Consider the following 68,276-nt stretch of genomic DNA (forward strand, 5'->3'; position numbering starts at 1 on the left):
AAAGTATCACCAGGACTATGTGGTCCAATGGTATCCGGGTTGGACTTCCATTTGGAAGATTATAAGTTCGAGCCTCAGTGGAGGCATTATTGGTTCTTTGTGTTTCAGTAGGTTGAGAAAGTATATGAACAGATACTACAATGTAAATGAGCCAGTAACTTTCAAAAAAAAAAAAAACTCTAAATCAATAGTCAATAATAAATTCAAAAGATCAAGATGAAACTCGTTGCGCCGAACATCCTGTGTCTGCTCTGACTGAGAAGGTGACTTTAATTTGGGAGATAACCACAAAATGTCAAAAGAAGAAGCAGAAAACGTAACGCGTGCATAATCAATACGTTGTCTAATGTCAAATCTTTATTTAGGGTGTGTTTGGTTCGCACATAGGAATCAGAATTGGAATGAGTATCAAATACTTGGTACTGGTAATGGATTTTGGTGAAAATATTTAACATGTTTGGTAGTAGGGTGGAATGAGAATGGTTACTAATAATAGTATTTGAGAATGAAACCCTTATTGTATTTGGGTATGAGTTTTTCAATTGATGGGGTATTCGAAACCCATAGTAGTGTTCTAAAACCTATCAACCAAACAACAACAATCACTTTCATACTCATTCCTATGGGTAAAACCCACCAACCAAACACACCCTTAGTGTGCTTCTCATTCCTAATTTTTGGCACAAGGTAACATTAAGGGTGTGTTTGGTTGGTGGGTTTTGCCCATAGGAATGGGTATGAAAGTGATTCTTGTTGTTTGGTTGATAGTTTTTTAGAACACTACTATGGGTTTCGAATACCCCATCTCTTATCTCTTATTATAATAAAGCAACAACTTTCTACCCAAAAAAATTCCCGCTCAAAGCAAACGACGTCACTTTGTATATAAGAGATTAAGGTCGAAACTAAATGCTGTTAACTAATGCTTAACGCGTGATCATTAATTATGCCGCCTACTTTTTTGTTAATATCAACCACAATAAAGCAATTTTAATAGAATTTAAATAGAATTCTATTAATTACAGACTTCTAAAGAGACTGTTTAGATTAAACACTACTTCGAAAATATACATCTCAAATCTAGATAAAATCAATATAAATACAATTATAATAAAGAAACTCAATGATCTAATGTCTGATCCCCATGCGTTTGGAAACTGTAAGGTCGCCCGCTTACATTCATAGTTCCAAGACACATCATAGATTTTGAATTGCAGTTCTCCATTCTATATAAACCGATCACTATGGAGACCTCCACTACCTATTCCACATTTGCTTCAGTTCGTATCACCTGTGAACCAGAGAAAAAGAAACAAATTATTTGCAAGATAACCATGCCAATGTATGTAGCTGTGAAGGATATTGGTCCTCTTGATAGGGAGAAAGCAATCAGAGTAAAATGTGTGCGGTGTTACGAAATCTATGAAAAAGGCTCTATAGAGATTAAGAGTCGAGAAGTTTTGTTTTGTGATGCAGAGGTATGATCTTCCCTTTTTGATATTGTATTCTTCTGTTCACTGTAGATAGATATACCGCCACGTATTTACATGTCTCTAGCAATAATGGATTTCCTTATGGTAGGTTTTTGTTCTATTATTCAAAGCTTGTGTTGATTTTTAATGCCTTTGCTCTACTCAGTTATATGCTCTAGATTAATACATGCACTATAAATAGATTTATAGTCTCTTTTACAGAGATTTATTTTTCACCAAAATCTAGAGTATATACTGTTTTTTATCTAGACTGCTTAAGGTTATTCTTACTCTAAATCTAGAGTCTATACAGTTTTTTTGTCTACACTGTTTAAGGTTAATCTTATGCTAATGTTGCAGGGCTCTTTCATCCATTTGAACCTCCAAAGTAATGATGTCAAAAAATACAACAATGTTTTCCAAGAAGGGAAGCTGTATTCAGTCAAAAATTTTGTTGTTTTCACCCATTATTATATGTACAAAACTTGTGATCACAAATATATGATCAGGCTAAACTCTAAGACTCAGGTAAAGGCCATAAAATCCAAAGGTTTCCCTACTAAGATGTTCCAGCTTAAAAGTTTTGACTCTTTGAAAGACCCTACTCAGGTGAATGACAAGGTGCTGTTTGGTAAGTAAGCTGTTTTTAATTTTGCTCATTTTGTCTACTGTGTAAGATGTTTCTACTTCAAGACTTTTTGAATTCTGCTCATGTTGTATACTGTCTAAGCTGTTTTTATTTCAAGAAGTTTTATTCTTCTATTTTGTGATGAAATAGATTTAATAGGCAGAGTTGTAGAGATCCATGCTCCTGTAGACAAAATAATAGGGGGTAGACCAGCCAAACTCCTAGACTTCAAAATGGCTGATAATGAGTAAGTTTCAATTTAAAAAATTGGTACCTATATTTCCAGAGATTATATTTTGTCTAACACACTTTGCTATAGGGGTAATTTCTTGCAGTGCACTGTGTGGGACAGTCATGTTGGTGCCATGCTACCATACTATGATTCAGGTCTTAAAGAACCATTAATTCTGGTTCTTCAGCTATGTCGGGCAAAGGTGGTCAATGGTAAGTTAATATACAGTATTATTCTTTCATTTATTTATATATTTCCATAGTTCATTGCCATCTAACATGCAAAATTAGGTGAAGTCAGAATAACTAGCTGCTATGATGCTACCCAACTCCATTTCAATGCATCTTTCCAAGAATTTGCTGATTTTAGGTTTCAGTAAGTGCCTGGATTTTTTTCCTAAATTATACATTTTATCAACTATTCTACTACACATGAATAAAAATTTGTGTTCACCTGTAGGTTAAATGCTTCAACCAGTCCTTTACGAAGTATAAGTACTGCAACAGTGCTGTCCCAATCCACATGCATTGATGATTTTACAAGTGGTGCCTTGACTGTAACTACAGTCAAGGAGCTATTGAAAAAGACAAAGGTTAGTCCCTATTTGTAATCAATGTAGTCTGTATAGATTTAATAACATAGATTACATTACATAAGAAATAGTAACAAAGGAATCTATATACAATTGCAGAATGGTGAATTTTATGTACCTGCTGAAATTGTTGCAATTGACGGTTCTTTTGGATGGATGTACATATCTTGCATGTCCCCGGGATGTAACAGGAAACTTTTTAATGATGGGACTGATCTTGAATGTACAAGTTGTGATAAGAAATACAAACAGGGTATGGCCAGGTACCGTGTAAGAGTGATTGTCCTAGATAAAGGTCTTGGAGACGCTCCGTTCCTATTATGGGATAGGGAGTGTTCTGAATTGGTTGGTATCCCGGCACACATTCTGTACACAAAGTATAATAAGGTAAAAAACTGTCGCTTAATTGACACATCCATATAGACCTTTTTTTAGTTTCTTTTTTAATATTACATTTTCTTAATGTTAGGTTTGTGACATCCCAAAAGAGTTGGAATCATTAGTCGGAATGAGAATGGTATTCAAGATATCATTAAAATTGGAGTACATGAAGGGATCTAATGCAGCATACACTGTTATGAAAGTTCTAAGGGATGAAGCCTTGGTGTCAGCATACTGTTCTAAACTCATTGAAGAACAAGACAAGGACTTGATATCAAGAATGATAGATGAGGACGAGGAGGAAGAAGATGAGTCTGATCAGGTTTTGTTTTCTATTCTACTAAAGTCAAATAACTAATCTCATTTCTTAACTTACTTTGACATATTTTACATTTAAGCTTATTTTAATATACAGGAAGCTTCAAATGGAGGGAATGAGGTCAACAGCCCATTACCTATGCAACAGTCTCAAAGCCTAGACCATGAAACTTTAGAGGCTGATGGTGTTAAGCGATCTCTTATGGACCAATTCTCCTCCTCTTGCAAGAAGGGCAAAACAGTTGCTGTTAAGCAAGAGAAGATTTAAGAGATCCTTTAAATGACAAACTGTTACCACATTTTTGTGGTTGTTCCTATTTTGAAGACAAACATTTGGCCAGTTTAATTGCACCAGTGTGCCCTGAACAATTTACTTTTAATTTGAATCTATGTTTGGACTGTTTGGAACTGTTATATTTACCTATACCTAGGACTTATCCTAAACACTTCTAATTATCTGCTTATTACCCTATACTGTTCTATATATTAAACTGTATGCAGGACAAGTAACCAAGGAAGAAAACACAAGTCACCAAGGAAGAAAGCACAAGTCACCAAGGAAGAAAACACAAGTCACCAAGGAAGAAAACTGTAGACAACAAGGCAGAAAACACAAGTCACCCAAACACTCATGTAATTTAATTAGGGTTCTATGTAGTGTAATTAGGACTCTATGTAATGTAATTAGGACTGTATGTAATTACAATGCTAAATATGCAGATTTAGCTTTCAATATTGACAATCAGTTATAAAAAAGAGCCCTGCAAGCACTGTTAGTATATCAAGCAATCATTTAGGCATCAAAAAAGTATAAGCAAACAGTCTTAATTTATGGGAGTATTCTGCATCTTTAAATAAAGATTGTTGTTAAAACACCCATGTCTATTTTAAAACACTTAAAAAATGTGGTAAAACACTTAGGACATTTTGTTAACACAGTAACACCTCACATAGATAATAAAACACTTCCTGACTTAAAGACCACAATTAAGCTGCTATGATAATAACAGATTTTCATAAAAAACATCATTTGACATACTCTAATTCAAAATGGACTAATTTGAACTGTGTGCACAATTTTGGTGATAAAAGTTCCACATATATAGGTTAAGTTCAAATTGTGCACTGGAAATTTGTATTCAGTGGAGTTTTGAAAATACAGTAACCAAAAATAAATGATTTTTTAAGAATAATGTGGTAAGTATAATTTAGTTTACATTATTGTAACTACATTTAAAATAGAACTATGTTTAATCTACAAATTAGAGGTGAATTAAAGAAAAAAAATATTCATGTGTATTGAAAAATCATAAACAGGGATATTTAAAATTTGGTTGAGACTGAGGAATTGCTTACATTAAAAAATGAAACTGCTGCTGTAAAAGTACATAATTACATATAATGCCTATTTATAATGAACCCTAAATACGCCATGTAGGAATAAAATTGTTTGCAATACACTACATATGTAATTGAATATTGAATAAATTACTCTATTTTAAACTTAGAACACAAAAGCTAAGTTTAAGGACAAAGAACTACTCATGTTTCGATCAGTAATCACCAATCATGTTCAGGTAATTCTCCTCAACCAATTCAAAAAATCTATAAACAATTCGATGAAAAATGTAACTTCATCAATTGTGAACACATAAAAACAAAAATTCTGTCACAAAATAGAATAAACAAATAACAAATAAAACAAACTTAGTCCTAAAAAAATGATGCTTGGATGAAACATTGGCAGAGAATATGGATGAAACAAATAGCCCTTTATTTACTATACTCTTTAATCCTGTAAGTTGTTACCACATTGGCAGAGAATAAACGAAATGGCTATTTGTTAAACTAAGAGCCATGTAAAGTTTATAGACTGAAAAGCCACTAAGTTGTAGTTGAAATGGATTGGCATCAGAAGTGTTAATTCATCATTTGCCACACACTTAAAAAAACTGTTAGTCACAATTTATATAGAAAAATAAACACAAACTTAAAGCCAGGGGAACATGTATATTAAATTCTATAGAAAAATAAACACAAACTTAAAGCCAGGGGAACATGTATATTAAATTCTATAAAAACTACTTTCATTTGTTGGTTTCCAATAAAAAATGAAGAGTCATATCATTGCTTTTAATCATTCCTATTAAAGTGCAATCTTAAAGGCAATAAACCATATAACACCATAACCTATTTGAATCCAAGTATTTGTATTGGAAACCAAATACCAACAACAGAGTGGAACATACAAAATATCAACTCAAACATGAGGAAAATAGTGAAGTCTACAATAATTGGAAGCAAAAGGAAGCACATGATCGACAATAAAGGTACCATAAACACATATTCAAACTGTAGTTTATACTTTACCTGACTGTCTCAGTTAATTGCATAAATATCCCTGTTTTTTACCAAATCTTAGAGATTCAAGAATGCTTAGCTTCCAACCTTTGTAGTTTAGATATACAAAGAAAACCTGCAAATCTGTCATTTCAGCAGCGCAATGTTGTTAGTATATAATCTGAAACACATACTTGGTAGCAAATAATCCACTAAATCACTTATCTTTCATTGGATTGCGAAAAAATATACTGTAATTTCCATCTATGTCCATGAACTGTGTACGGTGTCTACAGTGTTCTATATCTACAATTACCAAACAAAATTAGCTTTAATCTATAATCAAATACGAAATAAATTAGGGTGTTAAAGCTTACAGACCTTAGATCGGATATAGTGGAATAGGTATGCCGTGAAGATCTAGATCATCGATCACCGTTGTAACCTTCAAAAAACTGCCATCCGACTATAAAAACGCAGATCGGAGAATACTACCATAGATCCTCTCACAACCACACCGCGGATCTGTAATTTGTGTTTCATTACTGTGGGTAATCTACTCTTAGCTTGGATGAACAGTTCCAGTCATTTTGAGATCTTCTACGAATTAACGAAGATCTACAAACTGGAATGGCAGACTCTTGGCTTGGAGTATCGGAATTGCGGTGGGTTTGTCTGAACATTGTGAGAGATAAGGGTGGGTAGTGTTCTCTAGATGCTAGCTCTAAGAAGGTTGCGGAGATGAGGGTTCAAGAAATGCCACCTAAGTGTAGAATACCCGATTTGGAAGTGAAGTTATGCAAACACATAGTGGGCCGGGTTTGGGCTTTTAATTTCTAATTGTTAAAATAAGCCTGGTATGATCTGTTGTGGTAGAATGGGCTTTTATTTTTTGGATAGCAATGGGCTTGGTCTGAAATAGTTAGAAGTTAAGGTATGCAAAAATTATTTTCCATGTTTAGTTTGTGGGTAGTGGTCCACAATATTGTGTGAACCATTGGTCCATGATGGTCTATTTTAAATTTGTGCACAATATGTTCAATTTTTTGTTATTTCTGTACTTAAGTTATATTATTTTTGGACATTATAATAAGAGATACTTTATTATGTCCCTTGAATCTTTTTAATGCAGAATATGATGAGAATTCGCCTGTTATAAGCACTCACAACCGTATTTTGAAAAAAACTGCCACAAATTTAGCCACAAACTTAACACCACAACAAACAGGTACTTCAAATGCGACACCAAGAAGTTGTCTAACAACAGGTAAACGCTTTACACTTCTTGGATTTATATATCTGTATATCCTTCGGTATAATACACTATATAGAAATGTTTGTTGAACCTCCGAATTATTTTGTTGCAGTTAATCAAGATAATTTTAATATATGTATGAGTAGTTGTTACATGGAGTATACAAAAGCTAATAGCAACTCCAGACATTTTGTATTAGGCGGCAAATCTCCATATTTATCAAGTACAACAACACCTACATTGACCGGTTAGTTAATCTTGTGCATATAAATTGTATGTTATTTGTTTGGTATCAAAACTCTAATATCATTATTGACAAAATGATATACATTTAATTTGTCATAAAAGGTATAGTAACTAGGTCGGAGGTCAGACGGTCACCTCTACAGGATGTATCAAACGGTATGTATTTTCCCGTTTGTTTTAACTTTGTAATGTTAATTTTTAGGTGGCAGGACTCTTACTTATACTTTAAATAAATTAGGTACAAGACAATGCAACAAGAGGCCATTCATGAATGATGGAAAAGACCATAGTCAAGATAATGAGGTCAATCGCGATTTGTTTCAAGATTTTGAAGAAGTATGCACTACTAATCGCATAACTCCGGTGCAAGAGGAATATAGTTGTGGTAAGTTCAATATCCACTAACATGTGTAAAAATATGTGCTTTACAATCTTAAGAGGCCATTGTATGTAGTTAGTTGTTTAACTACAGTTAGTTTTTTATTCTTATTTTAGAAGGATTGGTTGGAATTGAGCAGCAAACTATACAACAGATTCCTAATGGTAATTGATTTATTATTACCTAGCTTCTGTCAATTAAAAATTTATTCAGTTGTACATTATTATTTAACTAACTAATGTATCCATGTAGTTGAATACAAAGATCTTGGGGATGCAAATAACACCTGTCAACATTGTGGAGCTCTATTTTGGTACGACGAGCGGATCAACAAAACAGTTGTTTACGGCATGCCAAAATATTCAATGTGTTGCAACAGTGGTAAGATCAAATTGCCACCAACCATGAGGCCACCGAATGCAATTTACAATTTGTTTTTTGGAGAAGGAGAAAAAAACAAGCAATTCCTACAAAATATTAGAACATACAATAGCATGTTTTGCTTCACGTCCATGGGTGGTAAGATAGATCGGGGCGTGAACAAGAACGGTGGTCCACCTGTTTTCCGGATCAATGGCCAGAACTTCCATTACATTGGTAGTCTCCTGCCGGTAGACGGGAAAAGACCACATTTTGCACAGTTGTATATATATGATACTAATAATGAACTGAGTAATCGTATCAATTCTGTGAGGTACGTCCCTGTTATTTACTTCTAAATATAAGTTCTACAATATTTGTATCCAAATGAGTTTTTAGCAACTTCTAATATTTTTTGTCGTATGCTAGGCAAGATGGTGACCAAAATGGCATCCATGTTGAGATTGTGAATGATATCCAACAAGTTTTGGATACCAGTAATGTATTAGTCAAGTCATTCCGCATGGCACGATCTGAGCTGCAAAAGAATCCGCTTGCTGAGGTAAAAATTAAATTGCTAGGGAAGAGATCAAAGGATGCAAGAACATACAATTTGCCGCAGGTTTCGGAAGTTGCAGCCTTAATTGTGGGTGACATTGATACAAATATTGGAGAACGTGACATTATGGTCGAAACCAAGAGCGGCCTATTGCAACGAATTAGTGAGTTGAATCCAGCATACCTCCCAATGCAATACCCTTTACTCTTTCCGTATGGTGAGGACGGATACAGGGAAGACATTCCCTTCTCTACATTAAAAGGAAACACAAGTGCTGGCCGTCAAAGGATAAGTCCTCGAGAATATTTTGCATACCGTATACAGTCAAGGTTATCTGAGGTATCTACTTTATTGCATTCAAAAAGGTTATTCCAACAATTTTTGGTAGATGCCTATACAATGGTTGAGTCAGGAAGGTTAATCTATATAAGGACACACCAAAAAAGTTTGAGGTGTGAATCGTATAATTGCTTGAATGATGCATTAACATGCGGTGCGGTTGACCCCACTACTCAAGGAAAGAGGATAATATTGCCTTCAAGTTTTACAGGGGGTGCTAGATACATGATTCAAAATTATCAGGACGCTATGGCTATATGTAGATTGGTTGGATATCCAGATCTGTTTATCACATTCACCTGCAACCCCAAGTGGCCCGAGGTACAACGCTTCTTGAAGGATCGAAAGTTAAAAGCTGAAGATCGTCCTGACATAATATGTAGATTATTCAAAATGAAATTGGATGCTCTAATCTCAGATTGTCGGAAGAACAAGTTATTTGGACCAGTGATGGGAGGTACGTAAATTACATGCCACTATTTAATTAAAACAGTTCATATAGATAAATGTTAGAATTTTTTTGCCATTCGTAATGTTTCTTTTTTTTTTTTTTTTTTTACCAGTTATATATACCATAGAGTTTCAAAAAAGAGGTTTGCCGCATGCTCATATCCTGTTGTTTCTTGATAAAGTCAATGGACATCATAATGTTGACAATTTGGACAACATTATTTCCGCTGAGCTGCCTGATCAAGAAGCTGACGCAGAATACTTCAAAGCAGTTGAGGAGTTTATGATGCTTGGACCTTGTGGGAAAGCCAGATTCAGTTCTCCCTGTATGGCAAATGGTAAATGTACTAAACATTTTCCCAAAAAGTTTGTTAATTGCTCAACTTTTGATGAGGATGGCTATCCTATATATCGGAGAAGAGACAATGGTCGTTCTGTGACGCGCAATGGGATTGACTTGGATAATAGGTACGTGGTACCACACAATAGGCATTTGTTGTTAAAGTATAGGGCTCATATTAATGTTGAATGGTGTAATCAGTCCCGTTCAATCAAATACCTATTCAAGTACGTGAGCAAGGGTCATGACAGGGTAACAGCAGAGTTTTACAGAACCAGCAATGATCAAGATGGTGCACAAGTTCTGGATGAAATTAGTATGTACTATGATTGTAGGTACATATCTCCGTGTGAAGCATCGTGGCGGTTGTTCGGTTTTGATATACAGTTTAGGACACCATCAGTGGAACGATTAAGCTTTCACTTGCCGAACCAACAAAGTGTTGTTTTCGCAGATGATGACCCCGTTGATAACATACTCAGTCGGCCAACAATCTTGCAAAGCATGTTCCTAGAATGGTTCGAGGCAAATAAAAACTTCCCAGAAGCAAGAAAGTTGACATATGCTGAAATGCCAACAAAGTTTGTGTGGAAGAAAGATATTCGAAAATGGCAGCCCAGAAAAAGAGGATTCTCTATCGGTAGAGTTTTCTATGTGCCTCCTGGATCAGGGGAAATCTTTTATTTAAGGTGTCTGTTGAATAAGGTCAAAGGTCCGACAAGTTATTTAGATATAAAAACAGTGGATGGTGTCCAATATGATTCGTTTAGGGATGCGTGTTGTGCAAGAGGATTAGTAGATGATGACAGGGAGTATGTTTATGCTATAGAAGAAGCAAGTCATTGGGCCACAGCTGTGAATCTTAGAAGATTATTTGTCACTCTCTTGATGACTAACTCAATAGCAAAACCAGAGGTGGTTTGGGAGGCTGCGTGGATTCATTTGTCAGATGATGCACAATTCAAGATTAGAGAACAATTGGGAAAGCCAGGTATTAAATTATTCCATTCTTACTCTTATAGTTCTATTTTACAACAAAAGTTTTACACGTAGTGTAAATAATATTGTCACAGATTGGATTATATCTGAAGATGAGAAGAAGAATTTTGCACTTACGGAGATTGAAATAATGCTTTCAGCTATGGGAAAAAGTTTGAAAGACTTTCCGGGGATGCCGATAGCCGATGTAGTTAATCACTGCAGAACAATCAATCGGTTGATACAGGAGGAATTGGCATATGATACTACTGCAATGAAGGAAGAGAATGATGCTTTGGTGGATAAACTAACTGAAGAGCAAAGAACAATATATGACAATGTTTTGAAAGATGCTGAGAATAATCTTGGAGGGCTATTTTTTGTTTATGGATATGGAGGAACGGGTAAAACATTCTTGTGGAGAGCATTATCTTCTGCTATAAGGTCAAAGGGTGAGATAGTACTGAATGTTGCATCAAGTGGCATAGCTTCCCTTCTATTACCAGGTGGTAGGACTGCACATTCAAGGTTTGCCATTCCAATCGCTGTTAATGAAGATTCAACCTGCAATATCAGCCAAAACAGTCCTTTGGCACACTTGATCGTGCAAAGCAGGTTGATCATTTGGGATGAGGCTCCAATGATGCATAAATTCTGTTTTGAAGCGTTGGACCGATCTATGAGAGATATAATGCGTGTCAAAAATCATAACAGCTTCGATATGCCTTTTGGTGGAAAAACAGTGGTGTTAGGTGGAGATTTCAGACAAATTCTACCAGTCATTCCAAAGGGCACCAGACAAGATATTGTGCGAGCAACTATAAATTCATCCTATCTTTGGAGAAGCTGTAAAGTTTTTAGGTTAACAAAAAATCTAAGGCTTAGATCTTTGAGATCAGATAGTGAAGTTCAAGAGATTGCTGATTTTGCAAAGTGGATTGCTAATATAGGTGATGGAACCATTGGTGATTCAATGGATGGAGAATCTGAGATACAGATTCCCGATCAATTTTTGCTCAGTTGTGGAGAGGATCCTATTGCTACAATTGTTGATAGCACTTTCCCTATGTTTCGCAGTGGCCACAGAGATAATGAGTACCTAAAAGATCGTGCCATACTTGCACCTACTTTGGATGTTGTAAATACAGTCAACGAATACATGAATGACTATAACAATGCTGAAGGAAGGACCTATATCAGTTGTGACTCCGTATGCAAATCTGATTCTAATGTTGACATGCTGGCGGACCTGCACACACCGAAGTTTTTAAATGGATTACGATGTTCGGGAGTTCCAATCACTCATTGACTCTCAAAGTTGGCTCGCCAGTGATGCTGTTAAGAAATATTGATCACTCACTGGGGTTGTGCAATGGGACAAGGATGATTATTTCAAAGTTAGCGGATCATGTTTTAGAAGCTAAAATACTCTCCGGATCAAGTGCTGGTACGAAGGTCTTAATTCCAAGGATGTCCTTAACACCTTCGGATCCAAGATTGCCTTTTAAATTCCAAAGAAAGCAATTTCCGCTAATGTTGTCATATGCTATGACAATAAATAAAAGCCAGGGCCAAACACTATCTAATGTGGGTTTGTTTTTGAAGAGGCCGGTTTTTAATCATGGTCAAATGTACGTAGCATTGTCAAGAGTTAGTAATCCTAACGGATTAAAAATACTTATCTCAGACGAAAATGTACAATCAAAAAATACGACTACAAATGTCGTATATAAAGAAGTATTCAATAATGTTTAATACATACTATATGTTTTGCAGAAGTATATATATATTTTTTAAGGAATTAATTTATATTAGATGTTTTACATATATTGCCGTGCAACGCACGGGTGGAACTACTAGTAGATTGAAAAACCCATACACAAATACAATAAGGGTTTCATTCCCTTATTCATTCTCAAGCACTACTATTAGTAACCATTCCCATTCCACCCTACTACCAAACATGTTCAATATTTTCACCAAAACCCATTACCATTACCAAGTATTTGATACCCATTCCGATTCTGATTCCTATGTGCGAACCAAACACACCCTAAGGGTGTGTTTGGTTCGCACATAGGAATTGGAATCGGAATCGGAATGGGTATCAAATACTTGGTAATGGTAATGAGTTTTGGTGAAAGTATTTAACATGTTTGGTAGTAGAGTGAAATGTGAATGGTTACTAATAGTAGTGCTTGGGAATGAATAAGAGAATGAAACCCTTATTGTATTTGGGTATGAGTTTTTCAATTGATGGGGTATTCGAAACCCATAGTAGTGTTCTAAAAACCTATCCAACCAAACAACAACAATCACTTTCATACACATTCCTATGGGCAAAACCCACCAACCAAACACACCCTAATTATTATTCGCATATTGAATTCTAAAAGTTTAAATTGATATTGTCATCCATCAAATGATTCATGTTGTTGTAGCTTATATATGTAAACATGTACTTATGGGGGTTTGGTTCCAACATTACAATAGAAATGATAATGAGAATCAAATAAATAGAGTGTGTTTAGTTGGAAATTTATGTATCATATATACTATGAGTTTTGATATCCATTATATGATTATTTGCCTACTTTGGTTATCCTATTATTTAATTCAAATCCTTTAGTAATTACAAAACTCATTATCTTTTACTCCTATATACTGTTAAACATTAGAATAAAAAATAAAAGAGGAAAAAAATTTAAAAAGTCATTGTCCATGCATTAAATATGAAATTTTAATATATATACACACACTATTGGAAATTTTTTATTTTCCGACCACTTTTCCAACCACCTAAAAAATGGTCAAAATATTATGATTGGGAAACAGGTCGGAATTTCCGACCACCGTTGAAAAAAAAATTTGAAAGTTTAAAATTTTTAAACTGAGATGGAAATTTCCGTTAATCTTTCTAGTAGCCGATTTTTCTGATCACTTTACAAAATTGGATGCTATTTCCGATCACCTTGTCTGGTGGTCGGAAATAGCGACAAAGATTTTTCTGGATACCAAAAGTGGTCGGAACAAGGGCTTCCGACTGGATTTAAGATCATTTTTAGATGGTCAGAAATTCCTTGATTTCCAGCAGTGACATGTGTGTGTGTATAAAATTTGGCTCAAATGCGGCGCTGCTCTCCCATGCGGTCGTGCGGACTCATCTAGACCATTGTATGCACTCAAATCTACGGTTAAAAGTCAATGAAGATTGGAAAAGATGCGGTGACATTTTAGTAACTTTCTGCACCATGTATAGTTTGGTGGTGCACTAAGAGTTGGAATGTACATTAACTATTTTTTAAGGCACACTTCCTTCATACTAACTTAATTATGAATTTATAGTGATATTATACATAAATAAAATCTACTTGTTGCATATTATTAAGCAGTGGATGTAAATTTCCTTTATCACAAAAAGTATGAATTTGTGTAATTATTTTTTGAGGTACACCGTACCCTTTCTCGGATCCTTTGTATTAAAGAACACATACTTAGCAAATTCTAAGCATTGGTTGATTAGCTTAGTCATCATAATTATAGTCTACTCTTTTGTTTTGTTTTGTTTTTTTTTTTCTTTGAATACAAGGGAAAAAAAAAAGAGCACAAATAAAAATATAACTACATAAATTCAATCGAGCTCTACCCAAGTCAGCTAGATGTAACACTTGTAGATTGTAGTTAGAGCAAATTACCAAAATGGTCCCTCGACTATGTCGATTTCAACAATTTAGTCCTACTCATTTTGATTTCTCTAATCAAATCCTCCAACTATCAAAATTTTAACCATTTTAGTCCTCCGGTGAGTTGGATGGCATATTTTGAGGGATATTATTGGAAGTTCACTATCCTCCGTTCACCGGCTATTTGTTCGTTGTTCACTGCCAGAAACCTAATTGATGAAACAACTCCAACAATGAATCCACAACACGTAGTGCCCCGTCTCCGTCTGCGATTCTCTCCACGTCCCCGACCAACAACACTGCTTCTTCGTCTCCAACATGGGCGATAGGTCGTCTTCTTCCTACCAATCAGATCAGAGGGTTCATCATTACAGTGAGTTCATATCAGTTCCTAATTGTAATTGTGGGCAATTGTTGAATCTGAAAACTTCGTGGACAAATGATAATCCTGGGAGATGATATTGGGAATGCTCTCGTTCAAATGTAATTTAAGTTTTTTATTTTTTTTTATTTTTTTTTATTTTTTTTTGTAATCCAAGTTGGGAATTTTGATCACCATGTTTTTGTTGAAGTTCGAATGTGAAAATTAGGGAATTTTTTTTGTACAGGGCAATATGTTTGGATGTGAGTTTATTAAATGGTTCGATCCTCCCATGTGCTCAAGGTCGAAGAAAATAATTCCAGGATTATTGCGAAGAATAAATCGACATGAAGAAGAAAATGAGGCATTGAGAAGGAAGATAAGGGTAGCTGGCAATATTAGAATGAATGGCAAATCAAGTGTGAATTGGAAGTTTACTCTTAAACTGTTGTTCGTTTGGACTGTAATCTTAGTGTTGGCAATGTGGTATTTTTTGTCATCTGTATCTAGTGTTGAAGTTAGGGAAAAGAGGCTTAAAATGTTGGCTTGATATTATGTTGTAAAATGTTAACTTGAATTGAATCAATGAAATGGTTGCTATGTTTATGAACCTTAAAATGGTCTAGTATGTTTTGTATGGTTTGGTGTGCTCGGTTTGGTGTGGTTTATAATGTTAACTTGGTATGCTGTTTATTGGTGTGGTTTATTGAATGGTACTGAGCAGAGAGCTGTCTATTTGAAGATGCTATTGAGTCAAAATGGTTCACTGCAGAGAGCTATCTATTTAATAGCAAAATGGTTCACTGCAGAGAGCTGTCTATTTAATAGCAAAGTGGTTCACTGCCAAAATAGAACTTTGGTTTAATTGACAACTAACAAGAAGAGTCAAAACATAGATTTACTAGCAAAGTGTTGTTCACTGCCAAAACACTTAACAACCAACAAAAAGGCCACAGTTTGGAGTAGTTATGATCACCAAAAAAAGAAGAAGCTACATAATGTTATACTCCTAATCAATTTCAATTGGCTCCTTAGAGTTCCCATGGAACTTGGTCTTGAACATAGATCTAGTCTTTTATTTCCTAGTTAATCCCAATGATTTCTTATGTTTTCTTCCCTTCTTAGACATAGCCTTAGGGGGTCTTCTAGCATAGCCTTCTGATGTTGCTTCCTCTGATTCTGTGTCATCACATGGTGGTTCTTGTGTGTTATAAAAAACCTCCCATGGGATTTGAATTACATCCCATTGGTCCAACAATGGATCATCTACATTCACTTCACCTCCATTTAAATCAGTTCCATCCACTTCATCCAACAATGTATCATCTACTTGTATGAAAAATAAAAGTTAAAAACTAAAATAAAAAATTAAGCTGCCTGACAACATTTTATATTAACCACTCCAAAAGAATTGTTTTCCGGATTTCAGCATCGTAAGACCATATTTTTTTGAAGTTATCACATACATACCCATCATCTCATCGATCTGTTTACTAGTAGCTGGGGTTTGTTTCAATGGTGGAAGAGTTAGAGGATCAGTTGCCAGAGGCAACAATAATCAAGAAGGGTCAGATGTAGTTTGATGGAGGTGATGGGAGGCGGCTGAGTATAAAGCTCAAGAATGTTCGCAAGGAGGAGGATCATGAAGGAGAATAAGAGGGGTATATGCCAAATGACCTTTCTAACCCCATTTTGACGGCTTAAACGGCATAAACTAACGGGAGGATGGCAGCCGGTCGAATTTTGCAACTCGGAGGACCATGGATGATAATTACGGAAGTTAGGGACCATAGGTGGTGAAACCACCAAACTCAAGGGACCTTGGCTGGTATTTACTCTATTCATAATATATGTTTAACAATTATGCTAACTATACTTGGGATGGGGTTCGAACCTAAGACCTTATATAAATTAAGAGTATGTTAATAATAATAAATAGTTAACGGAATATTCCGTTTACTAAAGTTTAAACTAACGGAATTTAGGGTTATTTAAGGGAAGAAAATAATATAATAGAGGGTAAAAAAGGAAAATCATTAAAAGATACTAAAATCAAAATAATATGAACCATTCATTTTAAGAAACAATTAGTACCGACATTTTTTTTGTTCCAATTAAGGGCCTAACTTTATTCGCTCTTATTAGATTTGTAGATTGTAGATGTAGATATATTATATTCAAAATTTATATTATTTACTCATTATGTCTCATTTTACCTCTCTATTTATTATTATTCATTGGTCAAATTAAATCTAATTCTTTTTTCTTTGTTTATTTTTTTTTATTATTTTAAGATCTATTTTTGTGTGTGTTTAATGTATTTTTAATTTAGTTTCTAAATGTATATATGGATGTTTGGTAAATAGTTGTTAGCTGATTAGGTTAGTGAGTTTGATTAATTGATAACATTAGTTAATTGTAGAAAGATGTTTGGTAAATTAGTTGTTAGCTGATAGGTGATTATATGCAAAATGACTTTCTAAAAAGCTTATCAAAAAAGTTATTTTGCGCAACTTTTTGAATTTTAGTGTTTTGGAGCAATAAGTTGTTACAAAAAGCTAATTAATTAAACACTTATATTGACTGTTTAACCTAGTTAAGCAGTTAATAGTGGTCAAATAAGCCAAAATTAGTTGATAAACTAACTATTTCACTAAACATGACCATAATTTATATACTAATACTAAACTTAATATTTTAAAAACTTAAGGGTGTGTTTGGTTGACAGGTTTAGCTATCAAAAATGGGTATCAAAGTTATTGTTATTGTTTGGCTGACAGGTTTGGAGAGCACAACTATGAGTTTTGATTACTTTTTAATTGAAAAACTCATTCCCTAATAAAATAAGGGTTTCATTCTATTATTCCTCCTCATACATAATCAAACAACAATATTGATAATCATTCTCATTCCACCCTACTACCAAACATGCAAAATACTTTCACCAAAACCCATGTGCGAACCAAGTATTTGATACCCATTCGGATTCCGATTCCGATTTCCATGTGCGAAACAAACACACCCTAAATTATAAATAATTTAAATCAAGTTCTGTTAACCAAATCAGACATGTAAAATAGAATCAAAAAGTATATTATATATTTCATATATTATAAAATAGGTTCCTTATGAAAAAAAAAAAAAAAAAAAAAAATCTTACTCCGGCCATGCATGGACGCGGGCGGAGTAATTGTGACGTTATAATTTGTGGCAGTGCCGGACTGCCGGAAGAGGTGGCAGCATTGAATACGATATTGCATTTCCGGTACGTGTTTCCATTTTTGAAGAATTATGAGTATTGAATATAATATGAATACAGAATACAGATAGATAGTTTGAGAGTTGAGAGTGCATGAATTTGGTTTTTTGCATTAAAATCACCATGGAAGAGTTTTGCCAGATTTGTACAGAAGACGTGTGGCATGCATGCATGAGCAAGGACGACAGCCTTAAATTCGTCTCATAATTTCATGATTATGTCCCCGCCCTATACGTGGCCGGTGGCCGGTGGTGCAACCTAAGATCGGATTTTTTTTTTTTTCTTTTTTTAAGATTATCGGAATTTGATTTGAACATACACCAGTCAACAACCACAATCTTCACACCACTCATTTGTATTGTTTGTTCATTTCTATATATACAGATTACAGAGTACAATTTGAGTATGAATTACGACCCCAAAAAAAAGTTAGACAATTATTATATCTAAAATTTTTATATTTATCAATTTAATGAAGAATATAAATTCGTGTTTTGTAACAATAATTATATCCACATATTTAAAACTTAACATATTAATATTAAATATTTGTATTTTGTAACAATGATGGTTTTAATCCAAAGAAAATATTTAACTAAACCCAATTTTCTTGAGTTGGTACACGAAATATTTTAAAGAATCACAACATAATTTTTTTTTTTTTATTACAAAAATATAATGTATTAAGATGTCTAGCTACTTCATGCAACTAAAAGTTCAAAATTAAGCTTTCGGAACAAATTACAAATATAATTGAGATACTATAATTGTTAGGAAGTTTTACAATGTCATACAACGTGGTACGTATTAGTGTAGGCTAGCTGAGAACGAAAATGTAAAATGGATGAAGGATTTATGTGTGGTGTCTGATCTTAATAAACACTCTCTTAAAAACGATTTCCGACACATGGTACAGTCTACGAATTCTAGGATATATGCTTTAATTTTGACAAGTAACATAATAAATTAATTATAAACCTATCCGAGTTTTGTATAATAGGTACCTCTTTTAGGTGAGACAGTTGACTTGAAAATTTAAGGTTGTTTCATGCCCAAAGTCAAAGATTATATCAAACTCTTAACCTTTGGATAAGGATTAATGAGTTCGTGCCACACTTCCACTCAATCGCGCCCCAGATTATCTTACCACCTTCTTGATACAATGGAATAGCTCTTAAAATGAGATTGCACTGTAATCATTCAATTCAATCAGCTCTATATTCACATAGAAGTAAATTATTACAAAATTAAGAAAATATATTATGGTAGTCCATCTAGTAGTGTTGGGAGTTGGGACTATATGTCTCTATTGTACTTCAAAAAATAAAAAATGTATTTAATGTTTCTCATGCATGTTGATATTCATGGTTTATGCAGTTGAAACTTTCTGATCCCTTTTTTGTAATAACTTATTCTTATATTTAGTGTTTTTTGTATTTAAAAAATTCACAAATAATTTTAAATTCACGAGTCAGTACGTCCACAATTTAACACCATAGACACATATAAAAAATTTATAATGTCGCATCGGGCCTAACTAATGTCTCTCTGTCCATTAATATTAAATAAAAGAATTATTGATCCAATGAATGAGCTGGCGATATTGCTTTTTCTTATACACATACATGAAACACACATTCTATCTGATTCATGATCCTCACTGTATCAAGAAATTAGTTGACCTTTAGATACCCCACCCTACTTCACACGCATGCAGAATATAATATACTATTATATAATAAATAAATAAATAAATATATATATATATATATATATATATATATATATATATATATATATATATATATATATATATATATATATATATATATATATATATATATATATATATATAACAAGAGAATATTTCATATTTTTTGCAAGAGCAACAAATATGCAGATTACTTGATTAGTTTGAATTAATGTGTTGATAGATATTTTGAAAACGAGTCCGGAACAATTAACCTGATAAGGCGGAACAAGACAAACTTGATCTGTCCGGGGCTGAATCTAGACTTTGGCTTAAGCAACTAAGGCCAAGCCCGGTCCACGGCCTCAACTAGTCAAGACACGGCCACGAGGTTGGGTGGAGTGCATACACATGGTCAAGAGGGGCGTAACCGTACCCTTTTCTCGAGGCAATTATGAGACAATTTAGCATAAAATTCTTCTATTTATATATCTTGTCAAAATATCACAATCTAACCCGTACGATCTTACCTAATTGGTTCAATAGGTAATATTTGAGAGAAGAGATCAAAGTTTGAACCTCGGCAGTATGGAGTCCTGAACTAACTATTTGGGAGAAACCGTCTTTTTCAACGTATACTTTTATGGTGGGGCAATGAGTTAGTTATGAAATCAAAATCCAAATTTGATTTGTCTAACTGTAGGCAACAAAAAAGCATATTAAAAATTTATAAATTATTTTAAATTAATTGTCTTGTTTTCCCATGGGTCATATTTATTTTTGGATGATGATAAAAAATCCACAACCATTATTTGTAGGAATAATGGTCAAATAGGCCACTGAAATGAAATGCACACAAAATTGTAATTGGGCCACTAAACTAAAAACAAATGCAATTAAGTTCCTGAATCAACCAACAACATGTAATTTTCCAATTTTCCAGTTTTACAAGTTTGTTACTTGGTAATTTGCCAACTTGGATTCCATGTGGGATTTTAATTTTTTTTCTTATTTAATATATATATATATATATATATATATATATATATATATATATATATATATATATATAACGTTTATCCGTTACTATTATTATAACATTAGGATAAGTTATGATAATATTCAGTATTTGATATGTGGTGTAACACTAATAACCTAATAGCTAGACTACCATTACGATTAGGAGTCTAGTTAGGGTTTAGGAGACCTAAAGACAATCAACCACAATGATGGCCAGTGGTTATATAAGGTCACTAGTCCTCTCATTGCTCACATTACATACCTCATACACCATCTAGAGAGAGCTGAGTAAAGTGAGAGACAAAATACTCGTTATCTCTGCAGTAGTCCGGATCGCTCAACCGTATCAAAAACTATGGCTGGAGGTTAGTCGATCCTATTATCACATATTATAATGATGCATGTGATATTTTAGTCTAACAATATATATATATATATATATATATATATATATATATATATATATATATATATATATATATATATATATAACTAAACCTAATAAAATAGTTTATAAAACACTGAAATACTTACAAAAAGAGAGATAATTTGTGATCTTTCTCCATCTTCATCCAACTTCATCGCAACTCTGAAACCTAGGGAAGGACCGATGTTCATCGCAAAAATTTCAGATCGTCAAACCACCGTACTATACGACACTAGGGAATGAAGGACGTGGGTGATTCTTCAACAATGTCTTCATCAAATTCTAGATTTTCTTCATCTTCATCCAACTTCACGGGGCGTAATGTTAACTTGCATTATGAGCCTACTTTGTATTGCAAATGTGGGTTGAAATCTTCGTTATGCATAGCTCGTGATAGTGGCCGAAAATTCTTTGGTTGTCAACAATGGAAGGTTAGATTACAATTATTGATATAAAAGTCATTTTGGTATGGGGTTAATTCATATATATGAAGCATTTTTAATACTTACGAAAAGAGAGATAATTTGTGATCTTTCTCCATCTCCATCCAACTTCATCGCAACTCTGAAACCTAGGGAAGGACCGATGTTCATCGCAAAAATTTCAGATCGTCAAACCACCGTACTATACGACACTAGGGAATGAAAAACGTGGGTGATTCTTCAACAATGTCTTCATCAAATTTCAGATTTTCTTCATCTTCATCCAACTTCACGAGGCGTAATGTCAACTTGCATTATGAGCCTACTTTGTATTGCCAGTGAGGGTTGAAATCTCCGTTATGCATAGCTCGTGATAGTGGCAGAAAATTTTTTGGTTGTCAACAATGAAAGGTTAGATTACAATTATTGATATAAAAATCATTTTGGTATGGGGTTAATTCATATATATGAAGCATTTTAAAAAATTAATTCGTGTTATATGTCATTAATGTAACATGAACATGGTTGTGGATTTTTTGTATTTATTGATGATATTATGATGAATGCTCAAGTTCAAGAAATCCCGGTCATTGACTATGAGTCAACAGTAAATGCATTAAGAGATTTGAGTTGTATTATTCAACAACTAAGAGATGATATGTCATCTGTCCAAAGAGAATGGGAGAGAGTCAAGATGTCAATAGGTGGTGGTGGTACTGAAGGTGTTAAGGAAAATTGGTCCAAGATGCTTACTACTATAGTTTTGATAAGTGTGGTTTTATTAGCAATATTGCTATGCTTTGGGCAAAAATGAGTAATAATCTAAATTTGTCTATTTTGTAAGATCTTTGGTTTATGTTAGTGTGGAAAAATTAGTATAGGTTGATGGTAAATGTTGTTGGAAGTAAGTGTTGTAGTGTTGTATGAAAAAAATTCAATGTGGTAATGGGAACAATTTATTTTGTATTAAAGTGAAAAAATATTCTCTTTTACCTGCTCAATCAAATTTCGTTGTTTTATGTTTCAGATCATATATTGATGAAGCATGTAATTTTTCTTGATAATTTCTAGGATTATATAGAGGCTAAAACCACCATTCTTAGTACAAGTTATTCACTAATCTCTAAAATTCACAACATGGTATTGACCAATATTCTTAGTACAAGTCATTCACTAATCTCCAAAGTTGTCATAACAACACTATATTCTTAGTACAAGTCATTCACTAATCTCCAAAGTTGTCATAACAACACTAGCAATATTCAACATTGACAAAATAGGCAAAAAAAAACATTGGCAAAATGAGGCTTTCACAGTACAAGTCGGCTCCACAAATGACTAAAGTTTAGAATTCATTCACAATGTCACAAGTGTTCAACAAAAAAAAGGAGAACATCCAAAAAGCTCCAACAGATCTTCAACTTGGATTATTTCTTCATTGCCTTCCCCCAGTTGCACCACTTGACTTCTTTCTTCCTTGATAAATTACAAGGTGTCCTGATTGTCCGGGTTACATAATGCAAACCATAATTCAAATTCCAATCAATATTATATTATAATGTTCATAGTATAATATAAAGTATGACATATATTAACTTGAAAATAACTTACATTAATTAGTATTGCTCCAGTATGTGGGTTTGTGTAAATACCAAATCCACCACCTCTTCGTTTTTGTTGATTAGAAGGTCTAGAAGCTGATATTGTAGCTGCATTAGCTGATGGTGGACCCTTTGTAGTTGGAAAATATTTCTTTGAATGGCCATGCTCTTTACATAATGAACATGTGATAATCCTACCTTCAGTGACAGCTTTCCAACAGGGGGTTCGTTAGGCTCACAAATCCTCTTCTTCTTTGGCCTACCAGTCATGGTTTTAGGTACATGGGCCAATATTTCTTCACATGTTGTTCTAGGCCAACTAAGTTCTCCATTCAAAGGTTGAATAGTGTGGCTATAGATCCTTTTGTAGACTTCTTTGGAGTAGCACTCATCAATAAAGTTTTCAGGGTTCCTACCTTTATAAAAAATGGCACAACAAGCATGAGGACATAGTATACCAGTTAGATCCCATCTTCTACATGAAGACCTTCTTGCTTCCAATTTGAATTTGAATTGTTGCTTTCTTTTCTTTATCTCGTAGTCGTCATCTCCATTGAAGTCAACATGTCACCGCTTGTTATCCATTATATTTGCATTCAATTTTTGCATCACTCTAGGTCCATAGTTCCCTGGCCATTTCTCTACATTTTGTCTTTTGGTTGCAACCCTTGTCATCATGGCCACTCTAATATCTTCTAACATTGGGATTATTGGCGTAGGCCTTGATTTGACAATGGTTCCATTGAAAGCTTCACACATATTATTGTCAATTGAATCACATTTTGAATCTTGCCTCATGAATGCTTTGCACCAATATTTTGCAGGGTAATTTGCCAAATCCAATTTTGCTTGGGCATCTTTCTTTCCCAATTGTTCAAGCATGAACTTGTGCTGATCCTCATTTGTTGAATTAGCACACATCCAAAATAGCTTCTTTAAAACTTTGCCTCTATGTTTCTTGCTCCAATTAGCATGGATGTGTCTAGCACAATTTCTATGTCCGACATTAGGTAGCAATTGGTGAATGACATTAACCAAACCCTACAAATATAAGTAAGCAGATTGATAAAGAAGCAAATTATAGAGTGATATATAAGCAGGTTAGACTGATTACAAGCATATTACAGACTACAAAAAAAGATTAAAAAAAAAAAGATAACAGTAAGAAGAAAAAAAAAGAAGAGAAAAGAATACAAAAAAAAAAAAAAAAGGCAAATTATAAGCCGATTATGTACTTGCCTTTTGTTGGTCTAAAATTATTATCCATGCGTAACTGCTGGTGATTCCCAAGTCTTGAATCAACTGCTTTAAAAACCACATCAAAAGAGTTAGTGTTCTCTATCTCAACAATTGCCCATGCAATTGGATACATTTGGTTATCAGCATCTCTCCCTATAGCAGCTATAATCTCACCCCCTAAGTGTTCCTTTAAGAAAACAACCATCTAGCCCAATAACCTGCCTACATCCTGCTAGAAAACCCTTTTTCATTGCATCAAAACATTCATACATCCTCTGAAATGTACATGGGGCATTCTCAACTACCCTATTAGTTGCAATAACCACTTTGTTCCCAGGATTTGAATTCAAACATTCATCTGCATAGTCCCATATTCTTTTGAATTGGTCTGAAAAACCTTGATTCATTTTCTTCAAGACACCTTTATGAGCTCTTCTCACCATAGCCACATTAACATTTATCTTTAGCTCTGCCTCTATGTCATCCTTCAACTTAGTATGCTTTATGGTTGGATCTCTTACAATCGTGTCTTCATATTTTTCTTCAATTCATTTCTGAGTTACAACCCTTAAACTATACCTTAAATTGCACATATGTTCTAGATGCAATGTTTTCGATCGGAAATATTTATATCTCTCTTCCCAACTACAGTGCACCAAAAAAGGACAACCGGTCACACATTTGACTCTAACTCTCATTTTCTCATTCTTATAGAAGTGGAATTCCCTCTTGTGATGCACTGCATATTTCACCATTGCACTCTCAAATTCTGTTGCATCTCCAAATAACAATCCGCTCTCTAAATCTGGACATTCACACTCTGGGTTATATGAGGGGAATCAGAATTTCTTATAACAATCTTCTTCAGACTCACAAGTTGGTGGATCATCAGAGTCATAGTAATAACCATCACTACCATAATCAACAATTGTTGGATCAGCAACATTTGACTTGTCTTTGGCCTTTGCCTTTGCCTTACCTTGTCCACATGTCTGCAATAATTTAGTATACTATTAAAACCTATTTTAGACAAAGTAAGGGTACATTACAGTCATAAGAAAAAACTATAAAGTTAAACACACTGCAACTGGACCCCCATTTGCACAAACACACTGCAACTGGACCCCATTTGTACAAAAAAAAAAAAACAGTTAATCTAGAAGCATTTAACCACATGTGTAATAAAATACTCAACTACTTCCACTATGTACGAAAAAGAAGGACCACATTTTTGAGTAAATCAAAAATTTGCTGGCATTTTTGAACACATATTCAATGAATACAACTAATCAAGTACAGACAAGAAGGTAACGCAATCCCCATAACCATAAATCCTACAACACCCAATCTTGAACGAAAAACAATAACCCACGACTATAAACCCTAGAACCATCTTATTTGATACGATATAGATGACTTACTTGGATTTGCAGTAGCTTGGGGTCGCCAATGGTAGAATTTTGGAGAAGGTCACTGGATTTCGCGCTTGGAGGGGTCGTCAATGGCAGCTGCTCTTAGAGTCTTAGAAATTTTAGGGATGGATAGAGAAATAAGAGAGTTGATTTGTTTTAACATAAAATGGGATATTAAAATAATGCCACATGTGTTTGTATTTATTTTTGTTAAAAAAAATTCCACATGGAATCCAAGTTGGCAAATTACGGGTAACAAACTTGTAAAACTTGGAAATTGGCAAAATTGCATGTCGTTGGTTGATTCAGGGACTTTATTGCAGTCTTTTTGAGTTCAGTGATCCAATTGTAGTTTTGTTTGCACTTCAGTGACCTATTTGACCCTTATTCTTTTTTTTTTCTTTAAATAGAGATTCAATTGAGTTGATTAAAAAGACATTGAAAAGTTAACTCAAATAACATCTTTATAGGATAAAGTATTCTCATATTCGAATGGTAAGAGACTCAAAAATTAATTTGAAGTCAAGATAAAAAATACGTCAAGTTTCGTTCTATATATGTTTCTATTTATACTTGAGAAATTTTAATATACATTCGGCCATACAAAGAAATAGAAAGTTGGAGTTTCATATCACAACTATACATCTTCATGGGGGCGGGTTTAGAGAGAAGTGAGGGACTAAGGGTGTGTTTGGTTCACACATGAGAATCAGAGTTGAATGAGAATCAAATACTTAGTAATGATAATGAGTTTTGGTGAAAGTATTTTGCATGTTCTTTAGTAAGGTGCAATTGGAATGATTACCAATATTAACATTTGGTTGTGTATGACCCTATAATGGGAATAGATGTTTTAAAAATACAAAAACAAAAAATCAACACAATTGATCTTTATATAATGACATCCAAAGCATGAACAAAAAAAATCAAAACAAAAATCTAAAAGTACTAATTTAAATTTAAAAATTAGATTATCAATAAGATGGAATGATATCCTTTTTAATTAGGAAATGAGATTTTTAATTGAAGAGGTAATCAAGTCTCATAGTTGTGTTTTAAAAAGTTGTCAACCAAACACTAACTATGATTTTGATTTCCATTCATACTGTGTAAATCCATGAACCAAACACATCTTAAATTCTATGATTCTTATAAGGGATTAAACACTAGTTCATTCAAGAATAGAACTTTTATGCGTACTATAGTAGAGACATAGTTTAACATTGAGAAAATTGCATTGGTTACTAATCTTTGTGAATGGGAGTTAGGGGGTGTATTCAATCATGACTTTTGTAAACTTTTAAATACTTTTAAAATGATAGATTTTAATAAACTTTGATTGACTTTCATAGAGTCGTTCAAATACTTTTTAAAACTTTGTAAGACTATATGCGTCTATATAATTTTCTTACAAAGCATCTTATAATATATCATAAAATTCATTTTATTATATAGTTCTTCACCTACATCAACATTTTTTGAATTGAATACCTCTAAACTTTTAAAGTTCATGAAAGTCTTTAAAATTCTATGAAAGTCATAATTAAATACAACCCACTTAATCTTTGCAATGAGAGTTGCATCTAAGAGCAAGAGGAATCTTGCACTACGAGAAAATCGTATTCAATTCTCAATTTACAGCTCTTTACATAAAGAACATCAACAAGTGTTCATTGTTCCAGGTTCAGGTTTCATATTTGTTTGTATGAATATATGTCGTATGTAATAAATTAAAAATGTACAGTAAATTGAGCTTCTTTCAGATTATATTCGGACTGAAAAAGAACGATATCAAACTGCACCAGTTAGTTATTTCGCTCCGCATTCTTGGCTTCTCCTTCTCGCGTTCAGATGGCGGCGTCGCCGGGGGACGCTGCGCCCCCACCCCCACGTACCTTTGTGGATATTCTTTCGAACTCCACTGATGTGCATCCTTTTCGTCCTCCAGGCCGATTCAAGGGGATGTCGGCGGTCGCTTTCTCCGATCAAGACATTCAACAATTTTCTCAGAAATTCAGTGGTGCTTTCTCACTGGGCCTCCTAGACCAACACCGTGCTCATCAACTTCGACCATGAAAACGATTTCCAGCGTTGTTGGCTTTGGAAATCCTGGTCGATCCGTGGCTCTATAATGCAGATCTTCAAGTGGTCAACAGACTTCCGACCAGACATGGTGTCCCCTATCGTTCCTGTTTGGATTGCCTTTAAAGGTCTACCGGCTCACCTGCAAGGCAATCTATTTGATCGCCAATTTGATTGGTGCCCCTTTGAAGGTGGATTCATCCACCTTGTTACACAACCGGCCGTCAATGGCGCGTATTTGTGTAGAATTGAACGTCATCAACCAACTCCCGAGTCAGGTTTGGATCACAAATGGCTCTTATGGGGGCTTCTCCCAAAAAGTCACCTATGAGCACATTCCACCCTACTGCATGGAATGTCGAAAGTTTGGCCACCTTATCTCAGATTGTCGAAGCACGCAGCTGCAACACTAGGACTTTTGGCGGGAGCCCTCGAAGGAACGCCCACAGAAGGATCCTCTACTCCATAAGCAACCACTAATTGTGCCACCAAGAAAGCGGTGGCGGCCAATTGTGGATTAGGCAGACAAGGAGTACAGTGATGCACCGTTAAACCCCCCGAATGAACCACTGCTGGATTCGGGGAGCTCGGTAGAGCCTCTAATAATACCAGCCACCTCCAACCCTTTGGGGAGAGCCATCATTGATGACCAATGTATTCGGTCATCAACACACTCAGATTCCTAGCCAGGACATTTATCGGATGGAGATGAGGTGCAGAACGCTCAAGGTTTTTCTTAGTCATTGCTTGATTCTTGGATAGAGGCAAGCAAACAGTTTGCTGCAAAGATAAGGAGATCAATGCATAACGACTACGTTGCAGTCACCAAGAAAAAAAGCCAACCCCAGAAAGATTACTCTACAAACACCCCCTCTATTACAACCCGTCTTGCTGCGGGCAATATCGCTAGAGTTACTTTCTCTCATCGTTTAAAATTATTGTGCTAAGCTGGAATGTCAAAGGTTTGCTCTCCTCACGGGGCAGACTCAATAGGCTTTTCCGACGTGATCACGTGCAATTTGTCTCAATAATCGAGTTGTTCCTCGCTCCTGGACGTTTGAATAATTTCATCCGAGATTTTAATTTTGCTGGGGGGGGGGGGGTGGGGGGGGGGGGTGGGGGGGCGCTGCGCCTCGCCGGTTTTGAAAATTTGGCTGCTTTGGAATGATTCTTTTGAGGTTGACGTTGAATTGGAAACAGACTAGTTTGTGTTGTGCGGTGTCTGTTATACCCCATGGCATCTCTCCTTCAACTATGCTGCAATTTATGCAAGCCACACTAGAACAGAGCAGGCACAACTCTGGTTACAACTCTCTGCGCTTCTTGATCCCACCAAGCCGACCCTCTTGGGTGGGGGGGGGGGGGACTTCAACGTGATTTCAAGCATCGCAGAATATAGAGGCAGAGCTTTCCCAGAACTTGGAAGCATATCATATTTCTCTAAGATTATAGAGGATAATGCGCTGATCGATTTGGCTACAATTGGAGGGCAATACACTTGGCATGGAATTTGAAGTTCTGGAGCAGTTTGGAAGATGCTGGATCGTTTTTTAATAAAACCGACTCTGAGAGATTTTTTCACAGAGGTTCGAATCAATGTGCTGGCTCGGGCAACCTCAGGCCACTCCTCTATCCTGCTCGCGGGATCAAAAGCTGACATGTCCGTCCCAAAGCAGTTTCGCTTCCAAAACATGTCCGTCCCAAAGCAGTGTCCCAAATTTTATGGATGTTGTACGGCAAAGCTGGTCGCTGCCGGCAAATGGAGGCAGAATGCGGGCTCTCGCCTTCAAGTTAAAACGCCTTAAGCTGTCCCTCCAGGTTTGGAACAAAAATGTTTTTAGAAACATTTTTGATCGCATCCGTAGCTTGGAGGCTAAGGTGGCTGCTGTGGAAAGTTCTTATGATGGTTGCCCCTTGAGGGATGCTCGAGCCTTGCTACACAAACTTGAAGCGGACTTGCTTTTTGCGCTCAAACAGGAGGAGATTTTTTGGAAGCAAAAGGCTCGAGTGAAGTGGCTAAGGGAGGGAGATGTTAACACCCGTTACTTTCATAATGTGGTAAAAGATCGCCATCGCCACCAGGGGATATGTGCTATAAAAGCGATTCTGGTGCTCTGCTAACCGCCCACACAGCCATACAGGAGGAAACTATCTCTTTTTTCTCCAGGTTGTTCACGGCCGAAGACTGCTCGGAGATGGACTCCCTTCTTACTTGCCTTCATCCGAGTTTGAGTGAGTCAGATGCGATTGCAGTGTTAAATCCTATTAATCGAGAGGAAGTAAAGGAGGCGGTGTGGAAGTTTGATCCTGATAGCGAAGCCGACCCGGATGGTTTTACGGGATCCTTTTTTCAGGCACTTCTGGGACGTAGTTCATGATGACGTCTACCAGGCAACCTTGGACTTCTTTGCTGGTGTCCTGATCCCCTGTGCTTTGGCCAGCGCTCAAATAGTGGTGATTCCTAAGAAAAGAAATCCGGATATGTTTGCGGATTATAGGCATATTTGTCTTTGCACTTTCATCAGTAAAGTCTTCACGAGGATTCTTGCCTCCCGCGTAGGCTCTTTTCTGCCTAAGCTAATCTCTAGGGAGCAGACAGGTTTTGTGGAGGGCCGAAGCATCCAAGATAATGTACTGTTAGCCTTTGAGCTATTGCAACATATTGATAAACGGTTTTGGTGTTCAAATGTGATCGTCAAACTAGACATGATGAAGGCATTCGACAGGGTCTCTTAGTCGTTCCTGCGTGCATTTCTGGCTAGATTTGGCTTCCCTGATATGTTCGCCAACCTGGTTTTGAACAACTTAGAGGCAACAAGGCTATCAGTACTTATTGATGCGGTTAGTGCCGACTTTTTTCAACCGACCAGGGGGGTTAAGCAAGGCGACCCGCTTTCCCCTCTCCTTTTCATTCTCGCATCCGAAGCGCTGTCTCACTTGCTTATTTTGAAAATGGGCACAGGTATTCTATCCCCCTATTCATCGGGCTTGCATTGCCCTGTGGTCACTCATTTGGCATTTGCTGACGATATTGTCATTTTTGTTAATGGCTCCTCGACTTCATGAAAAGCTTTGGCGGCGGTATTGAAGCTTTATCAAGAAGGATCCGGACAGAAAATAAACTACAGTAAGAGTTTCTTCGTCACTTCCAAGCACTACACTAGCCAGAGAGAGGCATCTATGACCTGCCTCCTTGGAATGCAGAGATCTTCTATACCTTTCCGTTATCTGGGAGTTAATTTGTTCAAAGGGCGGAACAGGCCTGACTTTTATCAACACCTCTTGGAAAAGGTTGATGGGAAATTAGCTGGCTGGCAACGCAAGTTGCTATCTCTTGGGGGGCGTTTAACCCTCATTAAACATGTCTTAACTATGATACCTTTATACACAATGCCTTCGGTGATTTTGCCTCTACAGGTTGAAAAAGCGTTGGAATCTAAATTTGCAAAATTCTTCTGGGGTTCCGTTGATGGAAAGCCGAAAAGGCATTGGACCTCGTGGGACAAGCTCTGCTTTCCAGTGGAGGAAGGGGGATTAGGAATCCACGGGCTTGCAACAATGTAGCAAGCATTCTCTGCTAAGTTGTACTTTAATTTTTTGCAGGGTGGTTCCTTATGGAGTGATTTTCTAAGGGCCTGATATCTTGATGATGTGCCTAGAACTACATATTCTATCACTTGGCGCCGCATGCATTGCATAAAGGACTTTGTTGATGATAATGTGGCCTCTGTGGTAGGCGACCTTGTTTGGACAACCTCCCCCTTTGGAAATTTTTCTTTCACCTCCGCATACGAGCTCCTCCGTCCAAAAGCTGGGTGTGTTCTATCATCAGCTAGTATCTGGGGGAAGGAGGTACCGCCCAAAATATCGGTGTTCATGTTGAGATTGCTAAAGAGGTTGCTTCCATTCCCTGATGTAATTGAAAATTTTGGTTTCTGTGTGCTTTCAATCTGTCCTCTGTGCTAGGTGTTCTATCTTGATGCTCCGTGGCAGACTTCGTCGATCTGGGTCAAATGGCTAGCTCCGTCCTCGGGGAGATTAAAGCTCAACTCAGACACGATCTTCTCAGCAAATAGCGCAGCAGGCGGGGCCTACTTAAGGGATCATCGGGGGCAGATCGTAGCGGGGCTGTGCTTTCGTCTTGAAGCCGAGTCTCTTTAGCTAAATTTTGCCCTACGCTGGTGCGAAGTGCTGGTCATTCGGCCTGCAGTAGTTGAAGTGGACTCTCTTACGTTAGCTGGTATGGTCTCCGCTTTAGAGGCCAAGGTCCCGTGGAAGTGTAGGGAGGCTATTCATTACATCCGTTCCTGTCTCTCGTCTTGGGGCTTCTCAATAGGGCATGTCTATCGGGAGGCTAACTAGGTTGTCGACGCTCTTGCGGCAGAAGGCCTTAATGCTATCTCTCTAGCAATCTTTTGTTCTCTTAATGCATTGCATGTAAAAGCCAAATTGGCTCTCTTGTATGATTTAGGGGGCTTTGCTACCCCCTGAGCTATTCGCCATCAATAAAATGTGCTCTTTTATCTAAAAAAAAATAAAAAAATAAAAAAATAAAAAATTGAGCTTCTTTCCATACTAGTGCCGCACTAATTCAATTATGTTAATTTATCCCTGTCTTTGTCTGTTTCTTCTGTTTATCGATGTGTGTGGACTTTACGTACGAAGGACTATATAGTTCATAACCAAATGCCCAACCCTATTTAAATATTAGGAAAATAAAACATATATATATATATATAGTATAGGAGGAATAATTATGAGAAATATTAATTGATGTTGTCCTCTGTTATTCCTTAATTTAGTTATTATTTGTAATTATAATATGCATTGACACAAAAGGACTACACTTATTGCTAATAGCCTTATACTATATTTTTGGTGTTGTACGTAGTGATCCTTGTTTGATTAAGTGGTCGCTTGAACCAATGGCGAATGCATGGACGGAGAGTGAGGAGAGGACATCATGCAATCCTCCAATCGCCGAAAGGATAAGCTGATCTTCAAATTCCTCCTGCACTGCTTCTTCTTCGCCGCCGCCCCCTTCCACTGAAGCACAAACTTCAGGATCCTCGTCAGCGCCACCCTCATGGTTTCATCGTCCATATTGGCAAAGCACACTCTAAACCAACCAGCTTCGTGGCAATGGAACGAACATCCAGGGGACACATTCAGCTTCATTTCATTAATAATCATCCTCCACAGCTCCAATTCTGCGGCAAAAGTTGGTTCTTTAAGGAGGTTTCTCAAATTCATCCACACAAACAGCCCGCCGTTGCTCTTCAGAGTTTCTATCCCCACTTGGGCTAGTCCTCGCGTGAAGCTCTCGTGCCTCTTCCTTAGCCTTTCCGAGCTTTGTTTAATGAAATCTTCCATGAATTCATCGTCTGATAGCATTGCAGCAATCAGGTGTTGTGTCTGCGTTGAAACTAACCCGAAACTGGACATTTTTCTGGCGCAGCTCACCACTGCGTCGTTGTAGGAGTAGATTACCCCGACTCTGAATCCTGGGAACCCCAAATCCTTGGAAAGACTATACACGATGTGTATAAGGTCAGGATTGCATTGGACTTCCTGGATTATCTCGGCAATGCTGATGAATTCCGGCTGGCTGAAGACCGTGGCGGCGTAGATTTCGTCGCATACTAGGTGAATGTCTTTGTCGGTGACAAAGCGCACGATGTCGTGTAAGGTGTCCCGGTCTAAAACGGTGCCGAGTGGATTTGAAGGATTGTTTATGAGCAAGCCTTTCAGTTTGATGTTCTCTTCTTGGGCCTTGTTATATGCAGATTCCAGTGCAGTTCTGGTGATTTTAAAGCCATTTGAGCTCTCACATACTACTGGGTAAAGCTGTACCCCTGTTCTCCATCTCAAATCTCTATCAAAACTGTAAAAACATTATTGCCCACTCTTAATTAGCTTCAATTCAAGAATTACAGCACAGAACAATTAATATTATTGAAATGAAAAGCTTATAAATTACCCAGGATAATATGGAGTTGGGACCAAAAATGCTTCGCCGGGATTCACCAAACAGAAGGCCAGTGCTTCATGAGCTCCGGTGGCACCTCCGCTCATAACGATCCTGTCGGGGTCGAATTTCACTGTGTCTCCCCTTACTTTCTCCATGAATCTTGCAACAGCCTGCAGTAAATTAATCATGTATATATTTTTTCAGAATTTTATTACTCAATTTATAATAAACAGATCCCAGCCAAAAATAGCATGAAATTTGATGATGATTCTTACACATCTAAATTCCGGCAATCCATGGTAGTCTTGATAAATAGCAATATCTTTAAACTCTTCTGCTCCTTGGGGCGTGCAAATGGAGGCTTTGGGGTTGTTCAACACCCACTTCTTAATCAAATCAAAGCAGAGCTGCAAATTAAAACACCAAATTGAAAAGAAAAAAAAAAAAAAAAAGAAGATAATTTAGCTTGATCGAGCTGGTGTTATCCATAAATTAAATATGCATTATTCCATTTCTTGAAAATTAAAGAATGAAATAATTACCTGGTTTTCTGCTAAGCCCATTTGGATAACACCCTGAGGATTATGTTTGGGATGGAAAGGGTCATTATCATAAGCCTTCCAACCATCAAAGTATGCAGAGTTTTCTCCGTGTCCATTGTTGGTAGCAATTTTGGACAAAACTTCTGTGTGTTTCATGGTCTTCAAATCCATATGATGATATGATGTGATGTTCAAAGAAGGATTCTGAAAAGAAAGAAAATGATGTGTTTTTCTCCTGCGTATGTAATTATATATGCTGAAATGACAATAAGTGTATGTTCAGGTTTTGGGTGAGATCGAGAGCGAGTATGTAGTAGAATGTTTTGTGTGTTACAAGGTTGTCTGTGTGGGATGGGTTTATATAGTAGTCCGTAGTAGTTGTTAGCAGAGAAGAAGTTTCTGTGAAATCCGTTTGTGGTGTGTAGTCTGTACAGCATTTAAAAGATACGGTAGATGCAATGGTAGACAGCTTTAATTTCTACGTAATACAAAATATGAATAGGTATGACTTATGAGCGGTGGTGTGGTAGGTGTATATGGTCTTCCATGGCATGGCCTGATGGCCACTTCTCGTCATCCCACTGACCAATTGAGCTGTTCATGCGAGCTCAATACGAATTACAGTACTTATATTTATTAGTTAATTTGATTAGTGAATTTGACTCGTTGATAATATTAGCTGATTGTATAGAGATGTTTGGTAAATTAGCTATTAGCTGATTATATACAAAAAAAAAAAAAAAAAAAAAAAAAACACTTTATCAAAAAGCTGTTTTGAGCAACTTTTTGAATTTTAGTGTTTTGGAGCAATAAATTGTTACAAAAAGTTATAACTTTATCAAACACTTGTTTAACAACTTTTTGAATTTTAGTGTTTTGGAGAATAAGTTGTTACAAAAAGCTATAACTTTATCAAACACTTGTTTAACAACTTTTTGAATTTTAGTGTTTTGGAGCAATAAATTCTTACAAAAAGCTATAACTATATCAAACACTTGTTTAACAACTTTTTGAATTTTAGTGTTTTGGAGCAATAAGTTGTTACAAAAAATTATAACTTTATCAAACACTGGTTTAACAAATAGTTAATTGCGGTCAAACAAGGTAAAATTGATTGATAGGTTAACTATTTTACCAAAAAATATATATTCTTATGGTTTCTTTTCTTTTCTTTTATTTTAATCTTATTATGTTAAAAAGAAAAAGAAAAAAGGCAAAAGCAGTTACAAAGGACGATGTGGAGGAAGCAAAGGAAACTTTATTTATTTATTTATTTTCTTTTTTTTTTTTTAATTTTAAAAACAACCCTATTATATTTTCGCTAGACTGTGACAGAAACTTGGGTATCTGCTCAAATAACATTTTTGTTAGAATAAACGTTTTAAATTTTTTATTCAAAAAAAAAAAAGTTTTAAATTTTTTATTGAGTTAATTTCCAAAATGGTCATCCGACTATGGTCTTTTTTCAAATTGGTCTCTTGACTTTTAATTTCTCTAAAGTGGTCCTCCGACTTTTAAATTTTAAGCCAATTCAAATGGTCATCTGTTAGCTTTGGCGTTAAAATGAACGGTAAAACTGGAAAATTAGGTTTTGCACTCCAATTTAATGTAATCTGTGATTCTTTTCAGCAGTCTGCGCAAATATTTCTTCAAATTAGGTTTTTGGTCTCTAAATCTACAATCAAAATGTGGAATAATAATCTAGAAGGCCAAAAAAATTTATCTTTAACTTCATCCACAAACTTTTCAAGGCAAATATTTCTGGCCTTCTAGTTGATTATCCCACATTTTAATTGCACATTTAGGAGACCAAAAACTTAATTTGAAGAAATATGTGCGCAGATTGCTAAAAAGAATTACAGATTGCTTTAAATTGGAGTGCAAATCTTAAACTTTCAATTCCAGTTTTACCCTTCATTTTAACACCAACTTAACGCCAAAACTAACAGATGACCATTTTAACTTAAAAGTCAAAAGTTAAGAGACCAGTTTGAGAAAAGATCATAGTCGAAGGATTATTTTTAAAATTAACCTTTTTTACTTTTTAGATTTCTAAATACATGTGATCAGAATTTTGACTATCGATAGTCAAATATTTGGGGAATGTCTTACCAATTAACCAACCAAAATTTTCGGTCACCCATACCAGTGAAGGATTTTTTGGATCTCAACTAAAGTGATTGAAAATATATATTTTTTTTTTACCAAAAATTTCAAGTTTTTGACACTTTTTCAATGATAAAAAATAGGGAGTACAACTTGGAGGGTGTGATTGAGTGAAAGGGACTCAACCATTCTTAATCAAAGGTCAAGGGTTCTATCATTGGCTTTGAAAATGGAGCAGCCTTAAATCTCCAGGCCAGCTGTCCCACCCAAAAGAGGTGTCTACAATTCAACGAGGAGATTAGTTATCGTGTTCGACGGTGAAAATTTTGGGTATACCCAAAAAAAAATAGTGAGTATAGTGTTGGTGTAAATTCAAGCACTATAACCCAACATCAATTATAATGAATGAAAAGGAAGTGATATCAATAGTATGTATTGTATTAAATTGATGAACATAATTGAGTTTGTTTGGTGGAGCTTATTTACGAGCTTATAGCATATTTTAACCTCCTAAAAAACTATAAGTTCTGTTTGTTAATTTTTTCAAAATAAGCTCCTAGTTTAAAATAAGAGCTTATTTTGAAACGCTACCTAAAATAGCGTTTCAAAATAAGCTAATAGGTTTCTAACTTTTTTTTTTCCATCTTTGTCCTTCTAAGCTTTCAGCTACCTTTTCAGCTAGTGATGGATTTAATTAACCCAGGGTAGCAGGAATTACTAATCCCGATAATAATAGGACTAGGATAATGCAATAATAAAGGCGATAAATGTGTGTCGCAGGGACAACTTTTGTATTGCTAATGTTTGTAAGAGAATTACAATGTGAATGTAATAATAAGACCCAGAAGTAGATGCCCTCCACAAGACAATGATCCCCCTTTTTATATTAGCTAACCTCCCAACCGCCCACCCTATTCTCGTGGGCGGTTAGATCGCGGTTTGACCGAGTCCACGCGAGGACCCGGGGCAGCCTTGTGCCCCTGGGTCGAGGTAGGCCCTAGCTGTGGCCGACGGGTCGAAGTAGACCCCTGCTGAGGTCGACCTTGGCCGGGCCGCGGGAGTCCCCTAGCCGAGGCCTTAGTCGGCCCGTGCCAGAGCCGCCCTGGGCCCCTTGCACCACGCTTTCCCGGGTCGACCTTGGCCGGGCCACGGGAGTCCCCTATCCAAGGCCTTAGTCGGCCCGTGCCGGGGTTGCCCTTGGCCCCTTGCACCACGCCTTCACGGGTCGGTTTGCCCCGAGCCCGTTCCTAATATATCCATCATTAGTACCCCACTCTCCGAGTCGCGAGTCGTCGTCAACGAAGGAAAGTAGCTCGAGTTGAAGGTCAACCCCAAGCCCACGGGAAGACGTCCGCCCCGCCTCCTTCCTCTTTGGCCGACTTTGGTGTGATTCCATCGCGATTGGGACTTCTTCTCTTCCGCAAGAACACTAACAAGTCCTGGACTCCTTGGCATCGTGTATGAGACTTTGATTTCTGAGTTCACTTTTGGGTGAGCTCATGAGGTAGCCCCTTGATGCGTCCTCCTCTTAGGCGAGCTCATGTGGTAGCCCCCTTGATGCGTCATTCTCTTGGGCAAGCTCATGAGGTAGCTGTCCTCCTCTTGGGCGAGCTCATGAGTAGCCGTCCTCTTCTTGGGCGAGCTCATGAGGTAGCCCTCTTGAGCATCCTCCTCTTGGGCGAGCTTATGAGGTAGCCCCCTTGATGCGTCCTTCTCTTGGGCGAGCTCAAGTGGTAGCCCCATTGATGCGTCCTCCTCTTGGGCGAGCTCATGAGGTAGCCGTCCTCCTCTTGGGCGAGTTCATGAGGTGGCCTCATTGATGCGTCCTCATCTTGGGCGAGCTCATGAGGTAGCCGTCCTCCTCTTGGGCGAGCTCAGGAGGTGGCCCCCTTGATGCGTCATCTTCTTGGGTGAGCTGATGAGGTAGCCCCCTTAATGCGTCCTCCTCTTGGGCGAGCTCATGAGGTAGCCGTCCTCGTCTTGGAGATTGCCCATGAGGTGGCATCCTTGATGCGTTCTCCTCTTGGGCGAGCTCATGAGGTAGCCTCCTTGTTATAGAGAGTCGGGTTTTGGGCCACCCTTAGCCGAGGCTACCCGGTCACCTCTAGCTGGGGCTACAGCTGCTAAGGTCGCCTTGTGAGGGCTAAGCTCTAGTCCCCCTACGCCCTCCTTGGCTGTGTTTGACTTCAGTTGATGAATAACCCCATTGCTCGGCCCAGCCCCAGAGTTTGGACTCTACTTAGAGGTTAAACCTTTTACCAAGGAGTAGTTTTTTTTTTCTTTTTTTTTTTTTGGTTTTGGTAGGTGTAGTTGCTTGGTTAAGGGTACACATTGGTCCAAGAACTCTTCTGTCGGGTGGTGAACGAGGTCAGGCCTCGTGCTCCCTTAGGGTTAGCCCGTCAGCCCCAAGTCACCGGACTTGGACCGTTAAGCTCTTCTGCCGGGGTTGGCACGCGAGGTCGGGCCTCGTGCCCCCTTAGGGTAAGCCCGTCGGCCCCAAGTCACCGGACTTGGGCCGTTAAGCTCTTCTGTCGGGGTTGGTACGCGAGGTTGGGCCTCGTGCCCCCTTAGGGCAAGCCCGTTGGCCCCAAGTCATCGGACTTGGGCCCTTAAGCTCTTCCGTCGGGGTTGGTACGCGAGGTCGAGTCTCGTGCCCCCTTAGGGTAGCCTGTCGGCCCCAAGTCGCCAGACATGGGCCGTTAGACTCTTTCGTCGGGTAGTCAACGAGGTCGGGCCTTGCACCCCCTTAGGGTAGCCGAAGAGGCTGGATGGGTACCTCCACCCCTCCGAAATAGTGAAAATGAGTCCATGGCGAAGTTTTACTGCATTTATTCAAGTTGAAGGGGGCGGACCACCTTACAAGATGTAAATATTGGAAGTATTTGAGCAAGTGCTCGGAGTCCCATACTCTATTTATCATCTCTCCTTTTGGCGTCTTGACGTGGTTGCCGTCCTAGGAGTAACGAGGTCGGACACGCTTTTCGTGGTAGGCCTTAGCTTGGCGTTGGTAATTCTCGGCGCGAAGGTCTTGTGGTTGTCCTCGTTGAGGCAGGGGTCGTATTCTTTTGCCCGATGGGAAGGTATGGCTACCTCGGAGGAGGTTCAGGCTTCAAAGTCGTAGGACGAGGAAAATGGGGTCTCCCCGGTAGCCCTCCTCGGGGTATAGGTCGCGTAGCAGGGTGCCGTTGTAGAACCTTCCGCAGAGTGTGTCCTCGAGGAGTAGGCAGTTTGGGCCCTCCTTTTCACGAGCTTGGCGTCCCCCTCGCCTAGGGAGAGGATGTCTGTCGAGCCATTAGGGATCTTGAGCCTACAAGGGGAGGACCGGGTAAGCCTCCGAACTGGATTTCCTGGGGTTCTTCACCTAGGCTATCTTGGAGATGTGCTTGGGGCTGAGGTCGAGGGGTTGGACTGAGTATGTCCCCTTGCGTCGAACTCCTCAATGTCTGATCTTGCCTCGTCGTGGTATAAGTAGCATAGCAGGGTGCCACTATAGGACCTCTCATAGAGTGCATCACAAGGGAGCGGGTAGGTTCTCTTTAACTGCTTGGCATCGGCCTGTCAAAGGGCAAGCAGCCCATAATAGGTTCTTTCACTAGATAGTAGTGAGCGGGGGCATCCCCCTATACTATCGTTAGGGAAAGCTAAGGTCTCGGTCGGTGCGCATGGCCGCGACTATGGGTTGAAAACTCCTCTTCCTGCTATGCGACGTTGGACTTCGCCGATTCTACTAGGGAAAACATATGCCGTTGTTAGAGCACCAATGATGGATTTAATTAACCTGGGGTAGCCCGAATTACTAAACCCGATAATAATATGACTAGGATAATGCGGTAATAAAGGCGATAAATGTGTGTCGTAGGGACAACTTTTGTATTGCAAATGTTTGTAAGAGAATTACAAGGTGAATGTAATAATAAGACCCAGAAGTAGATGCCCTCCACAAGACAATGATCCCCCTTTTTATATTAGCTAACATCCCAACCGTCCACCCTATTCTCGTGGGCGGTTTGACCGAGTCCACGCGAGGACCCGGGGCAGCCTTGTGCCCTTGGGTCGAGGTAGGCCCCAGCTGTGGCCGACGGGTCGAAGTAGACCCCTGCCGAGGTCGACCTTGGCCGGGCCGCGGGAGTCCCCTAGCTGAGGCCTTAGTCGGCCCGTGCCAAAGCCTCCATTGGCCCCTTGCACCACGCCTTCCCGGGTTGACCTTGGCCGGGCCGCGGGAGTCCCCTAGCCGAGGCCTTAGTCGGCCCGTGCCGGGGTCGCCCTTGGCCCCTTGCACCACGCCTTCCCAGGTCGGTTTGTCCCGAGCCCGTTCCTAATATATCCATCATCTAGGTTTGCCAAACATAGTCAATATCAACCTTTTTTTTTAGCCTTACAGTGTGTTATTTATATGTTACAAGTGTCTAGACGTTAATGAAGTTCTTTACTGATATAATTGGTCAGATCAAATCCACACGAAGTGCCAAACTGCCAAATTAATGTATTTTTCTAAATTCATGTTTTGGCATATACAATATCGGGTTAAGTCTAGTTCAATTCAAAGGTTTCGGTCCACATTAACATTCATATTAGGGATGGCAATTCTATCGGTGTTCAATGAGTTTCCCGTATTCCCGTCCCTACCGATTTTAAAATATCCGTACAAATTAGATAATGGGTGTGGGTATGGGGGAATTTTGTATACCCGCGCGAGTATGGGGGCGGGTGCGGGGGGATATCCCCGCCCCGCCCCCGCACCCGCACTTATATATATTGTCATTAGTATTCATTTATTATATAAGTTTATGTATATTTTATAATTAAAAATGCATAATGAATTAAACTTCTTAGTTTTTTGTTTATGAAATTTGAATAGGAATAACACAAATAACATATGAGTAAACACTTAATACAATTTATACTACCAACACAATTTTAGTTCCAATTAAGGACTAACTTCATTGGCTCTTATTAAATTTTAGAGTTAATGTTCAAACTTATAAAAAATTTCATGTGATAATTAGAATCGTAGTATAAATTTTTAATTAGATTTAAGTGCAATATTAATAAATAGAGTTGCGGGTTGGGTATTACCCGCACAATCCCGTGGAGACGGATATGAGGTAGGAATTTTATTATCCACGTAAGTACAGGTGCGGGTACAGAGAGTGGGTTGGGAATACTGGTGCGGGAGATATATCCCCCGCACCCACCCGCCTCATTGTCATTCCTAATCCATATCTACAGTAACTACTACAGTGATTTAATTTGCTAATGAATTGGGTATCACTGGGCAGTGAGCAGTGTTGCAAAAATCGCGCCTAGGTGCTCTAGGCGTCCTAGGCGGTCCCCAAGCGCCTAGAGGGTGCCTAGCGATTTTTTCAACATTGGTAGTGAGCCTCGCAAACCATAAGAGAATCTTCTCCAAATTGAATTACTAATTCTTGTGTTTTTTTAATTTTACATTTTTACTAATTCCTGTGTTTTTTTTTTTTTTTTAGTTTTACATTTTTACTATATCTATCAAGACTATGTGGTCTAATGGTACCCGGGTTGGACTTTCATTTGGAAGGTTACGAGTTTGAGCCTTAGTGGAGGCGTTATTGGTTCTTGTGTTTCAGTAGGTTGAGAAAGTATATGAACAACATACTCCCTATGTAATAGGGCCAGTAACATTCAAAAAAAAAAAAAAACATTTTTACTATATCTTTGGCCTTGTTTGGTAACATGTTATCCTATTAGTCAATTTTGGCTTATTTAACCATTATTAATTGTTTAACTTGATTAAAAAATCAATATAAGTGTTTGGTTAATTAGTTTTTTGTAACTTCAAAATGCTAAAATTCAAAAAACTACTCAAAACAACTTTTTCAATTAGCTTTTTGAGAAAAAAAATAAAAAATTATATCAAACAGCTATCAGTTAACAACTAATTTACCAAACATCTTTCTACAATCAACTAATGTTTTTTTTTTTTTGGTGAGTAAAGAGGAGCTTCAGAAGCCCCAGAATTATGAGAGCCTTCTAGTTGTCACACTATTGGCATCCCGAGAAAGAAGATTGCTCAAGTCACTAGGCGGACAATCAACTAATGTTATCAACAAGTTATAAATTCTAATTAGCTCAATCAGGTAACAACTAACAACCATTTACTGAACATGGCCTTCGTGGTTTTATATTTTATTTACCCTGAGTATCAATATCTGTTATACCAAAGCGTGATATAGTACTCATAAAATCTATGAACTGATTAATCTAAAAATCTGGTTTGCGTTCGTTAATCCTAAAGAAAACTTAAAATTTTACGTCCCAAACATCTTACGGTGCCCATGTGCTGACACGAATACGAGTATACGAGTATACGAGTACGAGGAGGCCGGACTGTAACCTAGCTGCAATAATTTTGGACGGAGAAGAATATTTATATATTTCATATAACATATATAGGAATGGGATGATTTTCAAAAAAAAATATATAGGAATGGGATGAGTACAAGCAGAGAGATATTTAGAAAGTGAGATTAATTGGAGGACAACTAAAAATGGCGAACCCTAGCTAGTGTTGTGAAACTCGTTGTGCCACGCTTGTTGTGTCTGCTCTAACTGAGAAGTTGGCTTTAAGGTGATATATGGGGGATGAACCTCAGAATAGGATCAGAAGAAGAAAACATGAAGAATGCATGCATATATAATCAACACGTTAGCCAACTACCAAATCTTCATTTAATGTGTTTATCACTCGGTTACTCCTAACTTTTGGTACAATTTTAAAGATTCTAGGATTTGGCATTTCCGTCCGATGATTTGTGTTACTTATTATAAATTAGGCCTGTTAGTTCAATTCGATCAATTATTTCCAATCGTTATACACTGAATCACAGTCCACACAGTTATATGAATCATTGCGATACATCACAAATCACAAATATGTATATTATCAAATGAACGTGTAGTAAAATTTAAATGATATTTTAGTGTTGTTATAATGAACTTATTATGTGTATAAAATAGAATTGAACATACTGTACAGTTCATATATATATATATATATATATATATATATATATATATATATATATATATATATATATATAGGTAGAGGATCAAATGAGGTCATGTTTCTAGATGAGGTTTGTGGTCAAATATTGACCCTTGATTTTAGTTAGATCTATGGCTATTGTTTGTTGGTTTATTTTTAGGAGGATTCTTTTTAATTATTGCCGCCATTTTAGTTGGGGTCTTTTTAGTCTTTGTATTTTTTTCCTTTTAGTTGTTTATTTTATTTTTGGTGATTGCATGTTTGTAGTTGGCTTAATTATGGTAATTAAGATTTCTTTTGATTCCCTGAGTTATTTACCATGTCTTTTTTATATTGTCTTTCTAGTTCACTGGTTTTAGTTGTGTTGCTTTGTGGTTTGTCAAACACTATTGTCAAACACTTTTACTTTTCTCGGTCCTTTGATTTTTAAATTAAAATTGCATTTACATAATTACTTAGGGGGCACACTTTCGTCTATCTAATTCGTTTGCAGTTGCTCTGTTTCTTAATTCTTAGTTGCACAAGTTTTAAACGGGTTAATACCCATTTTGCCAATATTAGATCACTACCAAATCCACGTAAAATTGCATTACTATAAACTTCATCGTTGCACACACCAGTGTTGGGGGGTTTCTATTGTTTGCACATTCTTTCACGTCATCGTTGCACGGATCCTAAATAATGAATATCCATTACTCGTTAGTAAACTGTTACAGATTCGCAAATTTGATTTTCTATTAACCCTCAATCAGTAGCCAGTAGCATGTTTCTGAACCTATTATTGCCAATGTCAGTCAATAACTTTAATGCTACAACTTTATGTATTCTAATAAATTAATGCACATTAAAGACTCTTCTAAAAAAATACCATGTTGCACAATCATCTTCTGGGAAAATTATAATGGTTGCACATTCGACAACTTCACTATTTTTTTCCAGTAAAACCATGATTAAACATTTGACGAAACGATAACACAAGATAGTTACTAGCAAATTTAAATGGTCTAGTTGCATGGTACTCTATGTTCTCCATGCCTCTTTAAGTCATAAAAAACTAATGTCAAAAGTCGTATAAAAAAGAGTAAGTCACTTGTGTTGCACCCACGTTAGCAATGAAATCCCTTTAAGTTGTTGCGGTAACTAGAGAGGCTACATCTGTTGCATGAATTCTCCATCCTCAAATATTGGTGAGCTTGCGAGGTTTTTACCGTGATGCTCGTTGCACTTGAGTAGGATGTCCTTCATGTACTTCATTCTCAGTGCCTCTGTTATGGATTTGTCTCCTTTCCTTAGGCCACACTCCCACCTGGTTGCTTTCTCTCCTATGAATGTCTCCATGTGCCTCATTGCGTACACTCCACTATCCATATTTTCGTTTGCATCCCTCCATTGCATTTGCATTCTTTTTGGCTCCATTTTTAGTATTTCAGGTCCCATCTTATGGTCTTTCGTATCATCTAGGAAACAACCCATCATGTCTTTCTGTTGACATAAAATTTCAGTAGTTAGTAACTGAGCTTTGGTCACCATCTTTCATTATGAAAAACAGTAGGTACGCTCTAATTTTTTGTCACGGTCCATACCATGCGCTGTAATGCACATTAAATGGTGTCCTAAATGCAAAATATTTATTCATCCAAATGCGCAGTTTATTACTATGTGTGACCACTAATTTTATCACACATCTTCACAGTATATTCACAAATTTATACACACCAACCATTACTCTTTCATCAAACAGTTCTGCACTTTATTATATCACAGCAATGCACATTTTGTTTATCTTTATTTTATTATCAGACTCATCTAATTATACAAACATAAAATGCGGGATGCTTACCAAAGCAATTTTACTTAACCGTGCACAGTCAACTGTGTAATATGTGCACCCAGAAACAATTTAAACAATGGACTTGTCCTTCAGTTTTGTAAACTGTGGATTTTGTCCTTCAGAAGAATATAAAGTTCTCTGTAAACCTAACCTTATTTGCACATTAGATAGTTATTCAGTTGCACATTCAACTTCGATTACATGTTGATCAGTACAGTTTTGTGCAATAGCATGCTGTTTACAGTTTTTACTTTCACATTATTGACATTATTAATAATCTTCTAAATCTTTACTTGCATTGCATCCTCTTCTTAATATTCTTCGTTTGCTTCCATATCTTCTTCATCCGCAGCCTCGCCTCCATGCATCCTAGTGTCATCAAGTATGCAACACGGTTTTACTTTTTATCTAGTACTTCATTGTGCACAGTCACTAATATAAATTGTGCAACCAGTATCTTGTTTTTTTTTTTTCCTCATAAAATCCAGCAATACTCACCTCATTCATATCCTCCTGCATGTCCAAGGGTTGTTCAATGTTCCCTAAACCAAATTCTCCTTTTTTTATTTCTGCAAATTCACGCTCGTTTAACAACTTCGTTGTCCAACCTTTGAAAGACGGCCTTTGGCGCTCCACATAACGAATGAGGTTCACAACCATATCTACATATAGCATCTGCAATACCATATTTGTTTTTTGCACAGTCAAATAGAGTACGAATGTAATGTGGGTTGTTTTCACAAACGATCAAAAGTACATAACTATGAAATCACTTGAACTTAGGAGCTTACCGTTATAAACAATAGTGATCCAGCAAATACCTTCTTCTTTGGACTTTAACCAAACTTTTTTCTTTATCCAACTGCTAGGTCTGTGGTCCCCCATTATTTTTTGCCCAAATCTGTGCAACCATCAATTTATGCATTTTTATTACTTTTTTACCAGTTCTGCATATTCTAGTATCCTGTTCGTCAGCAGCACACCCAATCTGTTCCTGCAATGAACCCCATATTTCCCACCATCAATTTGTAATAATGCACACAAAAACAAACAAGCCAAGTGGTGTTTTTGTGCATGAACCCCAATTCAAGCAGCGTTGCTCATACGGCCGGCGACACTCCACACCCATGGTCGGCCAATTTTTATTATCCACAAAAAAAAAAAAAAAAAAAAAAAAAAACACAACCAAAACCCACAGTACCAGAACCCCCCTCACCCTGTGGTGGCCACCGTCAGTTTGCCGTCCTCCCCAACCAATGACACTTCAACAGAGTCCGATCAACTTGCGGCCATTATCAGCAAGTTTCCATCATTAAAAATTATTAAAAAAAACAATCAAACTTACCCAATATCTACTCTAACGCACTGTGTTCAAGCAGCCAATTTCGCACACATGCAATATAATTTTGCACACAGCCAATTTCTTACGAAGTCTACTTGTTTCCTCAATCGATGCATATCGGTGACTTCGTCTTGGGGTTCCGTCCGCTATAGCTTCGTGCTTGCTCGCCGGTGTCTTCTTCTTATGTCATCGGACGGGTCTTCTTCGCTTGCTCCCCTCGTGCTTGCTCTTCCCACTATGTTTATCGTGCAATGCGGACACATTGACTAGACACCCCCCGTTTAAACCCTACACGGTACAGACCCGGTGACTTCGGCCTTTCCTTTCCCATCGTGCACAAACATTTACCTAATTACCCTTTTTCCCCCATAATTAATTATTCCTTCAGTTACTTGTCTTATTTAGTGACCTTTTAATTTCTCACATTGTACACTTTACAGCCGTTAGATGGTGTGATCTTATGGTTGCAAATTGTTCACAGACCTCACCTAACACAATAGCCTCACTTGAACCTCACCCTATATATATATATATATATATATATATATATATATATATATATATATATATATATATATATATATATATTGTCAAATAAATTTGTGGTAAAATTAAAATTATAATACTTTATTAGTATTGCTACAATGGACCTATTGTATGTATAAAATAAAATTGAATAGCGAAGCTCAAACAAATATGTATATTGTCCGATTGGAAGTTAAGTATTTGAATTATATTTTATATGTACAATAAAACAATGTAAGTACTAAAGTACATAAGAAGAGATCTAAATAAAATGTAATTCTTGTAACAAATGTACGGTTGGAATATTATTTTATTTATGTCTCTACTCTCTAATCTCTATGGTGTGGCCTTTAATTAAGACACTACTATTTTTTATATTCATTTTATTTAGACTTGGATAACAAAATATTTTTATATATATTCTTTTATCCCATACAAAAAATCTATTGTGAAGCTAATATTGAATTATATCAATTAGTTTGTTCCTAAACTTGAAATTTCTGTACCAATGACCTTATAGTCTACTGACACGAAGTGCCTCTCCCGAATGAGAGGTGGTATTGACTTTGTGTGCTTCAATAAGTTGAGAAAGTAGTAATGAACAGATATTACTTTGTAACAGAGTTAGTAGTACTCAAAAAATAAATTAAAACTTGGAAATTTTGTTGATATATATGTGATTATTAGTAATAAGTTTATTATTCCATATTTTATATATCAATCAAGAGCTTATTTGACTCTTATCCCTTATTTATTTAATAGATGATAAAACAAAATATAAACTTGAAATTAAAAAAAATACAAATATTTTTATACACTGACTTTATTTCATAATTCATATTCAAACTTCATAAATATTTATATTATATTTTCATATGATAAAATTAAAAATTCATATGCCGCCCATGAACGCGGAGTAATAATAATGCCGGCCAGCAGCCGCCGCCCCTGTACCGGAACAGGGAGAGGTGTCGTAAGGTTGGGAGTGCATCAAACCAAACACACCAAAATTGTATCTTTGTATTTCTATTTCTATTTTTATATTTTTATTTTTATTTTTAATTTATAACTTCTTTTTTTTTTTTTTAAACCAACCGAACTAACTTTCATTATTAGAAAACAAAGTGTTTACAATAAAAGAAGGAGGAACATCGAACCAAGCAACACGATCATACAAAAAACTAGTCTCCCTAACAAGAAAATTAACGACGACCTGATTCGCTGAACGTTTAACAAATTAAAATAGAGATGCAAATCATCTCCAGAAGCTGCAATAACTTTAATATCATCAATAATCAACAATAAGATTAAAGTAGGACTCTCCCGCACCCCATGCAAAGCATCGAACACTTCCTTTGCATCTATCTCAACGTCCACCCCCTTTGTGTCCACCTCTTTCAACTAACTCAGCGCCTCTCGAATCCCCAACACCTCCGCCGATCGAGCCTCATCCGCCATAGCTCCCGGAATCGCCATAGCTACAAGGAAAACCTCATCGGAATCCCGCAAAACCCATTAATAATCCATTTATGGAGTACAATTTTAGTGAGAATTTTTCACTGAGAAGTTTTGTTCTTGTTCATGATTTAAATGAGTGGGACGGTAAAAAATATATACGGCGTAACTTTTACTTTTACATAAAAATTTTGTTTTGTTATATTTTATAAAGAGTTAATTTCATTTTTGGTACTAGATTTATAGATTCTTTTTTATAAGAACATTCACTTTTGGTACTATTATTGTGACATAATCAATTTTTATCCTTTATTAACAAAACAGAAATACAATGGCATTCCGGTCATCAATTATGAATTTTTTCAAAAAAATAAACATAATGGCTCAACCTGTTTTGTATAAAAAAGATTGAATGTCTTTATATTTAATGACATTTCAACGATTTTGTTGATGGATTAAAAATGGTCATGCCACAATATTACCAGGACCAAATGAGGATGTTCTAATAAAAAATTATTAAAAGTGAACTGTCAGCTATCAATTTAGGACCAAAAATAGAATTAACTCTTTTATTAACTATTTAGTTATATTGATTGAATATGGTTTTTTAAAATAATTATATATGGAAGAACTATTACGAGAAAAAAATATAATAAGAAACCAAATGATGGCAGGGAAGCAAATTATTGCGCAAATTAGATGACGATACATTATGATAATATAGAGTTGCGGTTGTATGTCTTCATTCAACGTATTACTCTCTATTGGTATTCGTCCTTTAATTTGTTCATGGTCGATGTAGTTGTAATTTTCGGACCCCATTTTTTGTTATAACTTCCCCAAAAGACTATTGAATCCTCAACCCCACTCATTTTTTGTTATAACTTGGTCTTATAATTGGCTTGGTGTTCACTTGTATTCAAAAAATTACAATAATTCAAAACCAACCATTAATTCTACCATTTAAAACCATCCACACCTTTTTTTTAAACGTACATAAATTTAACGTTCCTTGAAAATGAGATGATTAATTAAAACATTGTTTTTGACAAAACAATCCCTTATAGATTTAGGTTTAAATCTAAGAGTTCTAATTAAACCAAAAAAATATTTGTGTTATCTCATCTATGCTCAATAAATACTGAAGCATAAATATATATATATATATATATATATATATATATATATATATATATATTCCATCTAGAAATGGATGACAAGTAGTAGAGTATGATTATCATACCAAAATACTACAAGCTTTATTTTTATTGACACCCTACCTTATTCGTTTGTGTAAATAGCCTATAATTTCTCTCGTTACTTATATAAATAAATAAATAAATAACATAGGGAAAATGACACTTTTTACCCCTAAGTTATATACTTATAGCACTTTTGCCCCCTCAATTATTTAGGTAAGCACATTAGCCCCCTCAATTATTCTAAAAGTGGTGCTTTTTCCCCCCTGATATATTAAATTGACATTTATACCCTTAAAGTAAACATTTTATTTATTTTACTACTTCAACAAATTATTGCGTATACGTAGGGATGACCACGGTTCGATTTGAATTGAACCGGATACTAAAGCAATCGAATTAATAGTTTACGGTTATAATTCAGATCTAGAACCCAATATTTAAATGTCAATTTATTAAAATTATGTATCAAAAAAATTGAATCTTGAATCGTGAACCGGCGGTTCCGGATCTGATTCGCGGTTTTGAACCGTCTTTATTTTAAAATTTTATTTTTTATTTTAAAATAGTCTAAATTCAACGATAAATGTATTTTATTTTTTCAGTTCGGAACATGAACCGTCCGTTCCGGTTCACGATTTTAATAAACTCTAAATATCAAATTTCGATTCTAAATTGTAATTGGAATATTTCGGTTTGATTGCTATAGTGTTTGTTTAGTTTGAACCAAATTATGGTCATAATTTGTTGGAGAAAAAAAATAAATTAAATATTTAGTTTAAGGGTAAATATGTCCATTTAACATTTCAGGGGGAAAAACAACCACTTCAATAACTTAGGGGGAAAAAATACTATAGATATATAACTCAGGGAGAAAAAGTGCCATTTTCCCAATAACATAAGTATTCTACTATAACGTCGCACTCTTGCCTAACTAATGTCTCCCTGTCCATTAATATTAATTTAAGGAATTATTAATCCGATCCAGTGAATGAGCTGGCGGCATTAATGCTTTTCTCCTGCTCATACATGAAACACACACTCCATCTTATCCATCCTCACTCTCTATCAAGGAATTAGTTGACATTTTGAAATGCTACCCTACTTCACACGCACGCAGAATATAATAATATTATTTGCACAAAAAAAAAGAATATAATAATATTATATTTTACCAATATATTATATCCGAATGACAATAAGAATATATATAATGAGAAGATAGAGGATATATAATATAATGGGAATTGAAGAATATGACTATAATATTTTCATATGAGTTAATTTCAATAATGGTACATTCACTATTGATTTTTATTATTTTTTATCATTGATTTTAATTTGACCATAAGTAGTTTTTTTATTATTGATTTTCTTTCAGATTTGATTATTCAATTAAATTTTTATTTAGTAAGAGTTAAATTGGGTTAATAAATTTCATACACTAGATTCATCATTAGTGAGAATATATGTGAAGATCAATTTGATGCACAAGCCTATTTTGATCAAGCTAATGGTAAATCTATGCTCCGAATTTGAGGCGGTTATATCTTTTGTTTAACACCCTTAAATATGCAAATATGGAGAGACGATCATGTTAGCTAACTATACATTCGTACCCTTAAATTTAATGCATAATAAATGAATATTTAATTAGATGATCAAATTTGAAACAGTATAAAATCAATCTCAATGATCAATTATGATCAAATTGAAATTCAATAATAAAAATTGGTAAATATCAATTGTCAATGATCATTCCTGGATTTAGCTCTTTTCATGTATATATATATATATATATATATATATATATATATATATATATATATATATATATATTCTTCAAGAGAGTAACAAATGATGTGCAGATTATTTGATCATTTTTTTTGGTTTTATTTGATCAATTTTAATTAGTCTGATTCTTATAAAAATGTCATGCTTGAACATTTGCTGAATAATATTCATAAAGTGCTATTTCTTGATGTTTTGGGTTGACATTTGGAGGGTGATAATTATATTAATTATTATTGTTTATAAATATTTATCAATAGTCTCATTATATTTCTACTTTGGGTAATTTCGTTTTTAAAAGTATTTTGTTGTGGGACAACGGATTAATATCTAATGGAAAGATGAGTATTAAAGTATTTTGAAAGTATTTTGATTTCTTGCCCCCACTCAAGATGAGTTTTTTTGTAAGTTTTGTTTCATATATTTTTTAATAATCAATTTATTATTTATTATGACACTACTAGAAATTATGAAATTTTCGACCACATGAAATTGATCTTAAATCAAGTTAAAAGTCTTGTTCTGACCACTTTTGGTATCCGGAAAAATCTTTGTTGCTATTTCCGACCACTTTTTACTTTCAACTTTATTTAAGATCATTTTCAGGTGGTCGGAAATTACATAATTTCTAGTAGTGTGATAACAATGTTATTGTATGATTTTAAATTGTTAATTTATTTTTATAAACTATAATCATTTATTTATGAAGGCACTAATAAGTTATTGATTATTTTAATTTACATTTAGGAAAATATCTAGACTTTTCTTTTATGATTATTATTATGTACTTAAAATTGTTAAAAATTTGTGAATATTATTTTTAAGTTATTTTGACTTTAATATTTTGTTTCTTTATATAATTTAAATTTTAAGTATGAAAATATTTGTTAACTTCATCATGTGACTTTTTTATTTATTTATTTATTGACATGCTCAAAACCTATAAAATGATAAGATCCGGCATTTTCATCTTGGTTTACATATTTATTGTTCAAATCAATCGTATATATATCTAACATTACTTAAAATATCCCGTTTAATTAAAAGATGACTCCAAAAGTCTAAAACCATCTGTCATATCTTAAACTTTTTGCATCCCACATATGATAACCAAAAAAAACACTACCTTTTGACTGTAGCCTTAAATGATCACAGGGAAGCAAACATTGGATGCTCTTGCTGGGTGTCAGACGTGTAACAACTGTCTAACTAACTTAGATGAGTTATCCAAGAGAGTAAATTTATTTATATGTATATTTTAGTTTGAATATATATCAAGTTTGGTGGTGTAGTGTTCCTTGTTTGATTAAGTGGTCGCTTGAACCAATGGCGAATGCATGGACGGAGAGTGAGGAGAGGACATCATGCAATCCTCCAATCGCCGAAAGGATAAGCTGATCTTCAAATTCCTCCTGCACTGCTTCTTCTTCGCCGCCGCCCCCTTCCACTGAAGCACAAACTTCAGGATCCTCGTCAGCGCCACCCTCATGGTTTCATCGTCCATATTGGCAAAGCACACTCTAAACCAACCAGCTTCGTGGCAATGGAACGAACATCCAGGGGACACATTCAGCTTCATTTCATTAATAATCATCCTCCACAGCTCCAATTCTGCGGCAAAAGTTGGTTCTTTAAGGAGGTTTCTCAAATTCATCCACACAAACAGCCCGCCGTTGCTCTTCAGAGTTTCTATCCCCACTTGGGCTAGTCCTCGCGTGAAGCTCTCGTGCCTCTTCCTTAGCCTTTCCGAGCTTTGTTTAATGAAATCTTCCATGAATTCATCGTCTGATAGCATTGCAGCAATCAGGTGTTGTGTCTGCGTTGAAACTAACCCGAAACTGGACATTTTTCTGGCGCAGCTCACCACTGCGTCGTTGTAGGAGTAGATTACCCCGACTCTGAATCCTGGGAACCCCAAATCCTTGGAAAGACTATACACGATGTGTATAAGGTCAGGATTGCATTGGACTTCCTGGATTATCTCGGCAATGCTGATGAATTCCGGCTGGCTGAAGACCGTGGCGGCGTAGATTTCGTCGCATACTAGGTGAATGTCTTTGTCGGTGACAAAGCGCACGATGTCGTGTAAGGTGTCCCGGTCTAAAACGGTGCCGAGTGGATTTGAAGGATTGTTTATGAGCAAGCCTTTCAGTTTGATGTTCTCTTCTTGGGCCTTGTTATATGCAGATTCCAGTGCAGTTCTGGTGATTTTAAAGCCATTTGAGCTCTCACATACTACTGGGTAAAGCTGTACCCCTGTTCTCCATCTCAAATCTCTATCAAAACTGTAAAAACATTATTGCCCACTCTTAATTAGCTTCAATTCAAGAATTACAGCACAGAACAATTAATATTATTGAAATGAAAAGCTTATAAATTACCCAGGATAATATGGAGTTGGGACCAAAAATGCTTCGCCGGGATTCACCAAACAGAAGGCCAGTGCTTCATGAGCTCCGGTGGCACCTCCGCTCATAACGATCCTGTCGGGGTCGAATTTCACTGTGTCTCCCCTTACTTTCTCCATGAATCTTGCTACAGCCTGCAGTAAATTAATCATATATATATATATATATATATATTCAGAATTTTAGTCAACTGATCAAAAACCCAACAAAAAAGAGAAAACAATAATAGAATGAAGCTTAGCTTGATGATCCTTACAGTTCTAAATTCCGGCAATCCATGGTAGTCTTGATAAATAGCAATATCTTTGAACTCTTCTGCTCCTTGGGGCGTGCAAATGGAGGCTCTGGGGTTGTTCAATACCCACTTCTTAATCAAATCAAAGCAGAGCTGCAAATTAAAACACCAAATTAGTGCATGCACATACATGAAATAATTAAATATGCATTACATTATAATTCTTGAAAATTAATAAATGAAAGTTTTAGTAATAAGTACCTGGTTTTCTGCTAAGCCCATTTGGATAACACCCTCAGGGTTATGTTTAGGATGGAAAGGGTCATTATCATAAGCCTTCCAACCATCAAAGTAGGCCGAGTTTTCTCCATGTCCGTCATTGGTAGCAATTTTGGACAAGATTTGTGTCTGTTCCATCGACTTCAAAGGAGTAAGGAGGCCGGCCGCTCTAATATAATTTGTATGGTTTAGGATGAGAGAGTATTAGAGAATGTTTTTGTGGCTTACGAGGTTGTCTGTGTAGGATGAATAATATATGGTATATAGAGGGCTTTATATAGATGTGTTTAGGAGTGGAGAACGAAGTTTCTGTGAACTCCTAAATTCGATCTGTTTCGTACAAGTGTACAGAAATTTGGAGATACTAGACTGCTTTCCACGGAATACAAAATGAGTTCTACTACATATACTCTCTAAATTTAACTGATGTTGCGAATTCTGATAAATTATTTTTTTCAAGATTTTATGTGTAAAGTACAAGTTAAAGAGTATAAAATTAGAGTACATATAGCATTTTCCATACAAAATATTACTATACCTATGCGACGTGATCAACTGTACAGGGTCCCCCATGTCTCTCACTTATCAGTTTTCAAGTCTTATCGTCGTCATGTTTTGTTTCTCCGTCCGCCTAAGTCTTGATTATATGTTCAATATTCATGATTAATCCTGTTGGGCTGGAATGGAAGCTAGTAAGGTCAAGTCCAACATTAATCATTATATCGTGGATTAGGGTTCATAATGTACTGTGAATTTTGATCCAATATACAAAATTCATGTTCATAATACACACACATAAACACGGCAAATTATATTGTGTACCGCGGCGCATAATGGATTGTGCACCGCGGTGCATAACAGATTATGCACCAAATTTCTAAACGACGTCGTTTTGTTTAATGAAAAGAAACGACACCTGTTTCGCACCGTTTCGCAAAAAGTAACTCTGTTATTCAGTTTCATTTGGTATATATTGCAGTTTCATTTCAACACAACTACGGTTTCATTTAAATATAATTACAGTTTCATTCGATATTTATACACTCAAATATGTGAAAATGTTATTTAATTTTATTTTGTATAAATTATAGTTTCATTAAAACACAACTAAATGATCATTTCGATATAAATACACTTTCATTGCACAATATACGCTCAAATATGTGAAATGTTATTCAGTTTCATTTTATATACACTGCAGTTTCATTTCAACACAACTACAGTATCATTTTGATATAACTACAGTTTCGCTAGGTAATATACACTCAAATATGTGAAATTGTTATTCAGTTTCATTTTATATACACTACAGTTTTATTTCAACACAACTACAATTTCATTTCATTTCAATTGCAGTTTCACTTGATAATATAAAAATAATACATGATGAGGCAGTGTCAGTTTAGATACACTGTAGTTTCAGTTGATAATTAATACACCAAACATGTGCACTCCGTTAATGGTAACGGCGCGTCGTTTCTTTACTTAAAGAAATGGCGCCGTTTTTGGACCGCGGTGCACAATGCATTGTGCACCGCGGTCCACAGTATAATTGCTGCATAAACACGATATAATGAACATGAATTCTGTGTATTTTGAACATGAATTATGTGCATTATGAACATTAATTTTTTGTATTATATAGATGAGGACACATAAACACTTAACATAATACACAGAGTTCATGTTCATAATGCATAGAATTAATGTTCATTATATCGTGTTTATTTGTATGTGTATTCTAATCATGATTTCTGTTCATTATGAATATGAATTATGTACCTTATGAAGTCGAATTCTGTATATTGGACCAGTGTCCATGATATAAATTACCGTCCATCACCATGTGGCTAATAGGTTAGGAGGATAGTTGGGCGGAGATCAGTAAAGAGTCAAGTCTAGCAGTAGCCTAACTTTCGAAAATATGTGACAGTATAAAGAAATAAAGTTGTGCGTTGCTATAAACTATAGTTTTTGGCAATGATAAATGCTTCATCATAATATGTTATATGTTTAAGCGTCTAACTTTGAGCCTCCTAAGTCCTAATGGCTCATACTCTATGTGCATAATGTTGTTTACGTGAAAAATAGGATGGAATAAAAGTCATAGATTTGCCACGTTGCCACGTTGACACGTACGAGTAAAAGAAGAAAGCTATATTTAGAAAATGTGATTTATTGGAGGGTAACTAAAAATAGCGAGGCTTGTGTTGTGAAACTCGTTGTTTCACACTTGATGAGTCTGCTCTGACTGAGAATTTGACTTTAAGGTGAGAAAGGATCTGGGCGGACCTGGAGAAAACGTGAACAATGCATGCATATAATCAACACGTCAACTACCAAATCTCCATTTAATGCGTTTCTCATTCCTAATTTTTCCGTGCAACTTTTTTTTGAAAGCAACCGTAAAGACGATATATTAAAAGTATATTAAAATAGAGTTAGGTGAGATAGAATCACAATATAACGAACTAGAATAACGTGTGAGCAATTAAATTAGTTGATCTAGGGACAAATTTAACTAAGCACTGAATAAATGTAGTCATTGTGTACCAACACTAGGTACAACTTAAATATATTCTTTTTCTCCATAAACTATATTGTTCCACAAATTATATTTTTTTTTTATAACTTGGGTATGAAATTGTTAGGAGACAGTGGGTTAACAGCAATAAGTGAATATCCCATGAGGAGAATCAAATATGGACTATGATTAGGCAGATTAGCTTAGTCACTTGAAAGACTCTAAACACTTGGTAATTCGTGATTAACTTAGTGGTCAGAATTATAATTATACTTTTTTTCGAGTACAAGAAAAAAAAAATAGGAATAAGGGTCAAATAGGCCACTGAACTGCACACCAAATTGCAATCAGGCCATCGAACTCAAAAAAAGTACAATTGGATGACTGAACTACACAAATTCATGCAATTAGGTCTAAAATGACCTATTTACCTAATACTTTGCTGACATGGAGGTTGTGAATTATAAAAATAATTTTAAACAAAAAATTAATTAAATTAAAAAAAAAAAAAAAAAAAAAAAACGCCGGAGACAAAATCGTCTCCAGCCGTTCTTCGTCTCCATGGCCTGGAGACGAAGACCTTTCGTCTCCATGGCCAGGAGACGAAGGACGGCCGGAGACGATTTCGTCTCCGACCGTTCTGTTTTTTTTTTTTTTTTGTTTTTTTTTTTAATTAATTTTTTGATTAAAATTACTTTAAAACTTATTTTTAAAATTCGCAACCTACATGGCAGGTAAACAAGTTATTTTCGATTTAATTGCATAAATTTGTGTAGTTTAAGGATCTAATTGCATCTTTTTTGAGTTCGATAGCTTAATTGTAATTTGATGTGCAGTTCAGTGACCTATTTGACCCTTATTCCAAAAAAAATATAAACGAAAAGTAGTTACATGAATTTAGGTAAGTTAGCTAAATGCATTGAGTGAATCTCCAAAAAGAATCAATAATGGATAGTCCCGAATAGGGGTAGATAAAGAAAGCAAGAAGCTATCCAATTTGTATGCCAAACACCACCTTATTTATGAATATTTCAAAAAGTTCCATATAGCTTGTAACATATGAAAGTGTTGTCCCAAAAAATCCCATTACTCCTTAATTTTTCCATTGCAACTAATGAATTATTCTCAACCTCTGCAATTTTAAGACATTTGTTACGTTGTAATTCAGAACAATGATCAACAAGTAATAAGAATATACTCTCTCTATCTCATTTTATTTGTCATATTTATTATTAATTGGTCAAGTCAACTCTTTCTTCATTGCTTAATTATTTTTTAATAGTACTTTTAATGTAGTTTCTAAATATATAAATTTTATATACTACTGCTAAACTTAATATTATGAAAAATTGAATTAAAAATAACTTCAACCAAGCTTCGTTAACCGAAACAGACAAACAAAACGGATGAAGGGAGTATAATTCAACGCTCAACTTTCATACTAACAACAATAACCGTAACATGCCAAGCACTTTGTATTCCGATGACACCTATGTGGCTCTCCTTTAGGGAAGGTTACAGGATCGAACCCCGGTAGTGGGGTATTGACTCTTTGGGTTGCAACAGATAGAGGAAATATAGAACATATACTACCTTGTAATAGAGTCAATAGCACTAAAAAAAAATGTACCATCTATCTTATGGCCTTGTTTGGTATATAATTTTTTGAATTAATTTTTAAATGTTTAATGTACTTTAATTGTTTGACTTGATTAAATAGTTAATATGAGTCTTTTGATAAATAGTTTTTTCTTTGTGCATGTTTTAGATCCAAAAGGCTCAGAATGCTACTTTTAGTAGCATTTGTGATCAACTGTTTATAAAACAAAACAATCATCCTTTCTCCAAATATAAAAATCTTGACATTCAAATCCAAGATTAACCAATGAAATAGTTATGCAAGTTATTTTGAATGATGTTTTGTTTTTAAATTATTACTAGTTTTTTACGCGCATTGCGCGATTAGGATGTCCAATGTTTTTTTTTTTTAATAAGTACTTTAAAGTATATCAAGGCAAGATTATATTGGAATCGTTCATGCATAGATAATTGAATGTTGAATTTGCGTATTTAAATAGGTAATTCTAAGTTTACAAATGCATGATAATATAGTCAAGATTGATTATAATTGTCAATAAAATAATTGTATATGTATGGTTGAAACCAAATACGGGACATAAGGGAAAGCAAATAAAAATTAGGGCATAAAATATTAAGTATATACTAATATTGAAGAGTTAACTGCTAATTGCCAAACAAGGACATTAAGTGGTAGTTTCCCACTTCAAATTGTTGTGTGATTTGAATACTCTTTTGTCAATAAATCCCCCAAGTAGTTAATATGATTGACTTAATTATATTTTTTTATTTTTTATATTTTTTTAAAAACAATTATTAATATTATTATTAATATTATTATTATTATTATTATTATTATTATTATTATTATTATTATTATTATTATTATTATTATTATTATTATTATTATTATTATTATTATTATTATTATTATTATTATTATTATTATTATTATTATTAAATATATGTATACCCTTAGGTCATTTTACATGTTAATCTAAATAGCAAATTTTTTCAAATATCTTTTTACCAACCGTTGATATAATTCGCTGGTCAAATTCGCTAACGCTAACCACTAACTGCTGATTGTCAAACAAGGACATTGTGAGGTAGTTTTCACTTCAATTTGTTGTGTGATTTGAATACTCTCTTTGTCAACAAATCCTTAGTAGTTAATATGATTGGCTTTATTAATTATATATTTTTTTTTAATTTTTTCATGGTATTAATAAAATACTTGGTAAATAAATATATAGCATTATTTTGTAATATAACTTTGATATTTAATTAAAAAATAGTGCACAAAAAAAAAATAGACAATGTAGTGAATATAATCAATTGATGAATTTGAATGTAAAGAATTTTTACATTGGAGAAATATAAAGACAATATAACTAATAAAATTATTTCTCTTAACTAATTTATTGATAATGAATATTTTTTTTTAATAAAGACATTGTAGGGACAATGTAACGAATATAATCAATTGATGAATTTTAATGTAAAGAATTTTTATATGAGTAAATACCCAAAATGATCCATCGACTATAGCTAAATTCACAAATTGATCATCGACTATTGATTTCAACCAATTAAGTCCTTAACTTTTCAATTTTGACTCAATTAAGTCCTCCGTCTATTTGACCGTTTGTTGACCGTTATATCTGGGGATATATATGTAATTGCAAAGTTCCGTGGTATAGATTACAGAAACACTTATAAACACTTGTCCACGTGTAAACATCCGCACCACACTCCACCAAAATGCTGCTTCTAAATTCTAATCCTTTTACTAATCACAAATTTCTTTCTTTTTTCTTGATTCAAGTTTCTGATTCTCGAATCCCTTCTTCTCAGATTTCTCCCATGGCTTAACTACAGTTATTACATTCCACTTCTCCTTCTTTTTCTTCGTTAATCTCCCACAAACCCCAATTAAACCCTGCTTTAACCCCTACGCTCGACTTTAACAAGTCTTTCTCTGCTTCCTACAACCTCCATTGCCGCTGTTGCCGTCGCCAGCGGCGGCGCAGCCTCAGTTCGCTCCGCTGCTCGGTGTCATCCTTCTCCGAGAAGCACCACACTGACTCTCCCAAATCGAATGACGTTATTGAGCCCCCACTTTTCCCTCTGCAGTTAGTGCTCTTCCTCGGTGCAATCCTTTCGCTTCAGATCTTCAAGTTCCGGTACCGAATCATGATGCTCACTCTACTGTAGACCGATCTCCGATTCGGGGTCATTTACTCCGACAGCGCCACCGGCGCTGCCGAGGTGGGCTGCGTCGTGGAAGTGGTGAAGCACGGGCGCCTTGTCGATGACCGCTTCTTCCTAATCTGCAAAGGCCAGGAGCAATTCCAGGTCACGAAGTTGGTCTGGACTAAGCCGTACTTGGTGGCGGAGGTCACGTGGCTCGAAGACCGACCACATGACGGGGAGGAGGATCTCGAATCGCTCGCCTCCGAAGTCGAAATGTATATGAAAGACGTGATCCGATTATCCAATAAGGTTAACGGCAAGCCGGAAAAGGAGGCGCAAGATCTACGGGCTACGGCAGAACCTTTTTCTGACGCCGTTCTCGTTCTTCAGCGGAAACACGTTCGAAGGCGCGCCCAGAGAACAGCAGGCGTTGCTGGAGCTGGAAGACACGACTATGCGGCTAAAAAGGGAGAAGGAGCTTTGCAATTACATAAATATCCTCAGATATAACGGTCAAATAGACGAAGGAATTAATTGGGTCAAATTGAAAAGCTAAGGACTTAATTGGTTGAAATCAATAGTCGAGGACCAATTTGTGAATTTAGCTATAGTCGAGGGACCATTTTGGGTATTTACTCTTAAAGAAATGCATATGTATTATTTTTTTTGTTTAGCTACTAAATTATTATAATTTAATAAGAGTAAAATAGAGTACTAATTATGTCAATTTTGATTGGGATGGGGTTCAAACCTAAGACCTTTTTTTATTGAAATCAATGAGTAAGTTAATGGTGAACTAACATAAATTAACGGAAAGATAATATTTAATGGAAAAGTTAACGGATAATCATATTCATTAAGGATAAATTAGGAAATCTTAAGGAAAAATTAAAATCTGATCAATCTGAGCCATTCATTTGATTAAAAAATTTGACCGTCATTTTTTCTACCCATTATAGGCCTAACTCTCTTGAACTCTTATATATATATATATATATATATATATATATATATATATATATATATATATATATATATATATATATATATATATATATATATATATATATATATATAGTAGATTTAGTCAATTTTTAAAATATTAATATGTATAAATAATTTGAATTTTCAAAATAATTATAATTATTATAACATTATTACTAATAACAAATTAACAACAAAAAAAAGTATACATATACCATTATATATTAGTCTTTTTACGTATTAATTAACTTCAAAAAGTAAACAATTAACTAGGGGGTGTATTCAATCATGACTTTCATAGAGTTTTAAAGACTTTTATGAATTTTAAAAATTTGGAGGTATTCAATTCAAATTTGTTGAGAGTTTTTAAAAATCATGCGGTATTCAATCAAGATTTTTAAAGAGTCTTTAAAAGTCGTGTGGTATTCGATTAAGACTTTTAAAGAGTCTTTAAAAGTCATGCGGTATTCAAAAAGTTATGAACTTTTGTAGACTTTTTAATTTTAGGACTTTTGTAGACTTTTCCTTCTCAAATATAAATAGTTGAAATCCAACCATCAACCCCAAGATTTCAAAATTTTCTTTCTAACAACTTTGAATGTTTTCTCTCTCTATTTAAACTTTATTTTTTCTTCCTATTTAAACTTTATAAACCTATCTAAATGTAATAAATTTTTTTTCTTCATTATCCTATATTTTCCTCATACCTAAACTCTACCAAATTTTCTCTCTCTCCTAAACTTTACAATCTTCCTCTAAAAATTCAAAATAATATTATTTTTACTTCATTATTACTTGTTTATATTGATTTTTATTTTTTCTATGAATTTTTTTATCCATAACTTTCTCTATTTTTCCCTAAATACATGAACAAAGCAATTTTTTCATCGTCAAATTTTAGTATATGTTTCATAATATTCATATATAAATACTTATATATTTTAATTTTAATTTTTTTTATGTTTATATTCGTAATATAATTTCAAAAAAAATGTTTATATTCGTAATATATATATATATATATATATATATATATATATATATATATATATATATATATATATTCTTAACAACATGTTACTATGAATAGCGAACTACTGTTCGCAACAACAATTTGGGGTTGCAAACAGTAGCACCTTATTGTTGTCTGAAATCTCAAATTTCTATTGCAAATAATAGTTCTTTGCGTGATGCCTACCCATATATCAAGTATAATTTTTATATATATTATTAATATAAGATTTTTATTTTTTTATTTTATGCACCTTGTAATTATATTTTTAAATATTTTATTTGATCAATTCTTTTATTATAAATTTTATTGTTCAATATTGTTATGAATTTCTAATGAAATAGTTTTTTTTTTTTGTTGATGTTTATTAATAATATATATAAGTAATTAGCATATAAGTCTCGCAATATTATGGATAAAAATAATAATGTTGAGAATGTTGATGTGGGTGAAGGACTATATAATAAGAAGAATTTTATGATATATTATAAATGTTTTGTAAGAAAATTATAAATGATAAAAATCATTGAAAGTTTGTAAGGATGTATTCAATTTAGAATTTCAATGACTTTTATAGACTTTTTAAAATAAAAAGTTGATAAGAGTCTATGAATGTTTTTTATATAGACTTTTATAGAGTCTTATAAAGTTTTAAAAAGTTTTGAATGACTCTATAAAAGTCAATCAAAATTTATAAAAATCTATCATTTTAAAAGTCTTTAAAACTCTACAAAAGTCATGATTGAATACACCCCTAAGTTTACCAAATATTTTCTATAAACAACTAATTAACAAACAAGGTCTATATTTAAAACCTTAAATCCAATCAATTTTTACACACGCACACGCATAGGTCGAGATGAGACAGATCACGTAAAATTTGTATTTGATGTGAAATGAGAATAAATCGCACTCATTATATTCACAACAAAGAAATAGACAAATGATATCTATACTTAAATGTAAAATGCAGTGGCATTTTATAAGTTTGCAAAACTTTCCTTGCATCATTAAGGAGAAAAACAACACTGTTTTTTGAAAATTTTTATTAAAATACTCAAATGTTTAAATAAAAGAAACAATGGTGTTTTTGTAAATACACAAAAATGTTAGATATATTAAATATAATATATTTAATATAATGTATATTAAATATAATATAATATATCTATAATATATATTAAATATAATATATCAATATATTATATTTATATATTGAGAGAGAAGAGAGAGGAATGAATAATGTTATTTGAAGGGATGATTAACAAATGAATACAAACCACATATTTATACTAAATGAAAGCTACTAATCAGGAAGCTAATGCTCCATGTACTAATGCTATAATTTAGGCCACTCTTCACATACAATGCATGACCCACACCCATTACTTTCATTATTTCCAACAAATTAACTAATTATTAATTACTTGCTTGGTTTAATAATTATAATAATAATATTATTATAACATTGCCTCCTTTAAACCAAGTTGGATATATTGGTCATTCCAATTTCCTTCTTCAATTTGAGAAATGTCTCTGTCTTCAGCGGCTTCGTAAAGATATCTACAACTTGACATTCACTTGAACAATACTCAATGTTGATTTGCTTTTCAGCAACCAACTCTCTGATTTTGTGATACTTGATATCAATGTGTTTGCTGCGACCATGAAAGACTGGATTTTTGGACAACGATATTGCTGATTTGTTGTCACCAGAATCCGTGCATTTGACATACAAAGTGTGTTCATGAGGACATCTCACAAAACCACTTTCAACAAAATATGAGTCAATGCAACCATACCACGCCCTAGGCGCTTGCTTTAAGCCATACAAGGCTTTTCTCAACCTGTACACTTTATTTTCCTCCCCTTTCTTCAGAAATCCTGCAGGTTGCTCAACATATATTTCTTCTTCAAGAAAACCATTCAAAAAAGCAGACTTGACATCCATTTGATGCAATTTCCAATCATTTTGAGCAGCAAGAGAAATAACCATTCGAACTGTATCAAGTCTACTTACAGGAGCAAAAACCTCAAAATAATCAATACCTGGTTTCTGCTTGTAACCCTTTGCTACTAACCGTGCCTTAAAACGGTTAATTTCTCCATTTGACTTGTACTTCGTTCTGTAAACCCACTTCACTTCAATTGGCTTCTTTCCAGGAGGTAAATCTGTTAACTCCCAGGTACCATTCTTTTCAATGGCACGGATCTCCTCATCCATCGCCTTAAGCCAATGAGTTTCTGTAGCAGCCTCCTCAAAAGTTAAAGGATCACAATCTGCAAAGAGAGCAAATTGAACAATTTCTTCATCAGACAGGTCATTATCATGACCCAAAACATAATCTTGCAAGCGAGCTGGTAAGTGGCGCTCGCGCTGAGATCGTCGAACTGACGACTCTGGCTGTGAAGGAGACTGGACATTATCTGGAATCGGTTGCTCTTCAACAATATTTTCAACAGCAGGAATAACAACTGAACTTTCATCTTTAGCTAACCAATCCCAGGCACCATATTCATCAAAAGTGACATCACGACTTATAACAACCTTTTTAGTTTCAGGATTGTATAGTTTATAAGCCTTTGAAGCGTCACTATAACCAATGAATATGCACTTCTCACCTTTATCATCCAACTTCTTTCTCAATGGATTCGGCACGTGGGCATATGCCAAACATCCAAAAACCTTGAGATATTTGATAGAGGGTTTTCTCCCACTCCAAGCTTCTTCGGGCGTCTTATCACGGACACTCTTAGTTGGACACCTATTCAACACATAGACAGCACAAGCAACAGCTTCTGCCCAAAAAGGCTTAGGCAGATCCTTAGATTTCAACATGCACCTCACCATATCCATGATTGACCTATTCTTCCTCTCAGCCACTCCGTTTTGTTGTGGAGTGTATCTAGCTGTCATTTGGTGCTGAATACCCTTTTCTTTCAGAAAATTATCACAAGCAATATATTCTGTACCTCTATCAGTTCTCAAGATTTTAACTTCATAACCACTTTGCTTTTCAACAAAAGCCTTAAATTGTTTGAAAACATCACATGCTTCAGACTTTTGCTTCAGAAAGTAAACCCATGTTTTCCTACTGAAATCATCAATGAAAGTAATAAAGTACTTACAACCTCCATATGAGGGAACCCCCAACGAACACAGGTCTGAGTGAACAATCTCCAACTGTTTTGTGGCTCTCCTTGACTTGCCCACGGGAAAGGGATCTCTATGCTTCTTCCCAATCACACAAATCTCACAGATACGATTAGGGACATTCACAACAGGTAAATCAGAAACAAGTTCCTTTCTCGCAAGATAGTTTAACCCATAAAAATGAAAATGCCCAAACCGCATATGCCATAACCAATTATCATCACAAACTTCAGAATTAAAGCAAGCAAGGAGAGTATGCTTAATTTTCAAAGGAAATAGTCGATTTTGGGACATATTTACCTTTGCAATCAAAACTCCTTTAGCATCTGCAATGGTACAACACCCCTGAGCAATATGTATCTTATATCCTTTTTCTGACAACTGACCCATACTCAACAAATTTTGGTGTAGTTTAGGAACATAGAACACATCGGATATAAAATTGTGAGTACCATCCTTCAACTGAATAGAGATTTTACCTTTTCCCAAAATTGGCACCTTTAACTTATTGCCAAACGTTACTTCAGACCGGACTGATTCATCTAGTTCGGAAAACAATTCTTTCTTCCCACACATATGGTTACTACACCCAGTATCCAAGAACCATATGTTCTTATCTGCAAAAAAACTATCGCTGGCCAAAAGTAAAGTTTCAGAACTCTCACCAGACTTTTCAGCAATGTTTGCTTGATTTCCACGATTGTTGTCCTCATTATACCAACAATCTGCAATCTTGTGCCCATACTTGCCACAATTGTAGCAATGAAATGGAAATTTACCTTGTTTGGTATTACCTCCACCTCTTCCTTGGTTGGAGTTACCACGTCCTCCTCCTTGGTTGAAGTTACCACGACCTCTTCCACTAGAACCTCCTCTTCCTCTTCCACGACCTCTACCAGATCCTCCACCTCTTTGATTAGTGCCAGTCACATTAAGGGTGACTTGACTCTTCAAAGCTTCTTCTGCTAGTGGTTCCGATTTTGACGCAATCCTGTCAATATGACTTTCTACCATACCTTTCAGCTCTGCAATTGATAAGAGCTCGGTTTTGTGTGACTCTGTTATTGAAGCCACCACATGGTCATACTTCATCGGCATAGTTCGAAGAACTTTTTCAACCACTGCACCATCTTCAATCGTATCTCCATATAGCCTCATCTTATTCACCATATCAATAAGACGAGTGAAATACGCATCTACTGTTTCTGTAGAGGTCATCTCACAATTATCGTACAACCTTCTCAACGACTGCAACTTAGACTTCTGCGCCCGATCGACTCCTTTGTGTGACACCTTTAAGATGTCCCAAGCTTGTTTTGCTGTTTGAGCACGAGCTAATTGCCCAAAAATGGAATAATGAACACCTTGGTGAATCTGACCCAAGGTCAATTTATCTCGCCGTATAGCGCCTGCATCAGCTCCTTCGGGTAGACCGGGATCAACAAAGCTCCAAAGATTTTGAGCTTGCAAATGTGTGGACATCATAATTTGCCAATAATTGTAATCGAGGTTCCCGTCCAATTTGGGACCCGACCATACAATATTGAAATTTGTGACCATAATTCACTATGAAAAATACCTCGGGGTTGAAAGGTTGACTGGCTCTGATACCAAATGTTAGATATATTAAATATAATATATTTAATATAATGTATATTAAATATAATATAATATATCTATAATATATATTAAATATAATATATCAATATATTATATTTATATATTGAGAGAGAAGAGAGAGGAATGAATAATGTTATTTGAAGGGATGATTAACAAATGAATACAAACCACATATTTATACTAAATGAAAGCTACTAATCAGGAAGCTAATGCTCCATGTACTAATGCTATAATTTAGGCCACTCTTCACATACAATGCATGACCCACACCCATTACTTTCATTATTTCCAATAAATTAACTAATTATTAATTACTTGCTTGGTTTAATAATTATAATAATAATATTATTATAACAAAAAATTTCCTACATCATTTTGGAAATGAATTTGCATTTCTTTTTGGACTAAATACCAATAAATTAAATAGATTGAAAATGC

General features: G+C 35.4%; 3 protein-coding genes across 3 annotated transcripts; all 3 read right to left on the reverse strand.

The window, feature by feature from the left end:
* Positions 1-1,261: 1,261 nt before the first annotated feature.
* Positions 1,262-3,289, reverse strand: LOC109147759. The gene is made up of 4 exons (XM_019295416.1): positions 3,192-3,289; positions 3,043-3,135; positions 2,786-2,906; positions 1,262-1,291 (listed from the first exon to the last, which is right to left on the reverse strand). The coding sequence occupies exons 1-4, from the start codon at positions 3,287-3,289 to the stop codon at positions 1,262-1,264; spliced, it is 342 nt and encodes a 113-aa protein (XP_019150961.1).
* Positions 3,290-32,851: 29,562 nt separating this feature from the next.
* On the reverse strand, positions 32,852-34,912 carry LOC109148245 (1-aminocyclopropane-1-carboxylate synthase-like). Its single transcript, XM_019296119.1, has 4 exons — positions 34,579-34,912; positions 34,312-34,443; positions 34,046-34,206; positions 32,852-33,949 (listed from the first exon to the last, which is right to left on the reverse strand). The coding sequence occupies exons 1-4, from the start codon at positions 34,747-34,749 to the stop codon at positions 32,971-32,973; spliced, it is 1,443 nt and encodes a 480-aa protein (XP_019151664.1). The 5' UTR covers positions 34,750-34,912; the 3' UTR covers positions 32,852-32,970.
* An 18,227-nt stretch (positions 34,913-53,139) lies between these two features.
* Positions 53,140-55,000, reverse strand: LOC109147706 (1-aminocyclopropane-1-carboxylate synthase-like). The gene is made up of 4 exons (XM_019295346.1): positions 54,753-55,000; positions 54,513-54,644; positions 54,230-54,390; positions 53,140-54,133 (listed from the first exon to the last, which is right to left on the reverse strand). Exons 1-4 carry the CDS (start codon positions 54,906-54,908, stop codon positions 53,155-53,157), a joined length of 1,428 nt encoding a protein of 475 aa, XP_019150891.1. The 5' UTR covers positions 54,909-55,000; the 3' UTR covers positions 53,140-53,154.
* Positions 55,001-68,276: the final 13,276 nt, after the last annotated feature.

Source organism: Ipomoea nil, unplaced genomic scaffold (assembly GCF_001879475.1).
Source record: "Ipomoea nil cultivar Tokyo-kokei standard unplaced genomic scaffold, Asagao_1.1 scaffold2036, whole genome shotgun sequence".
NCBI classification, from domain to species: domain Eukaryota; kingdom Viridiplantae; phylum Streptophyta; class Magnoliopsida; order Solanales; family Convolvulaceae; genus Ipomoea; species Ipomoea nil.

What these genes read in the sequence shown, in the direction of transcription:
- LOC109147759 (XM_019295416.1), bottom strand. Translation starts at nt 3,289, where the DNA reads ATGTGTGCCGGGATACCAACCAATTCAGAACACTCCCTATCCCATAAT. An exon ending in AATTGCAACAATTTCAGCAG is followed by an intron (nt 2,907 to 3,042) that starts GTACATAAAATT and finishes CTTTTTCAATAG; the next exon opens with CTCCTTGACTGTAGTTACAG. An exon ending in TTGAAGCATTTAACCTACAG is followed by an intron (nt 1,292 to 2,785) that starts GTGAACACAAAT and finishes TCTGGTTCACAG; the next exon opens with GTGATACGAACTGAAGCAAA.
- LOC109148245 (XM_019296119.1), bottom strand. Translation starts at nt 34,749, where the DNA reads ATGGATTTGAAGACCATGAAACACACAGAAGTTTTGTCCAAAATTGCT. An exon ending in TGGGCTTAGCAGAAAACCAG is followed by an intron (nt 34,444 to 34,578) that starts GTAATTATTTCA and finishes TTTAATTTGCAG; the next exon opens with CTCTGCTTTGATTTGATTAA. An exon ending in CCAACTCCATATTATCCTGG is followed by an intron (nt 33,950 to 34,045) that starts GTAATTTATAAG and finishes ATGTTTTTACAG; the next exon opens with TTTTGATAGAGATTTGAGAT.
- LOC109147706 (XM_019295346.1), bottom strand. Translation starts at nt 54,908, where the DNA reads ATGGAACAGACACAAATCTTGTCCAAAATTGCTACCAATGACGGACAT. An exon ending in GATTGCCGGAATTTAGAACT is followed by an intron (nt 54,391 to 54,512) that starts GTAAGGATCATC and finishes AATTTACTGCAG; the next exon opens with GCTGTAGCAAGATTCATGGA. An exon ending in CCAACTCCATATTATCCTGG is followed by an intron (nt 54,134 to 54,229) that starts GTAATTTATAAG and finishes ATGTTTTTACAG; the next exon opens with TTTTGATAGAGATTTGAGAT.